The sequence below is a fragment of the Mus caroli genome, unplaced genomic scaffold (assembly GCF_978045245.1).
Source record: "Mus caroli unplaced genomic scaffold, Mus_caroli_1 scaffold_7, whole genome shotgun sequence".
In the NCBI taxonomy this organism is placed as follows: Eukaryota; Metazoa; Chordata; class Mammalia; order Rodentia; family Muridae; genus Mus; species Mus caroli.
In genome coordinates this window covers 144,686,600-144,758,688 of record NW_028227262.1, presented here as the reverse complement: position 1 = coordinate 144,758,688, position 72,089 = coordinate 144,686,600, and the positions used below count along the sequence as shown (strand labels likewise).

The following is a 72,089-nucleotide window of genomic DNA, read 5'->3' as shown; positions in this document are numbered from 1 at the left end:
TTTATAATTAAAGAAATTAAGATTCATTTGTTTCCAAGTGTTTCAGTCAAAATTAAACTCTAAATGACAGTACCCTAAATGTATATGACACTTGCTGTGTAAAGTGGTACATGCATTTAATCTCTGCACTCCAGAGGCAGAGGCAGGTGGAGTTCTGTGAGTTCAAGGCCAGCCTTGTCTACACTGCAAGTTCCAGGCCAAACAGAGCTACATAATGAGACCTTTCCTCATTTTTTTTTCTTTTTTCATGTTTATATGGTATGAATACATTCATGTGTATATGCATATTCATATGTATGTGGGCACACACATTTATATGGAAGCTTAAAGTGGATATCTGAACTCTACCTCATTGGCTGGTTGGCTTATTCTTGGAAGCATGGTCTCTCAGTAAAACTCAGAGCTCATGGGTCAGGCTTGCTACACAAATCCCTTGTCTCTGCTTTCTGAAGCTGGAATTACAAGCAGGTTGGCTTCCAAGCCCATCAGGAATGGGTTCGGGCTTCCAAGCTCCAGCCCTTTAATCAAAGAGCCCAGGCACAAACATACAACTCTTTAAAAATAAAAGTGACAATTACTCACTAACAGAGTTGTATTGCGGTGTTACAGACATAGATATTCTTGTTATTGTTATTTATGTTATTGTTGTTGTTTTACTTTTTGAGACAGGGTTTCATATATTCCAAGCTAACGCCGAACTCCCTACATAGCCAAAGAAAACACTGATTTTCTCATTCTCCTGTTTTTACTTCCCTCAGTGTTAGCATTAGTGGTTTATAGTGCCGAACTCTGTTTCATTTGGTGCTGAGAACTGAACCCAGGACTTTGTGCATGTTAGATAAGCAACTGAGACACAACTCTGGCATTGAACATATACTGACCATTATGTGTGTGTGTGTGTGTGTGTGTGTGTGTGTGTGTGTGTGTGTGTGTGTGTGAGTGTGTGTGTGTGTGTGTACGCGCGCACATGTGTGTATGTTAGGATACTAGGGATTGAACCTAGGACCTAGAACATGCTAGACAAGTGCTTTCCCACTGTGTTGTCTCCCTGTGACTTCTCTCTTAGTGTCAATGAAGTCTGTGATTATGAGAAAGCCATTGGTTCATAGCTGGGAAGAGAGAAGGCTACATTGGTCACATACTCTTGTCCTTAGGCATGGTTTATTATTTTAACCATTCACTTATTTAATGTACAATTGTTTCACTGTGTAGACCAAGTTGTCTTCAAACACACAGAACCCCCTCTCTCTTCCTATGTCTATGCTTGAATGCTGGGATTAAAGGGTAATTATTACTCCTAGGTCCAGGTATCTTAACGTCCTTATTTGAAATATTTCTTTATGAAAGAAATAGTAGCTCTATGTAGGCAACATTTAGGGCTAATTTGTTAACTGGGCTGGAATTCTTGGCTCTCAGTGGGTAGGAAACTTCAATCTGACCTACTGTGAAAGGCTCATTTCCTTCCCAAGTCTTCTTACTTCCCCCAAGACTTTCTAGCTTGTCCTTCATACGCCTAGAATACGGATCAGCACTTGCCTAGAGACCCAAATATTCACAAGAAATGGGTCACTACTAGGGTGATGTAAATATTTTGAAACAGAGTTGTAACACTAATACACAGTGCAGAGAATGACTAAGATCAATGCGTCTGTACATCTACATGGAGCATACTTGTACAATTGAAAATTATATCACAAGATATTTTATAAATCTATAAGATTTATAAAGTGCCGTAAAAATTCAAATAATGATACAAAGAACTTAAACTATGATTTGAGTTCCATAAAAGGCGTAGAATTTGGAACTGGATGCCAACCAAGTCTATAATCTGCTGAAACCAAGGAACAAATACTGGAGGTGCAATTAATTACATTCCTGGCTCAGATAAGCTCTGAGTTCAGTTCCCAGCACGACAAAATTAACTAAAAATTTGAAAAAATAAAAACAAAACTCATAAAAGACTACAGCAGAACATACAACACAACACGGACAATGTCCAGGATGCAGGACATATGTTACTGAATCTGAAAATTCATGTTACAGTTACATAATTGAAAAGTTGTGCAATTTACTCATAGCCATAAAAACCATCACTATTCAAGGGGGTGACATTCTACCAAAGGGAAAGAAAGCATACGAATACACATAAACATTTGAACCTGTGGGGTACAGAATTCCACGGAATAAATTGGTACTACTGATGACAGTACAAAAAATTTAAAGTAGCTCTTGAATGGTTTGAACATACTTTGCCCAGAGAATATACTTTGGCACTTTTTGGAGGTGTGGCCTTGTTGGAGGGAGTGTGTCACTGTGAGGGCAAGCAATGAGACCCTCCCCCTATTTGCCAGGAAGTCATACTTCTCCTGTTTTCCTTCAGAAACAGATGTAGAACACTCAGCTCCTCCAGCACCGTGCCTGCCTGGACACTGGTGTGCTTCCTACCATGATAATGGGCTGAACCTCAGAACCAGTAAGCCAGCCCCAGTTAAATGCTGTCCTTTATAAGAGTTGCCTTGGCCATGGTGTCTTTTCATAGTACTAGAAACCCTAACTACCCAGTGACATGAGGATAAATACGTCAGTAATCAAGAAAATGGTAAGAAGTCTAAGTAGAAATGCAGAAATTATTAAAGGGAAACCAAAAATTCTAAAACTTGGACCGGGGAGATGGCTCAGTGGATAAAGGAGTTGAGTTCTGATTTCCAGAACCCATGTAAAAATCCAAGTATGCAGACATACACCAATGCTGTGTGCAGGAGGCCAGGGATCTCTGGGCTCTTTGGCCAGCCAGTGAGGCCAATTGGCCTACTCTAGATTTAATGTGAGTTGCTGTCTGAAAATGTAGGGTCAAAGACATGAGACTGATTGCTGTTTTCACCTGCATATACACATGTGTGCATGTGCACACTGCAAACACGAAATCTCGGAAGCTGAAGAAAGGCATTGGTGTCGTGATAAGCAGAAGTGAACATGAAAATAGTCAGTGAACTTGATGGTAAAAGAAAAGAAACAGTAGGCTATTGACAGCAGAACCACCCATAATGTCAGAACTTGGGAGACTGAGGCAGGAGGGACATAGGTTTGAGGCTAGAGTAAGCACTATGGCAAGACCATAAATAAATGTAATTAGAGGGGGAGGGGCAGAGAGAGGGAGAGTGTGCCCAAATTTCCAATCAAAAATGCACCTCCTCAAAAAAAGAATTGAAATAAACCAAAGAGAGTGCTCAGAAAACTGAGCAGCCAGCCCTGGTATCACAGGATTTAGGGTGTGTATAATTGGATTCCCAGGATAAGATGAAAGAATGCGGGAGGAGAAATACTTGAAAACACAGCCCCAAATCCCCAACAGTTGGTAAAGAGAAAAAATGCACACAGTCAATAGAGGCTTGTTACATCCCAAGTATAATAAATATGAAAAAGCTATGGGCTGACACTTCATAGTCTATCTGCTGAAAGTCAAAGTAGAAGAGAGCAAACTCTTAAAAGCAGACAGAAAAGCAAGCAGGCTTACAATCAAGAAGGATAAGGAACAATGATTCAAATAAATTGGATTTCACATTTGAAACTGTGGAGGACAGAACTCCATGAATTCAAATTGCCGAGAGAAAAAGCATCAGCAACACATAGCTCCATGTTCAGTCAAAATGTCCAAAGAAGAGGGAGGGAGGGAGGGAGGGAGGGAGGGAGGGAAAGGGGGGAGGAGGGAGGTGAGGAGGGAGGGGGGAGGGAGGGAGAGAGGGAGGGAGGGAGGGAGGGAGGGAGGGAGGGAGGGAAAGGGGGGAGGAGGGAGGTGAGGAGGGAGGGGGGAGGGAGAGAGAAAGAGGGAGGGAGAGAGGGAGGGAGAGGGGAAGGAGGGAGGGAAGGAGAGAGGGAGAGAGAGGGCAAGGCGTGTAAGTACAGTGACAGAAACTTGTTTTCTAATTGATTTGTTGAAATCCTGAGTGAATTTCTTCAGCCCGAAGAGAAATGATTCCAGATGAAAACTGGAGTTCTTATGGAGTGACGATACTTAGAAATGTAGACATCTGGATAGATATAAAAAATTTATGTAACCACTTACTCTTTAAAGTGTGTGTGTGTGTGTGTGTGTGTGTGTGTGTGTGTGTGTCTGTACATACATATTTAGGTAAAATAAAAAAGTAAGAAATTTTCAGCGGTCACAGTAACTTAGGCTAAGGCAGGAGAATTGACAAGAGTTCAAGGCCATTCATTCTGAACTTCATGGTTAGTTCCAAGAATGCATAGCCAAATAGCAAACATCAATCATAGAATGTATAAAATGCCTTGTAGACTTATAGTTTCTGTAGATGTGACACAGCTGATAATTGTTCCCATAAAGGAAAGGTAGGGAGATAATAATCCAATACCCTAGCATTGACAATGTTAGGTTTCATGTGACCTAGCAGATTGTTGACCTTAGAGTTAGAGTAAAACATTAAATGAGCAACCACTTTGTTAGAAGTAGAATTTTTTTAAAAAGTGATTTTCCTCATGTAATTTCTATTCTGAATTCTTACATACACACACACACACGGATAGATAGATAGATAGATAGATAGATAGATAGATAGATAGATAGATAGATAGATAGATAGATAGAAGATAGATGATAGATAGAGAATATTTGTGAAGAAATTTTAATCAACTTCTTTTATTGACGTAGCTCCCACCTGAGTTATCATTAGACTCAACCCATGTTTGATATAAAAGTAAAATAAATAAATAAGTAAATGCAGTGTTGGCAGTAGGATCCATCCCTACTGGTATCTTTGGGGGACAGCACTGTCATGGGTCATGTTTCCTGAATCATTAAAGGATATCCCACTCAGATGTGAAAGCCTGTTTGTTTCAGAGTACTCAGACTTATGGCTTGAGTTTCACTGATTTTCTACGTGACTGTTCTATTTGTCTGTGATTTAAGTAATATGATAATAAAACACAGTGCCCAGAGTTGCTGGGGAGATTAAAGGAAGCCACAGACATTGCTGACCACAGTACCGGAAAAAAAAAAAGAAAGAAAGTAGTTGATTTGAGTCTCACTCACTGAAGGAAGTATTGCATTTGACAGCGCTCTCTGTGAGTTCTTTAAAACTTGGCAATCCCTACTTATCACATGTTAATTCTGTGCTCACTGCAGTTACTGTTTCTAACACTATGTTATGTAACTCCACTGTGTTAAGGAAGCCATTCCTGGAGCCCAGTGTTTTGTGTCGGCATATAAAAAAACAAGATTGATATTAGCTATGAAGTAATAGTAAACATTAAAATTGCATCTGTCATGAGCCTGACACATTTTAATACTTTGAAAATTAACATTAAGCTCCACCACAAGCTGGCCATATAAAGTAGACAGCGAGGAAACTCAGGCAGAAAGAGGCTAAAGAATCGACCCCAAAACCACATCTTAATAAGACACAACCCTAATAAAGGCAGAGAATCAAGATTCTGGTCCAGGGCTTGTTCCTCAGCCACCTTGCTATACTGCCTCTCAGAAATCTAATTTAGGTTCTAATTATCCATAGTGCAACACATTTAAAGGTCACCCTAAATAACAATTTCTGGATCCTGCAGGTATCAGTCCGTTTCTGGCCAAAGGGCCCATTAGAGCTGTCAAAAGCTCCCTGTTCCATGTGCCCTCTTTCACAATGAACAGAAATAGAAAAGCTCACACTGTCCCAGTCTGTACAGCATCCACCAACATATACCAATTGCTACGTTCTTATTCTCTGCTGTGCTGGCAGGGAAAGAATTAGCAGGGGGTGAGAAATTGGTGGGGGAGGCACTCGCGCAATGGGAAATAACATGTGAAAAGTAATTGAATCCCATGTGGGTAGTCTTTTCTCGCTCCCATGTGCTCAGGATTTCTCTCTGTGTTCTGTGTCTCTGTCTCTGTCTCTGTCTCTGTCTCTGTCTCTGTCTCTCTCTGTCTCTGTCTCTCTCTGTCTCTGTCTCTCTCTGTCTCTGTCTCTGTCTCTCTGTCTCTCTGTCTCTGTCTCTGTCTCTGTCTCTGTCTCTGTCTCTGTCTCTCTCTCTCTCTCTCTCTCTCTCTCTCTCTCTCTCTCCATGTTGACAGCTTCTCTGGGCTTGACTGAAAGTCACGTGGCACTGAGTCTCCCCAGGCTGCCACCTGAGGAATGACATAAAAGTCACTTTAGAATACTGGTTACTGATTTAAGGCATTTGTCACCGTGGAGTCACTCAGTATTGAATAAGACTTGAAAAGCTTTACCAGAGTTTAAATTCAACCACAAAATAATGGCTTCTTTTTAGGTTTAGGTATTAACTGGAGCAGATCACTACCTCGAATTTCAGAATGAAATGATCAGCACCTTCCAATTTAGATTTATCTGTAATATATTACAATCACATTCTGTCTGAATGCTTTCTGTTTAGGAATTGGCTCAGCAAATATATATTTGAAATATATATATATATATATATATATATATATATATATATATATATATCAGATACCTTCCTTCCCTGTTGGTCAAGATGACAGTGGTTTTATTGTGTCCCTTACTATTGTTGGGTCTACTCAAATCTAGGCTTTGTCTACATGGTTGGAAATAATTTAATTATTTATCTGTATTCCTTCTGGGGGAAAAGATAACTTCCAAATTTTACACCCTTGTTTTTCAATTCTCATTTAATGTTCCAGGCCCTTAGGTAATCACAGTCCTTACACTTAAACAAGTTTAGTGAAATTGGGTTAGATTCTCCTTAGAAAAAAAGTCAAATCACTATAGAAATGAATGTTTGCTATCCAGGGGTTATGCAAAAGATACAGATCAGTGGGTTAGAGGGTGCAAGATAGTCACCTAAGTATGAAACCATGGAAAAACTAAAGTTCAACTGAGTGCATCTAGAATGATCTGATGAATGAGAACATAAAAATAAGTGATGTGTCTACTTTTCCCAGCCTTGGAAATATTGGGAAATTAAGAAATACCATTAAAGACAGATAGCAACAAGGTGGTCTCTTGAGCTCAAACACACAGAAGTAGAAAAGAGCAGAGCTATATAGATAAACTTCCCAGTAACTCGGCAGCCCCTGTTCTCTCTTTCCTCGAGGGCGAAAGGCCATTATTGCCACAGAGGGAGAGTGAAATGTTCTCCTCATTGAAGGACTGAACCAATCTGCTTCTCTTATGGGCGATCACAGCAAGCACAGGCTAAGTGAATTATGGGGAAGATGCCCTGCAGGGCTGTCTGCAGACTGGTTGAGAAAGAGTTCTTTTTGGGGTTTTACGGGGCAACCACATTAACGTGAGGGAAGCATTCAGTCAACTCAGAAGGAAAGCTTTTATCTCAGAAGTCTTCTTTGTCACCTGGTTATAATTAAACACTGCAGGACAGGAGGAAGGGAGGGGATATTAGAGGACCACAGGCAGCAGGGCACAGTGGCGGTACTCAGTTCACAGCCCCCATGCGATGATCTCATTCACTCTCTGACTTGGATATCTGCTTTCCTCATTGGCTGATGAAAGGAAAGCCAAGAAGTTGCAGTGAGGTGGTTGCAAGGGTGGTGTGTGCTGTGTTGAGGTGATATTCAGTCCACAGGACTTCAAAGCCCATGTTCTTCCTGGTTCCTTTGGGCAAGCTCTTCCTGGCACACAGGTCGTCCCTATTCCTCTTCTTGCGTATTCAACGCATGACCAGACTCTTCCTCATCGGAACCAGGCATTTTCCTAAAGTGTAACATCTGTGCTCCCCAGCTAGACAGACACTTGTCCCAGGCAGGAGCCTCATCGGATGACAGCACAGTGTTCTTTAAAATGTGCTCATTGAAATGGAGGGACAGAACCTTGTTTCTTGGTGATAGACATGAACCTGGGCAGTTTGGACTCCATCTATTCTAGGTCACCCCTCAAAGCGTAACTAACCCAAGGATCAATTGTGGTCATGCCTGTGCTCTGGACTCCTCAGAGGCAGCTGCTCAACAGAATTAAGGCTCCGCCTGGGGAAGGGAAATGTGGAAGTGGACTACAAGCAAGACCTAAGTCCTTTCCTCTACTTTCTTCATCAGCCTTCGTCAGATATCTCACCTGACTAGACGTACAAGGGAAAAAATAAAAACCATCATGGGATGAGCAATGTGAGGCTGCAGATTCAGGATGGGTTGCCTAACAATGCAGAGGGCGGCCGGATATAAGACACAGCAGAGTTTCATTTCACCTACACAATTGGTCTGCCACCTATTGTGAAATCCAAGATACCAACTCACTGGTTTTTAATGGAAAACATTTGGCTGCTGCTAAGGCATACAAGAGCCTTGGATCCAAGGAAGACTGTATGGATAGTGCTTGTGAACATCTCATCTAGGCTGTAAGAGGTGTGATGATGGTGATGATGATGATGATGAGGAGGAGGAGGATGAAGACAAAGATGGTGATGATGATGATGATGACAATGATGACGACAACAACAACATCTCTTTGTTTCTATGGTTTTTCTCAGTCTCAGAATAATTTTAGGCCTCCATATGTGGACATCTCTCCTTCTGTAGAACTGGACACTCTTCTTTATCAGTGGACAGAGGGAAGCTCACTCCCCTCATATATATGATGTTACTCAATTTCATTGCTCTTTTTACCTCCAGAGGCTACTTGTGGTTTTATTGCTGCATGTTCACATGGTGATGAATCTGTACTTACGAACCTTGCTCTTCTTTATTCTGTATCTATAAATTATATCTCATTTGAGCAAAAGTTAAAAGTAAAACTCTCCTCTGCTCATCCTATGAACCTTAAGACTGAGACAAGGAACCGTGGATGTTAAATTAGTCTTCACATACAGTGACCAGGAAGGCATAGAAACAAAGAGACACAAGTAGAGCCTCTGTACCTGAATAACTAACTCACTGTCTTGAGATACACTCATAGTTTAGGAATATCTATTTAGCTCTTCTGATTTCACGTTTATCAGTTAAGCTTCAGGAGATAATTCGACATCTTATGTGTCTATAAAGGGCTGGATATACATGATAAGTTTTTGGGAGGGGTAGTGAGGCAACTGTATTTCCAATTAAAAATCAGTAAATCAGCATTCAATTTTAGACATCCACTTTGTGTGTCTGATTTACACAAATCTGCCACTGTGAAGCCCATCTATTCTTCTGAGCTGATAAAGACTTCAGAGTTCCAAACCTATGTGCGCTCAGAGCCAGATCATTTGCTGGGATGACTTCACCCAAGCAAAGGCTCCTCGCAGGGTTCTGTGAGGTGTCAAGACAACCAGCTGCTGGCCTGGCCCTGGTGACATCCCACTCACAGTCAGGGTCTGACTTGACATTTCCATTGCTTCTAAGGAACAGTGTTAACCACAGCACCCCATTAATTGTTGGCATCCTAGTCAGTCGTATGCACAGGAATTTACCACACAGAGACCATATTGTTCACATCTAATTGGGGTGAAAATCCATTTTTGTGGCTTCTCATCCCACCTTCTGTCAATTGTCATATTTGCTGAGAAAAACATTAAAGGTGAGAATGTCAGTAATCACCATGCCCCCCTTAGCCACTCGGCATCTCAAGCCCCCGCACAGAACATGGCTCAGTTCTAAAGTTTCCAGGCTCTCACACTTTCTGCGAGTTTTTTGCTATTATCTTTTGCCAGCTTTGATGATACAGATTTTTATTTCCCTCCTGTGCATTTCTCTTCCTGTCTTAAACATCCAAAAATGGATTTACAAAGTCATCAAGGTGAAATACTGTAAATATATTTGACTCGTGCTTGCTTGTGTTACATGGAGCACTCACTGCTTGCTTTTCTTAATGTTTCTGTGCATGGGTAGGGGAGATGATATCTGTGCTGTGCAGGACAGACCCAAAAAATGGGAATGTGATTTCCTGACAGTCAGGAAGAAATCAAGCTGTATTTATTGAGTCGTTACCATGCACACTCCGCACACAAGCGTTCTTAAGTTTATAGTCATGAAAATGTTCCATTTTAAGTGGAGAATATTCGGAGTGTCTCTATGAGATAATATCTGTAGGCCTCAGTTTTTTACTATACAATGGGTAATGCCATTGAATGTTGTCTCAAATGTGTCAGTCACAGAAGTCCTTGAACTGCCCTTGAAACCAAATATTGAAGAGATGGCTGTTGCTGTTTATACTCTGTATCTGTGGCTGCAGACTGTATGAAGCATTCCTGTGTTAGCCACTCTGTTCAAACCTACCATAAAAATCTTAGTGCACAGACCTGGTGGCCATTTGGGAGGCTGAGGAGGGAGGATAGAAAGTTTCACTGGCTGAGTTTAAACCCTTTAAATAAAAGCTGGGAGATGGTGGCACATGCCTTTAATCCCACACTCAGGAGGCAGAAGGAGGCGATCTCTGGATTTGAGTCCAGCCTGGTCTACAGAGTGAATTTCAGCATGACCAGGGCTACACACAAAGAAACCCTGTCCCAATAAAACCAAGCCAAACCAAAACAAACTTTTTTCTTGGGTTTCTTTCCTTGCCTGCCTGCTTGCTTCCTCTCCCTCTCCCTCTCCCTCTCCCTCTCCCTCTCCCTCTCCCTCTCCCTCTCCCTCTCCCTCTCCCTCTCCCTCTCCCTCTCCCTCTCCCAGTCCTTTTGTCTTTCTTCACTATAGGGATTTTACTCCCATTCTATTAATCTTGTCTCAGTGTTTAGCTAGTCCATTCCTAAGATCTCTCCGTGATTCCAAAGTGTGCTGCCTCTCTGATCTCAGAGGCCTTGAGCTCAGCAGCCATTGCTTCAGCTTTTTTTCACACCACACTCCAGCTGGCTCTAAGCAAACGAAACACTCTGCAAAGGAAAGCCCTTGGAGAGTAAGCAACTGGAGGTGCCTGTCTTGACCACACCCCAACCCTCTGGTACACCCATTCTACACAGTAAGCCTCAGCAAGCCAGACAAGAGTAAACTCTATGGCTGACACACACTGCACTGACCAACAGAGCAGCAGAGTCCTGGACGGTGTATTCTATTCCAAAAATTTTTTATACCTACTTTGTGCCTTACCCACAGAGCTTTAAGTTACCTAGTTAATATTTGGTATCTATGGAGGCGTTCCCTAGGAGACATAATCCAGAAAAGGAATGTGAAAGTGAGTTACAGAAGCAGAAGAGAGAGCCGAAAGACTTTCCCAAATAACTGCGGAGTGAGGTTGGGAGCAAGGATTGCCTCGCCTGCGCTGTGTAACTCTTCCTTCCAGAACTGGCTTCCTTCTTAGTCATTGTGACTTTAAAAAAACAAGACTAAACTATGAATCATGTTCTCAGGTAATATTCAAAGAGAATATAATATTCCTTCAGATAAGGAACCCTGAGAGTGGCTACAGAGTACTGTAAGAAAACAATAGAATCCGTGTCTGTCATTTTAGGATGTCATCCTGCAGAGCTAATGGGACACAGGAAATAATTCCCAGGAATGTTCCTAAGAAAGTAATTTCCCACAAGAACCATAGAAACATACTGCTGTAATGATGACGGCAATAACTGATATCCTATTCATAAGCCTCCATTTTCCATGTGCTTTATAGTTATTTCCATATCAAACAGAATTTTTTTCTGTTTCTTCCACCAGACAGCTACAATACCTGATGTTCCAGGATTAACTAAAAGGTGTCATGTTGGATTCAGAGCGACTATTTGCATAAGTGTAGCAGGAAGAGGTGTAGGGATTGTGCCAAGGGGCCTATAATTCACATTAGAGAAGAAGCCGGGAACATTGGTGCAGAGGAGCGAAGCACACGTCTGTCTCTGGCGGTCTGTGCATTCCTTACTGTGGTTATGGGGCTGTGCTCAAATGAGAGGCAGGACAGCTCCTGACCAAGATTCCCATGCCTGATGTTTAAGGCGAAGGAGAAAGAGCTCCTTATTCTGGGTCTCAAACCAGAGCCATGGAAGGAGAGCTTTGGGATGGTGTGTTCTCAATACTTGTCATTCACTGTCCTCAGGTTAGCAGAGAAGCTGTTGCTGTCATCACGGTTACTCTGTGCTCTTCAGGTCAACACACAGGCTTGCTGTTTGATTTTCATGGAAGAGCTATATCATCCTAGCTCTGCACCTCTTCCACGGCTTCCTGGGTATTTTTTTATTTTTCTTACTGTTCAGGTTCTTAGAACCTAAGGAGTGATACAGAAACAAAGGTGAGCTCTTGGTAATTTGTTATGCTTGAGGCCAAAACTGTTCAGCATTTATAATCTATATTATACATTCAATAAAATAGGATTAATAATCAATAAAATAAGACTAATCAGAATTCTCTATAAGGATGCAAGGAGCAAGGAGCAAGGAAATGCCTGAAGATGCTTTCGGACCTTGGCCTTAAAGTCTGTCTGATACTGATACCGACCTAAGCTCACACATCGGAGAGACCATCTGTCACTCCCGCACTTCTCCTTGGGACCACACTCCGTCTCCATGGGTCTTCTCAGTCTTAATCTAGAAAGCCTCTTGTATTTGGCCTACACTCTGGAATGAACAGCTCTTCCCATGGATGCTTCTAGCCCAGCGATGCCTTCCCTCTTCTGCAGAGTAGCCTCCCACCCATGCCATTCTCTCACTGCTCTCTGCTCGTGACTCCTTTTGCTTCACACAATTGACACTAGACAAAACAATTCTACATGAGTTCATGTGTAGTTTCGTCTTTACAGAGAAACAAATTTTTTTACAAATTCCCAGTCACTGCCCTTGAACAACATGATTTTCATTCCCTGCCTCTTAATAGTAACTCCAGCAACAATCAAACCTGTTGAATCTCTTAGTAAAAATCCAGTCTATTTCATTTGTAAACTTCAGTAGTGTTCTTCCTCACAGGATATTTCTTTCCCATATTCTCCTTCACACCTCTTCCCATTCCTTTAAATATTAAAGATTTTAGAGAGAAAAAAATAATATGGAACATGGCCCAGATCTTACAGAACTGTTTGTCAGGGGTTCTCTCTGGTCCTTGAGACTTCTTTGACTGAAAACCCACCTAGTCTCTGGCATTACCTTGAAGCAGCCAATTCTTCAATGCTAGTTCTTGAGAGGACTTTGCGAATTCCCAGATAAAGAACTCCTTCTGGCTTACTTCCTACTTCCAGTAGTACCTAGCCCAGTGTGTCTTACTCATCAAGTGGGGCCCACTGGAGATAAGCTCAAATCTGCCTATAGCCTATGGTGTCTGTTAGTGTTGGAAAACGCTCACATCCTTGCCATACAAGGTAAAGGAGGAATGACTGCATCTTCCTCTCCTCTCACTCTTTTTCAGGCCTCTTCTTCCTCTGTAGCCATGGCAGAGGCAAGTACAAGCTTAAGCAGATGATACACTGGGAAACAGGCTGTCTGCCTCCTGCAGGTGCTCTCAGTCTCTGGGGCACTAACAAATGCTGGGGTGACTCTGAGGAGACATTTCTTCAACTCACACCACGGAGGATAGTTGGGTACCGCTTCTTTAGTCCATGCAGTCTCTCTCTCTCTCTCTCTCTCTCTCTGTTCCTGCCGCTCCTCGCCCTGGCTCTGTTCGCTTCAACTGTCTATAATGCCGTCTTCTCCAACCTTTTTTTCCCTTGTGCTTCTCATTCATCTTCTTTAAATTCCTTCTTTCTTCCTCCATCCCTTCTTTCTTTTTCTACAAGGAACAAAAAGTAGCATCCAATATTTAAATATGAATTATTATTTTAAATATCAATTATTGTTTAAATAATATTATTAGATACATAGCATCAATCCGTATATAATTTCTATTTATATAATTATATTTAATAATTATTGAATATTATTAAATATGAATTATTATTTAAAATTATAATGATTACCCTAAGCCAAAATATTGAAATTTTGGATTGCCAGAACAGCAAGTTGACTAACTTACAATAATCTGATCAAATTAGTAATCTTTTTTCAAATGATATTAAAGTAGGCAAAACAGTAGTAGCATAACTATAAAAAAATAATCTGATGTTATTTAAGTCACTACTATGAGAGGAGTCTTGGATGCATCATTTTCTTATCTCCAAAACTTTCAAATTAGTATAATATTTCCTACATTGCCTTCGAATCATTTTGTAAACATGGAGTATTCACATGTCAAATTCATGCCAGTGTTGAATAGTGACTCCTGGGGTCCATGGTAAAAACCTCCCTGAATTCCTTCTTAGTCTTTCCATGGTATAGGCAACTTTGAGTGTCACGAACAGTACAGGAGGCATATTCTCAGTCAGTTCTGGGAAGCCAGGAGATTTATCCAGGGGCACAGCAGCTGAGATGACACTGTTGGCTGTGGTGGGTATCAGAAGAAGAGACCTATACTGATGGTGTGGATGGCAAAACCCAGCCTGTTTCGGTGTCATGGAATCTCTTTTCAAATGATCCTTCTTGACATGTTTTACACCTCTTGCCATGTTGCCCCCAACATCACGTAAGCTCAGATCACATGAAGCAGCCTACCAAGACTTTGGGTACTTTGGCCATGAGTGGTCTTTAAAACATATTTTATGGTTACTACATCCACAAAATTACCAATCTGTATAATTTCTAACCTAAGGTAGCTTTCCAACCTGTTTTACCACTTCCTATCGCAAAGCAAGCCCAGCTCAGTGCAGGGAAACAACTGTGGCTCAGTAAACACTGCTTCACATGCCCTTCAGTGTCGGCTTCTCCCTCCATTGTCCTTGCAAAACTTCACACGGCTGTAATCTGTGGTTAACTGGTTGCACAATAACATCTATGGGTGACGAAACCCTTTATGATGGAGAGTCAACTGGAGGCTATTTTTTTCCTTTCCACCAGCTCTTTTTAGGGACCAGTTTTACTTTTATTTACACATGTATTTAAATGTTCCTGACTCTTCATATTTTAAAAAGATTCTTCATTGAACATGTAACACTTCACTTTCTTTCCTCAAGTTAAATGTGATCTTTATGCATTTCCTTCTATTTGACTATGAAATTATTCATCCTTCTTGTTTTGATGTGGTGGTAGAACTTGGGGCTCTACATAGACCAAGCACGTGCTCTACAACTGGGCTACAAACCCAGCAGTCATTATACTTGGCCAGAATCCTTCTTGGATGCACTCAACAGTCACATACCATTATGTCCTCTTGGTTATCCTATCCTCGGTTAAATTCATATTTAATAGCCAGAATGGTTTTTCCCCCAGGACTCTGTGAGAACTTTTTTTTTTCGAGTTCTTACCTAAAGGTCTTCAAATTTTCCTGTGTTGTCTGGAACTGCAAACCGCAGCTAGACTCAGTGAGGGGAGGGAAGGAATGTCACAGCTCCAGGACAGTCTTAGCTTCAGAGTCATTCAAGCTCCTCAGGGAAGCTTGACTCTGATGTGAGCAACTAACTCCTCCTCCATGATATAGTATTTGAGGATCTAGTTTTACTGTGTAATGTTGGGTATTGTCTCCCGGGAAATACTATGAATCAGTTTCGATTGGATGAAAGATGATAATAAATCTAGTTTTCCAGTCTTTTACTAATTTTTTTTTGTGAACACAACTCACTCAAGGAAAGTATTTAGTGTTACCTAAGAGTACCACATCTCTCTGCCATCTGCCACAGGGGTTCTCACAGGGCTGCCATTGTTAACTTGGACGAGTCTGTGATGACAGCGGGTTCTCAGTAGGTATGCCTGTCTTTAGTTGTGGAAAACCTTTACTTTCATCATATAAATTCGATATTGTTCAATCTCTGACATGAAACATAGAAATGAACAATCCCTTTTTAAAAGAACTGTATTCTCGTTGGTTCAATAAGAAAAGTGTGTTTGTAAGTGGGGTTCACGAGTTTCTTAGGACGTTGATAAAGTGGGCACATAAAACTAGACTTAGAGAACCCTTAGGGATGACTGGAGAGATGGCTCAGCGGTTAAGAGCACTGACTGCTGTTCCATAGGACCCGGGTTCAACTCCCAGCATCCACATGGCAGCTCACAACTGTCTGTAACTCCAAGATCTGACACTCTTGCACAGACATACATGCAGGCAAAATACCAATGTACATTAAATAAAAAAATAAGTCAAAAATATTGAAATGTTAAAAAAAAGTCTCAGGGAGACTTCGATTTGAAATGGGCATGTAAAAAACACAAGTTCACACGGTAATCCTGTAGACTGGGCCTGTTTGATAACTCTTGGGTTGAGAACAGCTGTGTAAGTCTTCTCTGCTTTAAGATATGGTTGAATTCACTTCCTGTTGTTGAAGAACACTATCACGCCTTTCTCAACATAGCAAATGGTTCTTAAGTCTCAGATCCTGTTGGTGAAACAACACTCAACGTGTTAGATAGGCGACAGTCAAGAGATCCTCTAAAAGGGAAGACGAGAGGAATGTAAGTCCTGGTCCCTGGAGCTGGATAAGCAGGTACAGCAGGGTCCTCCAGAGAGGACACTAACCGAGCTGAAGGACAGGCTAGGTCACCATCACTGAGGACCTAGAAACACAGAGGAAGCCAGCTCTAGACATGACTTTTCTTGTGAGTTCTTTTAAGAATCTCATACAGTGCGTTTTATCATAGTTACCTTCCCTTCCACACTATTCCCAGATTCAGTCCCCTCCTTTCTCACACAACTTCAGGGGCCCCCATGCCTTTTTTTTCTTTTGTCCTTTTCCTCATCAAGACCAAGTTGTGCTGTTGAAATATTCTTGGATATGTAGCCTTCACCTGAGTGTGATAGACTTATAAAAAGCTAAGATTTAAGAGAAAACTGCCCCTTCCTCTTTCAGTGGCTAAGGATAGCAAAAAACTCCTCTGCTAGGGGTGGAGTTTCATAGTGAACGCCCCTCTGCACACTATGACTCGTACTAGTTTAGGCTTTCACAGGGCTTACGTGAGCCGTCACAATCAATGTTCGTTCATATGCACTGTTGATTGAGTCTTTTGTTTTGTCAGTATTAAGGTTGAACAAGTTTAATAGCTACAGTCTTCTGTAAGTTTTGATAATGTTCAACTTAAATACTAACTTTTTGGCTAAATGAGCAGTCTGTTGTTTTTATAGGAAAGCCTTTGGCCAGATGTTCTAACTATATCTAGAAATTACTATGTAAGACTTTTCTGGTGGAAGCTATGATGTTACTGGTGTACAGCTTCATATTACTAGACACAACTTAAAATAAATAATTCAATCAAATTGATATAATATTGAAAAAAAGAAAAAAAAACTTACTTGAAGGATATACATTTTAGCCTCACCATTAAGCTACAGGAACACAAATGGTACTGACATGTGACTTTCTATGGTAAGGTTTTCCAACTTAAACAACATCTAAACTTGGCTCTAAAAGTTTGGACTATTCGATTGTCATTTGTCTTAGGAGAAAAGGCACACACATTAATGGACAAGGAGGAAATCACAGCATGGGAAAATACCATGGAGAGATGGCTACCCACCTACTCAACATTCTTTAGAGATATTTATAGCCATTTTTCTGTAGGACAGAGGGAGGTGGGCAGTTCTGAGGAAGTTTAATGATGCATAGAGGAGCGCATGGCCCAGAAAAATCACCTTTGAACAACTAAATGATTCAGTGAAGAACCTGAACACTGCATAATTTTTAGGCAAAAAAAAAAAAATCTAAAATTTGGTCAACAACAGATTTCAAAATATATTTTGTTTCTTGTTGGTAAGTGGACAAATTAATTATTTTATTTATCTTGCAAACATTTGAAAAATGAATGTTTGAGACTCTAAGGAATTGTGTGTTTATTCATGAGTTTCACTGAATTTTGAAGACTGTATAGGAAAGAAATTTCTTGCATTCAATGTTTTCTTTCTGAAACAGAAACGGATTTGGCTTAAAGCCATCATCTGCATGACCAAAGGCTATACTAACACCACAATAGCAAAGTACTAGGGCTGAGAAAATGGCACCTTGAGTAAAAGTTCTGATTGCTCTTGCGGAGGAACTGGGTTTGGTTCTCAGAATCCACTCTGCTGGCTCATATCATTTTAATTCTAGTTCCAGGGGCCCAAGACGCTTTTCTGGCCTCCAAGGGCATGTGAAATCATGTGCATATTCTCCACATAGACACACACATACAAATAAATAAATCTTAGAAAAGAAGAAAGGTACAATTATCAATACAAAGCACAAAGTGTGTTTGTAAATTCCAGGGAATGAAGATGCCCAGGCATAGTGGGGCTCAGGTTAACTACAAGCACTTAGGATGCTGAAACAGGCAGAATCCAAGTTTGAGGCCTGGAACACATAGGGAGACACTGTCTCAAAGATAGGGGGCTATATTGATGTAAAAGTTCTGGGGTTTCTAACATGTATTTTAGAAAGATTGCGTAAATACAAGACCTAATAGAGATAGAAAGTTATAGATGTGCAGAAAAAAAGAGTATTTTCTTTTACTGCAAATGAGTTGGAAAAGAAACAAGCAAATACATTCAAAGTCATGCATAATTTCTGATGAGCTTATTTATAAGCTAATCTAAGAGTGAAGTCGCAGACTACACGATCAACTACTCTGCTACTACTACTATATAACCCTGACACTAGAAAGGGATTTTCTACATATTAAATCTTGAACTGCTGGGAAAGGGTAGTAAACACTATTCTTTTATGGTTTAAGTCATCGTCCAACATGACAATGTCCCATATCCCTTCCAATAGTCTTCTGTCTTGTGCTAACTTTGTCAAGCTTTTGATTATCAAGTTTTAAAGAAAAAGCTTAATTTTCCCCATCTCTGAAAGACCCTTGACTTCTTTCTCTGTGTCTTTCTTTCCTTAGAATATTGTATGGTCACTCTGATAAGAACATAAATTTGTTTCTTAAGCATACTTGGTTAGAAGTGAGCAAACGTACTCTGGTGACTCTTTTTGATTTTGCTTTTCTACAATAATATTCTCAATTAAGAACAAATGTTGGGAAGTTTTTAAGATTTTTTTATAAGGTCGCTAGAAAGTCTGGAAAGCTCTTTTTTTTTTTTTTTTTTTTTTTTTTACCTGAAGAAAGAAGTAAGTCCCTGGATTATTTTTCTAGACATTAAAAAGAAAATCTCAACATGATGGTATGCATTGACCAAGAGTTGTCAATTTTTGGACATGTTTCATACATAAAATATTCTTCCCCTGCATATGTCTGAGCCTGCCATTACAGATGGCATTAAAAGGCCACCTAAAGATCTGACGGACTTCAATATCCATAGTACATTCTCACTCCCAGAGAAAGACAATCAAACTCATGTGCAAAGAGAATATTATTGTGTTCACATGTGACGGTGGAGATACTTACATAGAAACAGATAAGTGCAGATGTTTCATAAATATAGATATTTAGATATCAATGTAGATACAGGCAGCATGGCTCCACAGGTAAATCCACTAACTGCAAAGCTGAGAATCTTTCAATTCAATTCCCTGGACTCATATGGCAGGACTGGAGAACTGACTCTTACAAGTTGTTCTGTGACTTTCCCATGTGTACTGTGGCACAAATGCATACACACACACACAAGAAAGGTAATAAAAAAAACTTCTAAAATTATATAATTCACACAAAAAAGGACTTCAAAAGATTATACCTCGAGTCATATTTGAGAATAATTGACATTTAATCTGAATTGGAGTGCTTATCATTTAGTACCTAACAATATCACCTGAGAATTTTATAGGTAAAATTTCATAGTGAGAAGCAACATCATTTGGTGGTCAGCCGAGGACTTTGGTTTGTTTGGATACTTCCAGGGAAAAGGAATTCTCCAGAATCTAAAAGTAATGGAGGCAGAACCTTGGTGGGTAGATGAGTGGGCTTGCTTTCCTGGTCTTTGGATAGATGGAAAAACAATAGAGGCATTTAAATCACCAAGCCAATATTCTTTAATGAAATTACCCGACAGGATTTAATTGTTTAGCCTCCATAGTGAATCGATACTGACTACGTAAGGAAGCACATCTCATTAGCTAGTACCTCTTGCTGAAGTATGCAAACAAGCAGGCAAAATATATTGAGAGTGTATGTGTGCCTGCCATGCACTTGTCTGTGTGTGATCAAGAACAGGTCCCATGAAGCGGGGAACTGTCCAGTGCTAGAAACCTTGTCTGGTATGCAGAAGACCCTGGATAGTCACACACACACACACACACACACACACACACACACACACAACATAATCTCAAGAGCCAAGAGTTTATTTGGATTGTTAAGCAAAAGTACTTAAAACTAAGAAATAAGATTTTTAAAGTAAATTGTCAAAACATGAGAACTTTGATGTTGTATTTTGTTTTTTGCTTTGTTTGTTTGTTTTTTAAGGTTCAGTCAAGAACTATTTAACAATCTAAGTGCATGTATGTATGTTGGACTTGGCTATTTTTTAAAAAATTATATCAGTTAATCTCTAAATTGACCTGCATAGACAAAGGGAAGATCTAAGAATAATTGCTCTCGAGTTGACTAATTGCAATGAATTTAGAAGGAAAAAGGTTTCATTGGGCATCATTTAACTGTCAAGAACTATACATTACTCACCGAGGCCCACAAACAGCCTTGAGTGGCAGGTGCCATTGTCTTCATTTACAGGTAAGAGAGCTGGAGTCCAGGAGGTAAAGTGATTTGCCAGATGATTGTGTAGCTCATAAATGTGAGAGCCAGGTGTCAGGTACCAAATGTTCTTTCAAAAACCTACGCTCCTTTTTATTACTTTCTTCTACTCCGGTAGTAAAGTTTTTCCCTAAGGACCACGAAGTTATAGCTGCCACTCCTGCAAGCTGAAAGTGGTAGCTAAATGTCACAAGTTAGAAAGGCAGATCTTCATGATGAGAAATGTAATCGTGAGTTCTAGATGCGTTGTAAAAAGCTTCCTGAGTCACTCTGCACAACCCACTAAGTGTAGAGTTGACAATTATTCTTTATCATTGGAATTAGAAGTACGGGAGACAAAGTATCCCTGAGGAAAAGTGGCTAAAAGAAAAAAAAAAAAACAAAAACATTTCAAGTGCTTTACAGACATTACCAGATACATTTCGCATGTCCCTGAGAGCTATACATCCCCACTCAAAAAGCAATCCTAATTTGTTTACAGACATTTGCAGGTATTCTATTATACAGGATGCACCTAACAGCATTAGACTTTCCTGAGGCCTCGCGCACTTTGGACATTTCATCTGCAAGGACTATAACTCAGTTAACCACCATTGCCCGTCCTTAACCTGCTCGATGATAATGCTACTGCCATTTGGCCAAGCGGCTGTGAAGTCAGGATAGTCATTTAAAATTTCCTTTTCCAGATTTCAGTTGCCACACTCTGACCCAATCAATGGTTACACGTTTTCTACCATGGAGACAATGGGGGATAGTCATAGTCACCTTCTCCAAGGGACAGTGTGCCTTTTAAGGAGCAGTGACCTGCAAATTTCCAGCCATTGGAAACCAAATACCCCAGAGAAAGCATTTTTCTGAGTCTATGAGGGAGATTCAGGGCATGTCTTCCTTTCCAGGTCGTAAACAAAAGAAAACAGACTCACTAGTGGGAAAAATTGCAATTGTGCCTCAAAGAATGGCTGCAAGCTGGGAACAGAGTGGATGTCCTTTGTGGACTTCTGTCCTGGGTGGGGAAAGGGTGGTAACTTGAGGCAGAATTTCATACGTGAATCTTTACCATGTCCTGGGGATGTTCGCTTTTAACTTTCTATATGCCTATATGTAATCAATTATTTTTAAAAACACTATTTTAAGGACTTTTCCCTCGGTTCATCACACAACACTTCTTCCTACATCCACGTTCCCTGGAGACCCAGTCTTTCAAGCCAGACACAGAAGTTGTCACGATTTTCATGATTCTTGATCCAAATGCAATCCATAGGACAATTTTGTCAGGTTTCCTTGTAAACTTTGTCTTTAACCTGTCCACTTTTATTCCTTTTTTTTTTTTTGTCTACTTTATTCCCACATTGCCCAAACAAACTTATGCCACCAGACACATGAGCAGTTTGGAGGCAACACAGATAGTTTGTATTCTCCATACTGGTAGTAGAAGCAAGAGGCAAAAGAGGGAGCATTGGGTAGAAAGAAACTGTGGTAATCCAAGGACAAATAGTAAATGTGTGAATATAGGGTGAATTCCCAGAACCCACATTAAAAATCATTCTTTAAATACCAACCACTGTGAAACACATTTTAGTCCAAGCCCTGGAGAGGCAGAGTTACGCTGATCTCTGGGATTATTTGGCTGCCAGCTTAGCTCTACTTACTGAGTTCCAAGCCAGAAAGAGACACTGACTCAAGAAATAAGACGGACAGCTCCTGAACTGTAAGACTAGAGACTGTCCCATGCACATACTCACATGAAAAGGCACATGCAATAATCAGTCGGATCCCAAATTAGGTATAATTTGCATTTGTATGGATGAGTCATTTGCATTGTTACTAGTAGTATGTAATTTACAGCAATGTAAAATAACTCAAGGACAAGAAAAGGCTGCATAGAACCAGATCATATGATGTTCAATCTTCCGTTGAATTTAACGAGAGTATTTTCATCTATTTGTAAGTATTTACACGTTTTCCCTTAAAATACCATGAAGGACTAATTAGTTGTTCTCTAACATATGAAAATCAAGAAAAGGAAGTGATGAAGGAGATGACCACAGTAACTGGGTGATTCACAGGTGCACTGCAAAGTTCTCCCTCCAATAGGACTCAGGCAAGGGAGATGGATGTTCTTATTGGCTGGGCCTTTGTGCAGAACAGCCACACAGACACGAAGTACAGATGTGAGGAAAGTGCTATGACAGATCTGGAGAGGGAAAGATCTATATTCCCTTAGGAACTCTAGGACAAATGAATGGATGAAGCAAAACCAGAGAGAGAGAGAGAGAGAGAGAGAGATTTTATATAAGGTTTTATATAAGAATAAATACATTGGTGAGAAGAAAAAAATAGTTCAAGCCAGGGTTATTGAATTAGTTACTACTTTTCTCTTTGTTATGACCAAATTGTTAAGTATTTCTTTGGCTCAGGTTCGGAGATGCAGTGCAATAGGACAGGGCAGACAGTGGCAGCAGGCCCGTGAGGCTGCTTGACCACCTCACTGAGGATCAGGAAGTAATGGCTGAGTCTAAAATGAAGACAACCTACAGTCCTTCTACAGTGCTAGGCAGACTAGCTAAGCCCCTGTCTAAAAGACTGACAACCTCCTAAAGCAGCCCTGTCACACTTGGGACAGGCCATGTTGCTGGCCACCGTTTAGCATAGCTAGATAAACCACAAGCTAGAGTCTGATCACAGACTGTCTTAAACGTGCTAGACGGTTGGCTATTCATGTTTTTCCTGGAAGAGCCACCCAGGTTTTAAAGCAGGGAAGTGATGATATCGGTCATGTCAAATGGTTCACATAGCAATTAAAGGGAGAGGAGCGAGGGAGAGGAAGCAGTGAAGATGAGAATCCAGACAAGGGCCAGGCGAGGCTGGAGCCTAACGAGGGGAGGGGTCTGAAGAGAAAGCATAAGCTTTGGGGAAGGTAGAGAACACACAACATGGTGAATCTTAATTAAGTCCATCTTCCTAGACAATGTACTTATAGATCAGTTAAAGAGCTAAACTTGCATTCTTCCATCAGGTACATACTTATCTACAAATTCTGTACGGCACAACCAATGTCCTTACATGACTATATGATTTGAGGCATTCGTGCATGTTCACAGAGCAGAAAATCCATACATCCATGTTTTGGATGCTCAGTTTCTAAAGGTCTTCATTTTGATGACCTTATATCAGTAGAGGGATCTCATAGCCAACATTCCACATTAACTTAGGAACCATCCTTAGCATTGAGTAGAAGTAAATTCTTATTTCATTGAGTTTTGACACTTTCATTATTGCTGATTTCTTAAGAGATTTTAGTAATCATTATATAGAAATGCATGTGTATATATACATATATATAAAACATATGTTACATTATGTATACAGATATTCCTTTTTAAACCATTTATTTGTATATGTTTGTGTGTGCTTGTGTGTGTCCTCAGAGGCCAGAGGAGGGTGTTGGACTTTCTGGAGCCAGAGTAAAGGGGGTTGTGACTTCGTGGCTACTGGAAACCAGCTTGTAGTTTTCTAGAAGAGTAGCAAGCACCCTTAACTGCCAAACCATCTCTCCAGCCCCTTGGCTGACATTTAAAGAGAGTTTACTTAAACAGTAGGCACAGTGCCACTTTCCTCATTTCTCTGTTTAAATATGTAAAACCAGGCGTGGCGATGCATACTCCTAACTCTCTCCTCTGGGAGGCTGAGGGAGTAAGGAAGCAAATCAATGCAACCGGCGCTGTATGTTGAGGTCCTGTCTGCTCTCCACCACAAAGGCAGGCAGACTCCCAAGGAGAATGACTGTAGTGTGCTCCCTTCGGGAGTCTGAGAGTTAAGAGAAAAGGGTGTGTGATGTAGTAAAGTGTGTCTGAAGACAGGAAGCAGTTGGCAAATTGTTCGAGGGACATGGGCACAGATACAAGTGACATCTTTGGAAAGGGAAATGAGGACATTTTCTTTGAGCCTGAATGGTAAGGAAGAGAGAGAAAGAGAGAGAGCGCTTTGGTAACTTGGTTTAAAGTTATATACAGTTGAAGCATCAGATGTCTCCCCCCCTACACACACACACACACACACACACACACACACATTCTCTTTTCTCCCTCCTCCTTAATGTTATTAGAAAAGCAGTAACTTACTATGAATTAAACATTCTAGATCCCTTAGGGTTAGACAAATAAGCAGGAGACTATTAATTTCATGATTTTAGCTTTCAGCAAGAAAAGATACATTTAACTAAAGCAAACTCTAGGAGATGGACGGAGGGGTGCGCAATGGACTTGAGAAATATTTAGAAGACACTGAAGACAGTGTAAACATTGGCTTGGATAATCATGTATAAAGTTGATATTTGTAGGTTAGACATAGATAGCAGAAGACCACAGATAATTTGAAATCTGAAATGCCAACAATTGCTAACCAAAAACTGTCCTACTGGGGAGAAGCAGAGGGTAGCTCTATAGGTACGGTATAAACACATGAATGTGGACTGACACAGTCGTGTGTGTGTGTGTGTGTGTGTGTGTGTGTGTGTGTGTGTGTACAGAAGGTAACTGATCCCTTAAAGAGGACGGGGACCTATCTGATGGTGAGGATGGCTCTGCCAGGAACCACTGGAAGCAGCCTGACAACTGGCACCTGGCTAGTGCTCTGAAGAAGAGGCAAAACACAGGACTAGAGAAGGAAAACAACTTGATAGACAAACACCAAATAACATAGAACATTCAACAGCATTTGAACCTACAAAAAAACATAAAGTAAAGAAGGTAAAGAGAAAGAGAGGGACAAAGAGACAGGGAGGGAGAAAGGGAGAGAGGGAGAGGAGGAGGGGGAGAGGGGAGGGAGAGGGGAGAGGGAGAGAGGAAGAGAGGGGGAGAGGGGAGAGGAAAGAGGGGGAGAGAGGGAGAGGTAAAGGAGGAGAGGGGGAGAGGGAAAGGGGGAGAGGGGGAGAGGGGGAGGGGGGGAGGGGAGAGGGAGGGAGAGAGTCCTTTGGATTTAACAAGCAATCCCCATAGCACAGCAAAGAACCATTTAATTCTTCAGGACAGAATGGGAGCCAAGCCAGTGAAAATTTCAAGTAGCTTCTCCTTCTAAAAGAAACAAAGAAGCAAATAACTTGGAACACAGAATCCAGTGGTGGTTTTAATAAAAAAGGGACATTTATCAGTGGAAAGGCAAACAGCTAAGAGAGGGACCATTTATAGATGCCACAGGAAAGGGCCATCTTATGTAGAGATATCTACCAGGAAAAGCAGAAATAGGTAGAGGGGTTAACTTTAACACAGAGGAAAGGACATAGGGGTTCCCAGGTTTTCCCAGTATCTCAGAAAGCCTTCTGGGAAGCACAGCTAAGTACAAGGTCAGGGTTCTTTATTTTTGGCTAGCATTAGGCCAACCCTGGGGGTTAGCGCTGGTTATTGAAGGTGGATTAGAAATTCTAATTTGCTGTTGATGACATCATAGTATGTGTCTAGGATATGATTGGCAGGCCACATATTGTTAGCCCAGTTATCTGGTTGTTGCCGTATCTGATTCAATTCTGCCAGCATGTGATCGGCCTCAGATCAGAAGAAAGCCAAAATTAAGCGACCACTTGCAGGGAACAGTGCCTAAGTGTTTGTACACTTATTTAACTTTATTGCTTATTAGCATTATATCTATGACAGTGATGTATGTGATTTCATTTAAGCGACAAGAATCTTTCATCATATGATGATTGTGGCTGGAAACATAATTTTAAAAAATCCTTCAGTGGAGAGGATGGGAGTGACTCGACAGGATCTATAGGCCCCTTTTCTCTAACATTCTAGAATGTTGAGAAGGGTCTGGAAGCACAAGGTTGGGGTTGGCTAAAAGTTGTAAAGAAGACTTGCCAACACCTCCAACTCAACAATGACTTACTTGTTCTAACCACAACTTGCAAATAGCCATTCTTGTGTACAAGGCAACTCAAGACCAAGGGTATGAATAACAATGCTTTTCAAAGGACACAGTGCTGGGTCTATTGATAATCACAAAACACTAACCAAGTTTAAGGGTTGCCATAGGCAACCAATCTGTTACCCTGGCCAACGTTAGTGTCAACAAAGATATTGTGTAAACATAAAGGAGAAAGGGGCTCTGAAACTGACACCCACACCAACTTAGACACACTGTACGAGATGCATCTACACCCACTGCAACTGGACAAACAGGACATTGGGCAGTTGAGTATTAAAGGGTGAACGTGGCTTACTCTTGAGTTGGGTGTTCGGATTTACAGCCACCCCAACACCTGGCCAGCATCTTAGGTGCAGAGGAACTTGCCAGACAGGTCGTGGGTGGCCTGCCATTAAGGCCCCACGACCGTGGGAGAGCAGAGAGTAGAAAGTCCAGAAAGGGTGTGATAGGGAAGCAGGTAGTGTACTTTTTTTCCGGAACAGTAATTCTATTGCCCTAACCTGGGCTCAGGTAGCTGCCAGTCCACTTGGACATAGCCCTGGAGCTGGCATCTGGGTCGGGCTGCAGGCCCTGGCCCTCTCCCCCACCACCCCCCATACAGTCATCATGCCTGTGCAGCCGTCGCCGCCCGCTGCCGCCAGTGACCCGGTGACCCCGGAGGCCCGTCTGGGCCCGGTGACCCCGGAGCCCCGGGCATCCGGACCCCCGTCACAGGCGCAGCCGCTATTAAGGCAGGAGGCTACCAGGGAGGAGGAAGGGGAGGAGACAGGCGGCCAGGGCGCCTGGGGCACCGGCACGGCTGAGCAACGGCGGCGGGGTTGGGGGGAGGCCGACGAGGGCACGGGGAAGGCCGGCGGCACGGAGGCCGCAGGCTCGGACCCCTCGGCCCGCGGTTCGGGCGACGGGCAAGGGAGCTGGCGGCCGCTTCTCGGCTGGCTACGGCGCCCGCCGCCCCAGTGCTGCCCCTGCGCGGCGCCCCTTCCCCGCTCCGCCGCGCACTGTTGTCATGGAGGAACCAAGATGGCGGCTCTGGCCTACAACCTGGGCAAGCGGGAGATCAACCACTACTTCAGCGTGAGGAGCGCCAAGGTGCTGGCGCTGGTGGCCGTGCTGCTGCTCGCAGCGTGCCACCTCGCGTCCCGCCGCTACCGAGGTGAGCCGGCCCTCCCCCCGGCCCGGCCCGGCCCGGCCCGGGGGAAGGCGGCGCCGCGGCCCCGAGCGCGGGAGGCCGCCCCCCGCCGCAGCACGCCCACGCGCCGGCGGCCTCCCGCGGCCCCGCGGCGCCCCACGTGCCCGGGCCGACCCCTGCGGGCCCCTGCCCCCAGCCTCCCGCCCTCGGGGCCACCGCCTGCTGGAGCGGGGCTCTGGAGGCGCGCTCGGCCCCGCGCTCCGGTGCAGGAGGTCGGATCAGGGGCCCCCGGGGGCAGCCCTGGCGGCACCGCCTCCAGGACGCTGGGGTCGCACACGGTGCGCCCATGGGGTCTGCCTCCTGCCCTGCCACTTCAGGGCCCAACGGTTAGACAGCTGCTTGGGCCGCCCTGCTTACTTTTGCCAAAAGGGCCAGTGTGGCTAAAGATGCCCATGGCCCACCTCCCTCCCGTGGAGGAGGTGCCACCAGCCTTTCAAACACTTTTCAAGAGTTTGGGTTGCACAGTTTTTGTTTTATTACAAATAAAGACACTGAGGCAGGGTTTTGGTTTTTGTTTGTTTCTTAAAGGAGTTAAGGAGTTGACCGGACTAGACGTGGGCGGGCAAACCAAATAGTTGAGCCTTTTGAAAGCTGGCCTTCAATATGGGTTTACATACTGGTGGAAAGCTGGAAAGGAACCAATGACCTCTTCTCAGAAGGAATTATCCTTCAGTTGTCAAGGGATATTTGCTTGTCTTTTTGATTGATTTTTCCCCCCTTTCCTTACGATAAATGCCACCAGGACAGTCACTGACAGTAGGAGGGAAATTATAATGATAGGATCTTTTGGTTTTGACCTTTGGTATCCTCAAAGTCATTATATGGACAGCTCTTGGTGACTGTGAGATAATTAGACAAATGTGACAGCCACGTGCACATTAGCACTGGGCCCATTTATACTGTACAGCCCAGTCACGAGAGTACTAGAATCTGAGCTGTCTTCCCATTTCACATGATCTCTCAAAGTGGAGGCCATTTTGGTCAAACTTGATGCTTTGTTTCTACCTACTCTTGAGTTTTCCAGATCTTATACTTTAGTATCATAACTGTATCGTTTAAATATATTATCTTACAAATTGCTTAATTGAATTAAAAAGATCCTTGTGGCTAATTCTCCAGTCCTCTACAGATTCATAGCAGATGACCTGTCAGAGCCTTGGCTTCTTACTGCTGACATCAAGAAAGCCTACATTTTCACATATACAACACAATTAGCAGTTCTGATGAGCCGACTTTTGATAACTCAGAGAACGTGTTTCTTTTAGATGTGATTAATCTTTTTTATGCTAGTTTGATATGAGATGACTGTCATCTAATTCACCTTTGTGTTTGTGATGTCAGTGGAGCTAAAGTTTATGATTACAATGCTGTCGCAAATGTAAACCTACTGTGCCCTGCCTGCTTGTCTCTTTATTGTACGTGTTGTCTTGTGCTAAGCTTGGGGAATACTAATTTTTAAATTTAGGTTATATTTTGCATCTTGCCAAGGTCTGTCATCATCAGGAGGAAAATAGAATGTCAGATGGGGCCTTATGAGTCAGGTTGTAAAGCCTCCTCCAGAAGGGACTTGTCAGTTTCCAAAGGTGCTTCAGTGCCTTGAGTGTGAAGCAGTACACCTGTCATATGTGCTTGTCCAGACTGAATATCAGGAACTTAGACCAGAGTCTGTGCAGGGGAAATTAAACATCTTACCAGGAACATTTTTGCCCTGGCAGTGTCAAACCATGTCAGGTGCCTCTCGCAGATATGCATAGGCTTGAATCACAGAGAATCATTTGGAATAAGAATGGACTTTCTGTCTTAGATGAACAGTGGAAAGTACATGAAATGCTAAGATCTTGGGTGTGTGAGTATGAACATGCATCAAATGTACACTCTCACACATACACCTCTTGCTTTGAAAGTTACTCCACTTCAAAGAATTATTAGAAAGTAAAGCTTCCCAAAACCGTGCATTAAATTGAGCACTTACTGTATGCAGGCAGTGTTTAAGGGCTTTTCGTAATTCATTCTGTTTTTAGAGCCTCTAGGAGGTACAGTGTTTCATCCCCCCACCCCCTTAACATTTCTGTAATCAAGAAGAGTCTTTAAAACTTTGATTGCATGTCAAAGTTTAATTGGTAACATTTTTTTCCTGTATGAAAAAATAATGATGTGTCTTAGATTCAGTGAATTAGAGAATTATTTACATTTTAAAGATGAAGCCAGAAAGGTTAAGCAAATTGCCTAGGAACATACAGCTAGTCAGTGGCTGAGCTGTGATTTAGTACCAGTCAGCTTGCCTGGTGCCATTGTGTTACAGACTGCCTTTCTTAGAGCTGGATGGAAGCTCTGAGAGATGAACTTAATTACTAGTGCTCGACACTTTAGAACTACTGATTTACTAGAAGCACAGCATCGTCCCATTTGCTTTCAGACAAAGAGATGATTTTCTAGAGGTCACGCGTATAGAACTTAAAACCATGGCATTCTTTTGGTACCTGGCTTCCCTCTCAATCTTCCTAAGCATTGAGCTTATAGTGTACAAACACTTTTGCTTTTTCTGCTTTTCTCTGCCTACAACATTCTCTCTTCTCTTGAAAGAAAATATTCCAGGACTCACTCTCTCGCTTGCTCTCTCTGTCTCTCTGTCTCTCTCTCTTTGAATGCTTCACTCAAATGTTGCCTTCACAGAAGTGGGAGTGGACAATTCAGTGTCTGCAGAGCAACTTGTCCTTGCTTACCATGTTGTGCTTGGAAGAATAGGTCTTGTTGTCTTACACACACACACACACACACACACACACACACACACACACACTGTGGGCTTCCAAGTAGATCTTTATGGTTTTTAAATAGCCAGAGCCTAACACACAGTAGGAATTCCATAGATAGGGTGAGGGGATGTGCAAATTTTATTTGGTTAGGTTGTGATTCTAAGTGAATTTTGTTTTCTAATCTCAATTTTAGGAAGAAGGGGTGTTTTTGAATTATTAATATTTCATATAATATGTTAGAATGAGCCTTACAATGCCTTCTTAAAAATACCCATGTGAGCATGATTATAGAGTAAGACCATGACTTCTGGCTAGAGTCTGGCTAGAGCCAGTATCTGAACCCTAAGCACACGTTTACAGTGGTAAAGCTAACTTCCTTCAAACTTGCTACGGTTCTTGAAATTTGTTTCTTTTCCATCACTAAGCCAAGGCCAGTGTTCCTGCCTCTGCTCCCAAATGTCAGGATCACTGTGCTCAGCTTTCTTGTTTGTTTTTCTAACATTTTTTGTTAACTCTTCTTTTTTAATGTGCAGTGGTGTTTTGCTTACATGTATGTTACATGTATGTCTATTCGAAGGTGTTAGAGTTCTTGGATATGCTCATTTTTCTAAAGGATCATTTAAGTGATGTTTTCAGCACTTGCTGAATCTTAGAGTGTTCAGTGTACTATATGTTCACTGTATGAAGTATTTTCATGGTTGGTGGTAGACAATACAATTTTAGTAGGGGGACTCAGTCTTGTGACATTTTGTTCAGAGGAAAACGCAGCTTGTAATTGATGAAGGACACTGAAGGTTGTCGTTAGTTGTTGCTGGCATGTTTTCAGTTTCCTGATTTGCTCATTTATTTACTTTTTTTCTTTCCTTTGTATTGTTGTAAAAAAGTCATGCATAAAAATCAAACATCAACAGCCACTAACTAGAAAGGTTATTCTAGTAACAATAGAATGAGGAAGAAGTGGCCATCCATGGAGATAACCTGAGTGTGGAGCCAGCCTTTTTAGAATTGCCTTCTTAAAAGTTACACTCCTGGTTGGATTTACCTGAGCACTTCCCAAGTTGGTTATATTAAATTAACTATCCGATTTATATTTGACAATTAAAAATAGCAAGCAGAGATTTGTTTTATCTTGATGTGGTTGGAAAGGATTTACATATAGTATACATAATTTAAAATGTGGTTTATTGTCTTAACAACTAGATACACATTTAGTGATTTAATCTGAAAGTATTTCCTTGCTAAGAAAAGAGAACATGTTTGGAATAGTAATTTTAGAAAATTTTGTAAATCATGTTATTTTTATTTTGTCAAATATGAAAAGACCAATCTTACTTATTAAGGGAAGTTATCACCAACCAGCTTGCATAAGAAAGAAGTTTGTTCTCGGAGAGAACATTTGCCGCTAAATGACTGTATTGATAGAGCTTGCTTACTGATCTCTGCAAGTCCCCTTTGCTGTATGACTTTCAAGGAATAACTTCAGGACATTAGACCTGTTGTTTCTTCAGGAGGGGGCCTAAGGAGCCAGGTGTGGGCAGCAGTACCAAGAATGAAAGAACTTTGCATATCAGGCCTCTCAGAACAGTAAGGAGACATGGCTATGTTAAGCTATAGGCATGGCGCTTCTACCTCCACATGGAGACAATGAGGGTGGTTTTGTTTGGGCTTTTAGTAAATAATAATAAAAGGTCAGGAATACAGCACTAGTTTAATACTTTGCTTTTACAACTCAGATTTCTTTAAAAACTAGTTGCTACTTCTAAGTTGATTTTACATGTTTATCTAAAAGGTAAAAATGCAATAAGTGTCAATTTTTCTTTCTCATTTTAAACTTACTCTAATTTACAATAGAAATTTTGCTATCATAAAAGAGTACTTGCAGGAGTGTTGTTTTTAGGAAAATAACTACATTGAGTTTTTCTGCAGTTCCTCCTTTAGTCATCTTTGGTTATTTTTGTGATCTAATTTTGTTTTTTTAGAGCTAGAATTACGTTTTAAAAATTGGAAAGAATTAAGAACTATTTATATTTAGAGATAGCTTATTAAAATCTTTGAAATAAAAATTCTTGCTTGGGGTACATTTATAACTACAAATTTTAATCTTGGTGTCCTGCATTTGTTAGACAGTTTCTCACCAGCAAGGTGGTGTAGTGTTGTGAATTTTCCCTTGCATTTTGTTTGGGACACTGAGACAATAGCACTTCTGTGTTGGCCCATCCTGCCTTCCACATTTATTCTTCTCATATGTATCTGCCAGGGCAGATAGATGAGTAGCTAGACTAAGGGAAGAAGGTGTGATGCTGAGGCTGTAGTCCAGTGGTGGGCTGAGCCTGCATCGGTGTGGTGCTGAGGCTGTGGTCCAGGGGTGGGCTGAGCCTGCATTGGTGTGATTGATGGTGAGGCTGTGGTCCAGTGGTGGGCTCCCCCTGCACTGTTCAGGAAGCCCTGGCATGGACCCAGCACCCCAGCAGATGGAAACAGCAGCCAGCTTGGAATTCCTCAACTCTTGCCCCAACATCTCAGGACTGGTTGCTTGTCAGTTCTCCTGTGCGCCTCTAACGAGACCCCTTAGTGCAGCCTGTAGTGACTATGAACCAAAGTTAGCTTGCTGTTAACTGGTAAGAAGGAACTAGAGGTTAACTTAAACGTCTATTTTACTACAAACATCTCCTCTTTCATCGTTTTGTTCCTGTGTATTTGGCTAAAGTAAAATAGAATGGCCAAAGGATAAGATGGCTCTGTCAATTTATACAGAGCTAGAGGGAGTTCCTAACCAGGCAGCTCTAAAACTAGGTTTAAAAACCAGGTTTCTAGATATGCTTGAGAAGACATGCATAGTAGCACACTTGTAGCTGTCGGAGGTCGATCCCAAGGTCCTTCTTGTAGCTCTTACACTTCTGGTTTTCTCACTCGGAAGCAGGGTTGACAAAATGCCATAAAAGCTTACTTCAGATTGAGACAGTGTCTGAGCAAAGAAAGCGGAAAACGATGGCCATAGCATTTAAGGATTAGATGTCCCTTACAGTCATCAGAGAGTCTTCCTCTGACATCAGATGGGAGCGGATACAGAGACCCACAGACAGACATTATGTGGAGAGGGAGTCTAAATTGCAGGTCTCAATCTGGGCCCTCCCCTCCCAGATCCAGAAGTCCAGGGAAGGTGGGGAGGAAAAACAGTAGGAGCCAGAGGGAATGGTGGTGACCAGGAGAACATGGCCCACTTAATCAACTAAAGCGGGCTCACAGGCTCACAGAGATGGAGGCAGCAAGGACAGGCATGGGGCCTCAATGGGTCTGCACCAGGCCCTTTGTATATACGTTACGGCTGTTAACTTAGAGTTCTTGTGAGACTTGTGAAGGTGAGAATGAGTGTATCTGACTTCTTTGCCGGCTCTTGAGACTCCTGTCCTCCTCATCTCCTTTCTGAAGAAGGAACAGAGAGCGAGGGGATGGGCCTGGGGTGAGGGGTGATGGGGGTGGGCTAGGAGGACTGGAGAGAGGGGAACTGTGCTTCTCTTATTGTATGAGAGAAGAAGCTATTTTTAATTAAAACAAGTCCCCTACAGGGTAAAGTGGGAAGGGTAAGCGGCCGGCCCGATTTCTTCTAGCATGGCAGTGTGTTGATGGGAACTGTGGTTCTCGTGGACGATTTGCATGCATCTGGAAGGCATAAGGAAGACTAGAAAACTTTACTGCCTGATTTCACAGGCACTAAGTAGGTCAGGATAAGCAAACTATAAAAATAAATAAGTACTAATATTTACACTACCATGCTTCACTGTTATAGGCAATGATTCGTGTGAATACCTTCTCTCGAGCGGCAGATTTCTTGGAGAAAAAGTTTGGCAACCTCACAGTTGTATGATGCATAAATACAAAATAAGGTAAAATATCTTCCTTTTGCTTCTTTTCTCTCCCAGCATAAATCTTGATATGTGGTGAGAGGCAGAGGCAAAGCAGGCACAGTATTTTTCTGTACAGGGGATCGGTGGGGTGGAACCTTCCTGATAGATAGAAAGCGGGGCTGTGCTGGCTTGGAGCTGATTCCAGGTGGAGTTTGCTACCCTGAAGCTTTAGAGGAAGGACTTTGACAAAACAACTTCATCTCAGGTAGCAGGTGACCAGGACAGGATGTGGAAAAGGACTTGCTCTGTAACCTGGATCCCTGGCCCCTGGTGCACTCTGAGTAATGGCATAAAGGCCAGTACAATTAGGGCACATCTTCAACATTTAATGCATGGGGTGTTTTTACTGAGTTAGGTGGTAATAAGGTAGTAAGTCAAACAGATCTGGTCACCTAATTCAAAGGCTGTGTGACTGGCTGTCTAACAGTTTATACTGTTTTATCCTTTGTAAAAATTATTATTATTAAGCTATGTTCTTTCTGTTTTAATTATGTTGGCTTTATTTATTTTAATTATTATTATTTTTTTAATTTCAGTGAAGCAAAGACTTGCCTTGTAGATAAACACATTGCGTTTATTGGAGATTCCAGGATCCGTCAATTATTTTATTCTTTTGTAAAAATCATTAACCCCCAGTTTAAAGAAGAAGGAAATAAGGTAAAGTAGTCTGCATCCCCCACTCGCCCCAGCCCCAGCCATCTCTTACTTACTATGCTGCAGCAGCACTGATCAAGTGGGGACCTAAGGAGGTGTGACAAGACAGACAGTGGGAGCTAAGGTTCATGAGCTGAGGGACAGTGGGAAGATGAATCTTTACATTTGGTTTTGGGAAAACTGAGGTGAAGCAGGAAATGTTTCTGTCATAGGGAACAAAGGAAAAGACCAAAATGTATAGGGTTAGCTATTGTCAAACAAGACCGATTTCAAATCAGTTGTTCAGGAAAGCCTTACTAAAAAGAAAGACAGGGAGAAAAGTACCCTAGAGCTTCCTAGTCCATGACGTGTTTGTTTTTAGTTCTATTTTTACTGTCAGTATATTACAGTCTTCAGTGTTCATAGTTACACATCCCTGCTTTCCCCACTGCTTGTAGTAGTGCACCTGTTACTGTGTGACTTAAGTATCGTCTTAAATGGCCACATATTATCAAGTGGTTACATCTAATTCCATATGCTTGCCCCATTTTTTGTTTTGTTTGGTTTGGGTTTTTTGGTTTTCTTGGGTTTTTTGTTGTGGGTTTTTTTTTTCTTTTTTCTTTTTTCTTTTTTTTTTTTAGTTTTTATAGTTTTCTTGAGATAAAAAAAATGACATTTCCACTTACTTTGTAGAATAAAAAGCCCTAATTTCTAAAATCCTTAATGTAGAATTTCTACAATGCAAATATCAACTGAAAGAATATAAGCAGTTAAGTGTCTATTTCTTGCTCACTTGCTTTAGTGTGTACTGTAGTTGGAAGATAAGTACGGGCTCTTTATCTTCTGCAGCCTTCCTTACCTGGCACTGAGCTCAGAACGGAGACAGCAGTGTTTCTCTGATGGGGACTTTCTCATTTTAAAAATAAATCATTCAGTGAAAACTAACAAGGCTTAATACGTTTGTATGTGTTAATTTGGGGAGAGTGACCTATCTCATTATAGCCTTCTATTTTATACATCTCTCTAATCCTGTCTTCAAGCTGCCTGTAGTTACAGATAGGGAATGGCAAAGGGTGGAAAGTGGAGACTCAGAGTGCAGAGCTGCAGGAGTGACTCCTGAGTGTGAAGTGGAAATCTGCCTGTCCCATGAGCTCAGCTGTGATGAGGAGCTCGGAAATGGAGTGCCCTACAGTAAGCAGCTATGCACACAGTGCTGATGATAGTGGGTCCTGCATCCTTAGGAACTGAGCGTCATAAGGATAATAGAAAACAGTGATGTTGGCTATATATGGTATTTGGTGTTTGTAAACGTACATTCCATTAATATACACAGACAACCTTGATTGCAAGAAAACTGTTTAATATTTATAGGCTTAGAATTCCTTCTGGAAATTAATAGTTTGACAATTGTTAGTTGAAAAAGCCACAATAGTTATGTCTACAGTATATGTTACGCTAATATCAATCTATCGATAGATAATATTTTAGGTCCTAGTGGAATACTTAAGTTTGCAGAAATTTCCAGTCATCCTGCAAATTACCAAACATGATACATTTTAACAAATACATTTAAAAAAATAAACACAAGAAAAGATAGTGTGACTCAACTTTAAAATTACATATACTAACAAATGGTCTCATTCTTCCCCACTGCTGATCAGACATTTGATAGATTACATTTTATATATTCTCTCTTCCCACACACTATGAAGGCAGATATTGTCGATTCTGTTTCAGTTGTTGTTGAATCGAACTTAGAGGTGTAAATTCCAAACAGAGAAGAAAAAAAATTAAAGAACACCCTGTAAGTCTGGTGTCAAGTATGTATTTTATATGTGTGTTTTCATGTGTACCTATATACAACATATACATCTATATATTTATCTCTATATATAAAACATACTTTACAAAGATTGTACATTTATAAAAAAAATAATATCTTCAGAATATAGAAGTCAAGAAAGATGGTAGAACTATTTAAAATAAAAATAAACACAAGTAACCTAAAAATTTAAGGTTCAGATTTCCAAATTTCCTTTGAAAAGAACACTTTCCTACTTAAGAAAGTGTCCCTAAAATAGGATGCATGAAGCTTTAGTAACAAAAAGAGTAGTGAGCATGTTCCTGCTGAAGGGAAGGAAGCCATATTAATATAAGACAGAATCGATACTTCAGGAAAAGCATCATCACCACAGAAAGTTGCGTTCTAATGACAAATTGTCAGATCACTGAGAAGATGGCAAAGTTGTGATGTTACCCTTAACACTAACATTAGTGAGGATTAACAGAACAAAATGTTGACAAATTAGTGGAGAACTTTCCCATTGCTCTCGATGAAGGATGGGCAAGCAAACAAAACTAACAGCCACAGCTAACCTGTGGGCATTCCTGACTACAGCCGTGTAGCTTGGTAGACGGTAATTCTGAGTTTGGTTTTTTAACCACATATTACTACATGAGCAAGCATGTCTCAGTTATGTCAGAAAACTTGTGTCATTCTTTCTGTTAGGTCATTTATGTTTGAGCTTAACTTGATAAAAGTTCTAGAAGCCTACAGAAAATTTCTTAATGGTGAAATGTTAGACTCAACTTCATTAAAATCAGGAGAGAATCAATGGTGTTCATTATTGCTGCATCTCTTCATCATTTTATTTGACTAGTTAAAACTGTGAAGATGTAAGGTTTGGAGACAAGGAGACTCAGGAGTCCACATGATGCAGTTATGTTCTTGGAAAAGGAGGGTAGCTGATCATAAGGTGGACATATAAACCTATAAACATTATATGCACAACTAAAATAAAGGTGTTAAAATTCAGTTAGAGTCTCTGCCAAAGCAATGCGGAACCAAAATTTTAAAAGTTTTACTGAACTAACAAAGGGGTGGGGGGTGGGGGCAACCAGTAAAGATGGTGTGCCTGTATGCACAAGAACTATGCAAAACTCTGCTGAAAGTTTAAAATGATGGAACTCAGTAAGGGATGGTGAAATGACTCATCATTGTAAAGAAGTTAGGTAAACCCAGATTGGCCCATAGGTTCAATATAACTCCGGTAACGTCCTAACAGAATGTGTTGTGCAACTGCTGGGTTTATCTTAAAAGGAAAAGCAATATACCATCAGTAACTCCAGTAAATCTTCAAAGTACGGAGCTGTTATACAATATAAAGATTTATCCTGTTGTAATAAAGGTAACACAGTGATGGAGTAGGCTAAACAAAGAAGCCAAATCACTCAAACAAGTTCTAAAAGGACACACACCCATGTGCAGACACATGCTCACACACATGCATACACACACATACACATCTGCAAGCACATGCAGGCACACACGCACACAAGCTCATCCACGTGTACAGGTAGTACTGAAGAGTCATGGATGAAGGCAGATCTGTTTAGTTAACGTCATTGAAGCACTTGATTATATGCATGAGAAGAGGGGAAATTAGAGCCCTACCTTGAATCATCAAAGACAGTAATTTGTTGGTGAATTTCCAATGGTCAAAACTGAAACTTTTTGAAAAAAAGATAAGAGAATATCTTTATTAACTTAATGCAGGGAAAAGGTCTTACATAAGAAAAACTGCTCACTGGAAAGATAGCAAGATGATGAATTTATCCTACAGAAACATTTATATACTAAAGCTTGTCCATTGGCTCCTTTCTATGCTAGCATGAAAACATTCCTTTTGAGGACAAGGCTGCATCAGTTAAAGTGGTAAGTTAATTTTAGTAATAAAGTCAAATGTTGAAGTTATATTCAAAAGTAAATTTATTTGTAGATCAGTTAATACTCTGTACATTTTATCCATAATAAATAGATTTCAGTGTATTCTTTTTGAGTATATGTAGATAGCTAAGTAGTAGAATTAATATCTATGAAAATTTTTATGAAATAAAATAAAAAATATTGGGCTCTCAGATTTTTATCCAGAAAGCATTAATCTTTTATAATAATTTGAAACCAGTGTGAGTTCGGGATTAATGTTCATTCAAGAACATATGTAGGGAGGCAAGGAGGACCTGGGCGGAGCAGAGGCAGGGGAACTAATCAGGATATATTATGTAAGAAAACGGGGGAATTACAGATCTTTGTCTCCATCATACTCTGTAAGAGTTCAGAGTCCGCGTCAGAGAGACTATTGGAGGCTCAGCTTTTACATGATCAGTGAAATTGTCAGAGACAGTATGTACCCAAAATTATTGAGGCTACCTTTTGAAAATATAGTTTGCCACACTGAGCTTTGAAAATAAAGCCTATCTGTTTCAAAGCATAAGTATTAGGAAACTCTGGAAGCCAGTCTAGTGGCTCATGCTTATGATGCCAAACTTACAGAGAGTAAATTAATTCAAAGATGGCCTGGGCAGAGGAGGAAGACCTTGCCTCTGAAAACAAAATCTTGAAGGAAGGCAATGTGTTAGCTTTATTATGGTTTGCTATGTAATTTAATATAGTGATAAATTATTAATGTCAGATACTTAAGAATACATGTACATTTTCTGAATTTCATGGTGAGAAATCCCTGGGAATTCAAGAAAAATATTCCTAGCCTAAAGAAGTTACAGGACATGGTAGTTTCGCACAAGTGTAAGTGGGGGTAGGATGACTGCCAAGAGAACAGGGCAGAGGGATAGACAGAGGAAGGAATGGACAGTGCTTTTCCTTGTGACCCAGTGGTGCTTCTTTCATCAAGGCCTTAAGGGTAAGGAGGATGCACCAAGCTCAGGGGTGAATCCACAAATACTCTGGGCAAAGTACTGCAAATGTGCAAAACTCTGGCAAAGGAGCACACAGGTGCCCTCCAGGAGCTGACAGCGATACGAAAGCTGGAGAGCAGGGTGAACACAGCAGAGGGAAGGCCAAGGGGCAGGCAAGGCGCATGCTGTCTCCTCCACAAGTTCAGGGCACGCCATTCTAAGGACAGTTTCAGGGTCTGAGTAGGGATTGCTCTGCTCAAACGTGGGACCTAGAGAAGAAGAGTATAGAGAAGAACTACCACAAGATTCTTGGGCAAATTGAGATGACAAATGAACATGTCTTAGGTCTTTTACTTTTAAGCCGTCTCTAGGAAAATGGTAATATTTATTTTGAGTAATGGAAATTAAAGTTCTTCTTTTTTTTTTTTTTTTTAACTTTTTCTTTATGTCTAACATTTCTCCCAGGATTTTCTTTGGCATCCAGAAGTTAATGGTTCCATGAAACAGTGTATCAAGGTGTGGACTGAGGTCTGTATCTGAAAACAAGCTTTTGTGTGTGTGACCAAATTTAACAAGCAAATGAGAAACCGTTTTGTCCTAAAGTATGTGAGATGGATTCTAGGCTTTGGCTGAGATGAGTAAGTGTTATTAAACATCACTGTCTGTCATCACCATGGAGATGACACTTAGACTCTCCATTTATGACGTCAGCTCCCACTGTGCTCTCACTGGGAATTCAAACCTGGGGTGAAACACACAAGAAAGAAGGGTCAAGGTGAGGCCAGATGCTGGTCATGGAAGTCAGTGGTAAGGAGCTTGCCTAGCATGCATTAGGCCCTGAGCTCAGGTGGTGATGGGGCCAGCTGGGGACGGGAGTGGGGTAGGAATCGAAGAGAGAAGAAGAGAGAGACATCAATTGCGATTCATTGATTGATTAGTTGGTTGTTTGATTGGTTGATCAATTTGATGCAATACTGAGGTATATAGTAAGCCCCTATCATTTTTTTCATCAAACAAATAAAATTTATTTAAAAATATACTCAGAATTCACATTTTTTGTCATCAAAATAATTTATAATAGTTAAATGCCTCTTAAATGTACATGATATCTTCTGAAGCTAAAAATAATATGCATTCAACCAGTTTTAAAAATCTATTTGGGGGCTGGTGAGATGGCTCAGTGGGTAAGAGCACCCGACTGCTCTTCTGAAGGTCCGGAGTTCAAATCCCAGCAACCATATGGTGGCTCACAACCATCTGTAGCAAGATCTGACTTCCTCTTCTGGAGTGTCTGAAGACAACTACAGTGTACTTACATATAATAAATAAATAAATCTTTTAAAAAAATCTATTTGGAACATTAAACATGATAGAAGTAGAAAAAAAAATCTCTTATGAAGTTCTCTATGAAAGGAAATTGTATAAAGTTCCTGATTAAACAGAAACCATTCCATCTCCAAGGTAGAATATGCAGTGTAACTCTGGCTTCATAGAATGAATTGGGTATTGTTGCTTCTGTTTCTATTTTGTGCAATAGTTTGAAAAGTATTGGTATTAGAACTTCTTTGAAGACCTGATAGAATTCTGCACTAAAACCATCTGGTCCTGAGCTTTTTTTGGCTGAAAGATTTTAATGACTGCTGCTATTTCTTTAGAGTTTATGGACTGTTTAGATAGTTTATCTGATCCTGATTTAACTTTGGTACCTGATTTGTCTAGAAAATTGTCCATTTCATCCAGATTTTCCAGAATATAGGCTTTTGTAATAGGATCTGATACGTTTTTGAATTTTCTCAGTTTCTGTGATGTCTCCCTTTTCATTTCTGGTTTTGTTAATTTGGATACTATCTCTGTGCCCTCTGATTAGTCCACTAAGGGTTTATCTATCTTGTTAATTTTCTCAAAGAATCGTCTCCTGGTTTGGTTGATTGTTTATACAGTTCTTTTTGTTTCTACTCAGTTGATTTCAGCCCTGAGTTTATTTCCTGCCTTCTACTCCTTTTAGGTGTATTTGGTTCTTTTTGTTCTAGAGCTTTCAGGTGTGCTGTCAAGCTGATAGTGTGTGCTCTCTCCAGTTTCTTCTTGGAGGCACTCAGAGCTGAGTTTTCCTCTTAGCACTGCTTTCATTGTGTCCCATAAGATTGGGTATGTTGTACCTTCATTTTCATTAAATTCTAAAAAGTCTTTAATTTCTTTATTTCTTCCTTGACCAAGTTATCATTGAGTAGGGCATTGTTCAGCTTGTTGCTATTGAAGACCAGCCTTAGTCCATGATAGGGTGCGTGTGACCGATTATGTGGTAAATTTTGGAGAAGGTACCATGAGGTGCTTAGAAGAAGCTATCTTCTTTTGTATTAGGATGAAATGTTCTATAGATATCTATTAAATCCATTTGTCCCATCACTTCTGTTAGTTTCACTGTGTCTCTCTTTAGTTTCTGTTGAGAATGGGGTGTTGAAGTCTCCCACTGTTATTATGTGAGGTACAATGTGTGCTTTGGGCTTTAGTAAAGTTTCTTTTATGAATGTGGGTGCCCTTGCATAGATGTTCAGTATTGAGAGTTCTTCTTGGTAGATTTTACTTTTGATGAGTATGATGTGTTCTTCCTTATCCTTTTTGATAACTTTGGTCGAAAGTCGCTTTTATTCGATATTAGAATGGCTACTCCAGCTTGTTTCTTGGGACCATTTGTAAGCCCCTGTCTTAAATAAGCACAAATAATCTTCCAGCAGAAATGTGTTCTCTTGATACCTTTCTGAGGCTTTCTTATATAACCAGGGACTAAGAGGAACTTTCTTTGGTTTTATCATTGTGTTTATGACCTAGCAGGCAGGACTAGTAAATTCCATCCTATAATCTGTTAAATTAGAGAAATTAGAACAGCAAGTGTGTTCTTGAGGTCAGAAAATTCCTAGGTTTTGGATGATGCCTGTATTTTTCCCCCTAGAGGCATTTACATTTGTCATGAATAAAACAATATTTATCAGTATTGACACTATTTTGCATAATGAAAATTTTACACCAATTTACCCTTCTTGATTTATAATAAATGTCTAAAACTGAAACACATCATGGAACAGATAAGTATTTTAGGGTTGCATTGAAACCTAGCCTCCATTTATAATACATTTGTTTGAGACAGTGTTCAAATGTGTGGACCACAGTGGAGAACAGATGGGACTAGCAGAAGTCTGAGTGTGTCTGGAGGTCACACTTTGGTTTGGCTTCTTTTTATTTGGGGGAGACTTGATAATGCATAGGATAACTAACTACACACCAGAATGTAGAGTGGACGACATTCGCTTTATTTACCTATGCTTCTAGATATTTGAGAGTGGATGTCCTAAAGGACATTAGATTGCATGTGTTTTGAGGGTAGTAGACATCTAGTGAAAGTAGTAAGGAGAAGAATGCCAGGGTATAGCAGAGAAGACATAGAACAGCCAGCTCACCTGCAACGAAACCAGCTGCTGCGTATGCTGGGTTTGGTAAGTGTGAAAATCAAGCCAAAGGTACTTTGGTAAATTTGGTGAGTTTTAGTATAGATTGGGTGTCATTTAGAAGGAATTTGCATAGAAAAACTTGAATAAGTCGGAATTTAGAGATTGGAGAGGAAGGCTTCTGGGGAAATGAATTATCTTGACACGGCAGTGGAAGGAAGAGTGGAGGAACTGAGCCGTGACAGCACATGGAGAAGGCATCTTCAGTGGAGCTGGGCCGTGAGGTGCTGTTAACTAGGTAAGATGAATGAACTGCTGGGATTGGCAACTCAGCGTTCATTAGTGGGCACTACGACGGTTTAAATGGATGGCTTACATCCAAATTGAAAGCCTGGTAAAGTGAGGCCTAAAGCTGAGAGAGAACCTGGCACACAGCACAGAATATTCTTCCAAGTAAGCTCTTGCTCCTGGGTCAAGGAGATTGCAGAAAGTGAGGCAGGCTTGGACGTCGGGCTTGGAAATTAAAGATCAGCTAGTACCTGGAGGGTGAAAGAAGGAGAAAGGGAGAACAGGACCGGCTTGCTTCTCGGAGCTTTGGAGGAGACGACATCAGAGCTGCAAATGTGAAAGGGGAAGTCGAGACGAGAGTTTGGGGCTAGGACTGACTGAGACATGGCGTCCATTTCTTGTTAGAGGTAGATAGGCGACCGAATGTGGAAATGAAGTGGGAAGCGTGCATGTGGGAGGACAGAGCACATGCGCTGTCTCAGATCTTGTTTCTGAAGTTGAAGGGTCCGACTTTGCTGGAGAAGGGCAAGTGGACCTGCTGACGGAATGTAAGACTTGGATTACTGCTCTGAAGATTGCGAGAGGAAGCTCCTAGGGATGAGGGAAGAGAATTATTTTAGGAAGTGTGGTGCTATAAACTGAAGTTTTGTCCAGCTGAAAGGAAATGGACAGTGATCAACACGGGTTACCTTTATGATGAGAAATAACAGCTGTCAATTCAGATTTAGGACAGTGGGGTTTTTAATTAAACGCAGTGCTTATTTTTGTTTCATTTCACACTATTCCAGCATCAGATCTTCTGTGTGGCAGAAGATGCATTGGACTCAAAGCTTAGGTTATTGGCATTTTGACTCTTCCTGCCAGGCTGAGGACTACCCTACTGTTTTCCCGGATGGTCCTTACTGAACAAGTTAACATCACCCATGCCTATCTCACAAGGCAGTAGGAATCTATTTTAAAATGAGACATTTTAAGAGAAGATACTGAAAACTCAGTACTATATAAATGTTATAAATCCTGTTTCATTAATATGTGAGTTACCTGTGTTAGAAATAGAGTATCTTGCAGCTGATGAACATTTCTAGAGACTATTCCCTTTTTTTCCCACATGTGGTCTTTAATAATTATCAGTATATTTTGTTAGCTATATGTTAGATTTAGCCTGCCTTAGGGCACTAATCCTATATTTTGTTTAACTCTTACACTATGTGCCCTGTAGGCTTCCATGAATACTTCTTAATTGACTGACACAATACACTGGCACTTTCCTCTAAGCAATTTACCCAGAATTCAGAATAATAGTAGGTCATGTTCAGTTTCAGGTGTGTGTGTGTGTGTGTGTGTGTGTGTGTGTGTGTGTGTGTGTGTGTATAATACGAGAAAATCAACTGCACAAGTGTCTTGCTTGCACTGTAACTGTGTAACCATGTAAGCTTTGAGCTATCTTATTGTAAAAAGAATCCAGGAACGGATTCTATAAACTCAGAGTACATTTGTCAAGAGCAAGACAGTAGGAATAATGTGTTCAGTCCTCAATCTGGATGTAGTGTGGCTATAAGGCTTTTCTTCCTTTAGGACTCGGTTTTGAAGCCCCATGTGATTATAGCAGGAGCAGCCACAGTAAGTTCCTGTCTGCATTCTAACAGACTGATCTTTGTTTCACTCTTAAAGACATGCCAAGAAAAAAGTTAATTTATACTAAATAGAAGTATTGATTGTTTTATATTTTCATTTCCATCTCGATTATAATTAACCTGAGTGATGAATTTTAATAAAAGGGCCTGAATGAACTAAGTAAATTGCATGTTAAATCTCAGTATTATTTTATATCTAGAATTATATTCTTGAGTGTTATACATTCAAAAACTATTTTATCATGCCTTTTTATAATTGTGAGTATGTGTTTCATTAAATAATTTGACTAAAGTTATTCTAGTATTAACTAAAATTAGAATTGTGTTAAAACTACCCTGGTACAATAGGTGCATTATATACATTTCTTTTCTGTGCTAAGGGCTGAATTTATTCTTAACCTTCACTGTTTCTTAGTGGTCCATCAAGATTCATAATGGGAGCGAGGAAGCACTATCTCAATATAAAATGAATATCACCTCCATAGCACCGCTCTTAGAAAAATTGGCCACGACTAGTGATGTTTATTGGGTCTTACAAGGTAAGGAATGAGGAATGAAAAAATGTCATCTTGTATAAATTTTAAGATAATAGGTTTTATTATACCACATTTCAAGACACAAAATTACTGCATTATGAGAATAAATTTTGAAACAGTGTTTGCAAGATTAGAATAAGCTAGAAGAACTTGCTTTCTTTTTTAAATTTAAGGAACAAACTAATAAATACAGGAAACATAAAATAGATAGAAAATATCCACCAAGCAGCAGAATGGCTTCAAACTACAGTGAAGAGATAAACCCTGGAGGAGGCAAGCACATTCTCTCGCCTCCGGCTGCTTCACTCTCTACAGAGTATATTCATTGTGCTCAGGGAAAGCAGTGAAGACAGATATTAACCACACTTTGTATAATATTGAAATCTTTAGAAATAAATATACTTGCAAATGACACCAATGTTTAAATCAACACCCATCTAGTTTATCCTGGGTATGAAAGTCGCATTAAATCAGCTCATTTCAGGAATTTATTGAATGCCCGCTATTGAAATCACCACACAATATGATGTGCCTTGGATATTTTAGCAATTCAATATGTTTGTCAAAAACTCTTAAAATTATTTCCAAGTTGGAAGGAATAAAACAGAGAGGGATAAATCTGTTGCACCATTCCTATCCTATTCAATTTGCAGACTTGTGGTTAACCTTTCTTTTAGAAAAAAAATACATATATATAATAGTTATATATATATATATATATATAAAATGGATATCTACTCATATAACAGATGATGAGAACAGGGAGACTTGGGTCCTGAGTGTTATGTCCAAATTATCTGAATACCCCTCCAGAACAGCACAGGGTCTCAGGAAAGCAGACTGCTTGTCGCTCCTTCTTAGACATTCTTCCACAGTCCTGTTGTAATTTGTTATAATCAGCATCAAGAATTTTAAATTCATGGGGCATGCTGCAACATGAAAATATTTCCCCTAACCAGTATACATGAGAAGGTGGTGAAAGTTCTTTAAATTTGAGGGAGACATTGGCTCATAAGTCAAATGTAAAATAGGAAACCATTGCCAACTTCATCCAGCTGTTTGTAGAGTATTTTATTCAATATCCGGCATCACCTCTAGTTTAAGAACAGACTATGAAATGTGGACTGACTAACATGTATGAGCATGCTTTTACCAGTAAGAAGCGTGGACCTTTATTCTAAGTGTATTTTCAATGTGCAGACCCAGTTTATGAGGATCTCTTAAGTGAAAATAGGAAAATGATTACCAATGAGAAGATAGATGCCTACAATGAGGCTGCAGTCAGCATCCTGAACAGCAGCACCAGGACCTCTAAGTCCAATGTGAAGATGTTCAGTGTTTCCAAACTCATTGCCCAAGAGACCATCATGGAGTCTTTGGATGGCTTACACCTTCCTGAATCGAGCAGAGAAACTGTAAGTGTTCTTAAGTGTCAGTGGGGACAGGCTGGATTCAGGTGCTAATTCAGGTGCCACCAGTCACAGACCCGGATGACAATCCTTTTGTCTCATTGCAATTCTAATTACTCATTCCCTCTAAATGTAGAAATAATATTGCTTTCTGTCACCTAACTGATGCTAGACTAAGAAATTTCTTATACTCCAAAACTCCATGTAACAGCAGCTGTGGTAGGAAAAATGAAACGTCATCTAAAGTGCCTGTCACCATTAAGAAGCCTCTAAGTTATTATTATGCCCAAAGGACCACTTTATGTTCTCCATCCTTTATTCAAGACACAACTACAGTGAAGAACACACACTGCAAGATTTAAAAAACAACAACAACAGGGCATTTTTATGTCCTTATGGTTCTTGCTCTGCAGTATCCAAGGCACAGATTAAGGTGACAGATGGACAAACTGTATGTTAAGTGTGAAAGAAAACTTCATAAGTAAACATGCTACATGCTAGAAGAAAATAATTAGAGGGCTTTTTAAAAACATGTCTTCACTTGAGAAAGAATTATATCAGTTTCCTTCTTCCCTGCAGCCCTTTCCAGGTTCCCATCCTCCAGCCCTTCCCACACACACCCCCCCCCACACACACATACTTTAAAGTTGATAGTCTCTTTTTCTTGCTGTTGTTATTGTTATCATTACTATTACTATTATATTATTATTATTATTATATAGAAATATATGGATGTATATGCACAAATATATAAATGTAAGCTGCTAAGTCTGTTTTTCTTGTTTGTTTCTGGGTACATGTGTATGGTTTCAGGGCTGGACAGCCAATGAGAGAGCTGATCCCTGGGAAAGACCTGCATCTCCTTCTCCCAGCAGTCACTAATTGTCTGTAGTTCTTTGTCTAGTTGTGGGGACTGCATGAGGTTCCCCTTCCACGTTAACATGCCCGTTGATATGGCCATTGTTCTAGGCTTGTTTATGCAGCCATTTCTAGACCAGTACTGCACAGCAGACTTCTTGCTATTATGTCTCTTAGAACCTTTCTACTCCTTCATCCACATTGTTCCCTTAGCCATAGATGTAGGGGCTGTGATGTCAATGTGTCCATTGCAGCTATACTTCCCCATGACCCATTCATCTCTGAATCATGTCCACTTGTAGATTTCTGTGATGGTTTCTGTTTGCTATAAAGAGACGCTTCGTTTAGGAAGGGTTACAGCTACATTTATCTGTGGGTTGCAGGGTAAGATTTAGAAGTCAGTAAGGAATTATGCTGGTCTTGCACAGGGGTGGTAGTAGATTCTTTTTTTAAGGTCCATGATCTCACTAGCTTGGAGAAACTGGCTAGGTTTCAGTCATGACTTCCCGTTTATTAAAGAAAGGGTTTTGCATTCAATTAGACAGTTGTTGACTACCATCAACATGTGAATGCCTCTTACACACCTTTACAGGCATCTTGTCTTGGCATGCTGGTCATTGTCCTAGATCATAGGTGTTATGGGTGTGTAGAACTAAGGACTATGTCCTAAGTGCATGGTGTCTTCAGCAATGGTCTTAACCCCCATTGAGCTTTTTAACTTTCTAAAAGAGCAGTGAATGGAGGGGAGGGGAGGGGAGGGGAGGGGAGGGGAGGGGAGGGGAGGGGAGGGGAGGGGAGGGGAGAATTAATCACATAAGTATCTTGCCATACTGTAACCATTCAAAATTTTTGACATTGAATGTTTGTTTATTGCATTGTAGCAAGATCCAGCAAGGAATTCTATAAACCTAAATGTGTTTGTAAGGAGGAACTTAAATTTTAAGGAAAAATGAAACTCATGTTACTTGTATTAACATGACCAGAAAATGGATGGATGTAGTATGGCTATAAAGTCTTTTCTTCCTTTAGGATTAGGTTGCAAAAAGGGTTCATGTAAAACATTTCTCTCCTACAGGAAAATGTCTTTGTATATATACCCCTGTTCTCTATATACATCTTGGGTTTTGAAGATTCCAGGACATAGTTAAGGACCCTGTCAGAACATCTGTAGATGAGAATTTGTAAGAATGTTGGCCCAAGAACTTCCTCAATCTGGGGACTACGATGACAGGATTTTCTCAGTAGTTGATTGAGTCCTTTGAAAACCAGTGGTCAAGTAATGCCACCAGCATTCAACAGATACCCAAATTGTAGTTTTCATAAGTCTAGAGTTTCCAAATCTTCCACTAGACAGAGTCTTGACAGCTTGCCTAAAATAAGTTCATTATGGTTAAACTATGCTGAGCACTCCAGATTTAATGTAACAACAGATATCTCAGTATTATACTCAGAAATTATCTATAAGCTATGAATTAAATAAAAGGTACATTATCAATATTGTTAGCTAAGAATTATTAATTTTTTCAGGGGTATCTGTATTGTAATATTTTGCTATGTAAAGACTGGGACTCCATCTTAACTATTACGGTTTTGGAAGTCTACTAATTAAAATTCTTCGGTCTTTGACATCTCTCAGGATTTCTTTTTTTAGTTGATCATTAGCAGCCATGAGCTTTTTACTATTTTTCGTTGTTGTCTCATTCTTTTCTAAAAGAACAGAAGAGCATCAGTGCATTCTAAGTAGGAAGGAGGTATCACTTTCCAGTTTGCCTTAGGTCACATTCTAAAATAAGCTTTTTGTGAGCAGCATCCAAGAAATTTGAGACACCCAAACTAGCTTTTACCACGTGCAGGGCTACCATCATTCACATGTGTGTCTGGGAAGTGGGTGCAGAATGTACAAGAGCGTTTGGTTCAGAGTCAAAATCTCAGCAGTAGTCACAGGAGAAAATGTGATGTGCACTGCAGCACTGACAAGACAATAACCAAGAACCTGTGTGTTTGCAGAGTGCAATGATTCTCATGAACGTGAACTGTAATAAAGTTGTGAAGCCTGTGGATGGTTCCTGTTGTCAGCCTCGGCCACCTCTCACTCTCATTCAGAAGCTAGCTGCTTGCTTTTTCACTCTATCCATTATTGGGTATTTCATTTTCTATGTAATTCATCGTAATGCTCACCGGAAGAATAAACCATGTACTGATTTGGAAAGTGGCGAGGAAAAGAAGAATATTATCAATACTCCTGTGTCTTCATCAGAAATACTTTTACAGTCTTTTTGCAAACTTGGCCTGATTATGGCTTATTTCTATATGTGTGACCGTGCAAACCTATTTATGAAGGAAAACAAATTTTATACACATTCATCATTCTTTATTCCAATTATCTACATCTTGGTTTTGGGAGTATTTTACAATGAAAACACAAAAGAGGTAAGATCATTTTTATTAGCTCATGGTATTCTATGAACTCCAAAATGTCCGTTCGAAAACTGTTGTCATGATCTATGTCAGAACTTACAAACTACAGGGGGATGAAGGGTTCTGAAGTTGTCCTCTACTTAGTAGACTCTTTAATCACCTCTTTTTAAAAAACAGTTAAATCATTCAACAGGTAAATAGATGGAATTATAGAATGACTTATGTTATTTCGCCTGCCTGAGGCTAGAGAAAACTGATTCTTTCAAGTACTAGATGCTATTCATTATCAGTTAAAATGTAAAAATATGATTATATTAAGACATGCTTCTATATGAGGAAAGTAGTTTATATTTATATGTTTATCAGACATTTGCACACAAATTAGAACTTATATAATGCTGTGGCTTCTACTTTTGATCCTCTGGGTTTCCTAATTTAGAAGTGGGCCCATCATTCATAATGATTTGAAGAACTTCTCTATAAGGGGATCTTATTTGAATTACCAAGCTCTTCTGCAAAAAAAGTACTCTTCTATGGATATGATTAATCAGTTCTTCATATCCTTTAAGAGTGTGCTAAGGAAATAAATTTTAATAATAGGACATTATCTGTCAAGGAAAATGTAAGAGGACTGTAAGATCTTTTTTTAACTCTGAAATTCTACCACTTTGTAAACAATTGTAGGATGCTCTTTTACACCTATAAATACATCTGTTGTGGTTTTAGTGTTGTTTGAAACAAAACAGAAGGATCACCTGAATTCCTCAAGCTCTCATTATAGTTGTCTTTCAAGTTTCTTTTACATTTAAAAAATTTCATTATATCTTTTAGCAAGAAATAAGGACAGTTTGCCCCAACCATGATTAAGACATTAGCTTTTGCATTAGCTTTAAATACTGTAAGAAAAATGATATATTCTTCGTATGTTTTGTCCAAATAACTACTTCATGGTAGATCTTAAAGCAGATCTTGGTTCCTTCATGCAGACTAAAGTGTTGAATAGAGAGCAAACTGATGAATGGAAAGGCTGGATGCAGCTTGTGATTTTGATCTATCACATCTCGGGAGCAAGCACAGTAAGTAGCACGTGGAATCTAAGTTCAAAGCATATAGGAAGCCATGTTGCTTAAGGTCCCCTTCTCACTTCCTACCCAACTGTTTGGCCTTCTCATCTTTCCCCAAGTCTTTCAAAAATCTACCATGTTAAAAGCAAAATCAATTTTCTTTGAAAGGAATGAGGTAATAATTGACTTTGTATTTCTTTGTCCTTAGTACTATAGCGATAGCCAATATCTTACATCATCTTGTTGAACAGCTAATGTAAAGTATCAGGGAGCTTTGTAAGTAGCAAAGGATTTAGAATAGGGTAGTTACTATCCAAAGAAATCACATGTATATTTTATTCTTCACTGTGTTTTAAGAACTTTGATTAAGTAGTTTTATATTTAATTTTTTTAAGATTTATTTTTAATCATGTCTAGTTGTGTGTCTGCTTTTGGGTATGTGCACATGAGTGTCAGCATCTGTGGAAGCCAGAGGTATTGGTTCCTCAGGAGCCAGAGTTAGAGACAGTTAGCAGCTGCCTGATATGGGTCCTGGGCACCAAACCCCCGTCCTCTGCAGGACAGCAAATGTTCGTGATCACTGAGTCGTCTCTCCAGCCCTTACTAGTTTTATATTTAAAAAACTTTAAAACTTGGAACTCTTTGACCTCATTTCTGCTTCTTCCCAGGAAACATAGTCTGGGTTTCCTTGGACATGGGAGAGTTAAGAAGATTCTAGTTGTCCTGTGTTTTAACATTCCAGCTGCCCTTCATGGAAAAAAGCGCCTCTGTGGGGGCTCTGGCAGCTGCTTTCCTAGTGGACAGTCATGCACACAGTTAGAAGCTCATTCATCTTTTGTGCAGTACCAAGCGGTCTGACTGTTGCATTGCTTACCCTAAGCTCATCTATACATATGTAGTATTTGACTGAATAAATTCAGATAAGAAGAAAGTACTTGGAGAATAACAGTTAGTAATATAAATATTAATATTACTGATTTTTTTTCTAAGAAAATTAAAACCATAGTCTTCCTTATTTTGTATTTTTGAAAGTTGTTGAACTTCTGAGTTTTATGGATGTTTTGCTTGAAGGCAGAGAGCAAAAGAATGAAAAAAGGAAATGTGCTCCTTTCTGAAATCCCACACCTCTGCCGTGTATCCTTGCAACAGCACTGAGACTCCTGTGGTCCCTGAGGCTGTAAGTTGAAGCTGCAGCAAGTGAGGCTGAGACAGTGAAGAAAACCCAGTCAGGGGAGATGGCTTAGGATTCATGGCATAAAACTCTAAATTCTCCAGGCAAGAAGAAGAGGTGAATGTTGGAGCCTGGAAATACCTTCAATGTGTGCATAAAGACTTAGTTAATGGGGGAGGGTGTTTTGTTTTAAGGATGTGCCATTTGGAGAGGTAATTAATTGCTGACATATTAAGTGGTGATATTTCTATCTAAGAAATTAGGTAGGAAAAAATTAATGGCAGAGTAAGTTCCTCAATTCAGTGATTCCAGAAAGGAATTACATGGTAAAAAGATGAAGGCAATTTGGCATTCCAGTATACTCATTTACCAACCCAGCATTTAATACATCTTCCTAGACTGCCTCCCAATACATTCTCATTTACAATAAAAAAACAACAACTCTCTTCTGAAAGGACATACTTTTCATTAGCAGATCATTTGTAATGATTAATTATGTGTCCCACTTCTGTTATACACATTTTGTCGTTAAAAATTACGTGTGTCCTCACTGAAAAAGCATTGTTCATGTAGGTTATATGTTATTTGGGGCTTTCATTCATGGGTAGTTGAGAAATTAACATTATTTAAAACTTGAATTGTCCAGTTGTAAATCAAATATGTCCGTGTATAGTTGTTCCATAGTTTTTATGCTATGAGGGAAAGTCTCGTAAAATCTCAGAGAATTATTAAATAGCCCAGGCTGATGGTACTTATTGGCATAAACATTCTTTTAAAATAAGGCTTATACCAAATGTGCTTAAAATGATGAGGGATGCAAGCTTGCATCTGCAGTAGACAATGATTTCGTGCTTCATTATGCTTTTAACTTTCTTTTTTAAGACTGTGAGGGTTTAGAAAATCAGCCTAGCTCTTTAATGGAGTTGAAAATTCAAATATAATTTCAACTCTAAAATTTTGTTGTAGTACAGATACAGGAAAGATAAGAGGGAACTATGTATTGAAAGACACTAAAGGGTTAGTAACATTCAAATGCAATGTGTGCTTCACTGTTTGCAGTGTCAGGGATCAGACTCACAGACTTACCCACTCTAGGCCAGTATTCACCACTAATCTACGTCTCCAGCCCTTCTTTCTCTGAAACAGTGTGCCTTGGTGGGGTCTCGAGCTCTCTCCATAGCACAGGCTGGCCCCAAATTCATTTTCCTCCTCCTCCTGCTTTTAGAATTACAGACATGAACCATCATGTTCAGCAGACAAAAATGTTCAGAGAAACTTAAATATGGATTATATACTAGAAACAATTCATATTATGCGTCTTGTCTAGTATAATGACAATGTGGCTTACAAGATCCATGGTAAATATTTAGGAGGTCACTTGTACTTCAAGTCTATTTGTATTCATTGTATTGTTTTTGAAACTTTTCTATTGGTTTGAAATATGGCACAGTCAAAAGTTAGGAGAAATATGTAAGATTTATAACTCTGTTAGGAACTTGGAAATTTTCTGTGATATAAATAAACATTCCCAACTCTGTAGTCCCAGCCTCAGTCTTGAAGGGGCTTGAACTTTTGCTTTATAGAGAGTGGTTAAAGTAACTGAGAATGGTTAACATAGGTTTGACATCTTTTTTCCAATACTTGCAGAGCTGTTAGGCGAAGAGAGATGCGCCTCAAATATGTGGTTCTGCAGCCAGACTTCACTGTTAGCCAAGTAGCCACTGACACTGTAGCTAGACAGAGCTGAAATGTGCTGTTTAGAATAGAGCGAATTAAGTATGATTAATTATAATCTTAGCCCCAAACTTTGTCTCTGTAACTCCTTTCATGGGTATTTTGTTCCCTATTCTAAGGAGGAATGAAGTATCCATCCATTGGTCTTCCCTCTTCTTGATTCTCTTGTATTTGCAAATTGTGTCTTGGGTATTCTAAGTTTCTGGGCTAATATCCACTTATCACTGAGTGCATATCTAATGACTTCTTTTGTGATTGGGTTACCTCACTAAGGATGATATCCTCCAGATGCATCCATTTGCCTAGGAATTTCATAAATTCATTGTTTTTAATATCTGAGTAGTACTCCATTGTGTAAATGTACCACATTTTCTGTATCCATTCCTCTGTTGAGGGACATCTGTGTTCTTTCCAGCTTCTGGCTATTATAAATAAGGCTGTATAGTGGAGCATGTGACCTTATTACCAGTTGGAACATCTTCTGGGTATATATGCCCAGGAGAGGTATTGCTGGATCTTCCGGTAGTACTATGTCCAATTTTCTGAGGAACCACCAGACTGATGTCCAGAGTAGTTGTACAAGCTTGCAATCCTACCAGCAATGGAGGAGTGTTCCTCTTTCTCTACATTCTGGCCAGCATCTGCTGTCACCTGAATTTTTTATCTTAGCCATTCTGACTGGTGTGAGGTGGAATCTCAGGGTTGTTTTGATTTGCATTTCCTTGATGATTAAGGATGTTGAACATTTTTTTCAGGTGCTTCTCAGCCATTCGCTATTCCTCAGTTGAGAATTCTTTGTTTAGCTCTGTACCCCATTTTAATGGGGTTATTTGAATTTCTGGAGTCCAGCTTCTTGAGCTCTTTGTATATATTGGATATCAGTTCCCTCTCAGATTTAGGATTGGTAAAAATCCTTTCCCAATCTGTTGGTGGCCTTTTTGTCTTATTGAAAGTGTCTTTTGCCTTACAGAAGCTTTGCAATTTTATGAGGTCCCATTTGTCAATTCTTGATCTTACAGCACAAGCCATTGCTGTTCTGTTTAGGAATTTTTCCCCTGTGCCCATATCTTCGAGGGTTTTCCCCACTTTCTCCTCTATTAATTTCAGTGCCTCTGGTTTTATGTGGAGGTCTTTGATCCACTTAGACTTGAGCTTTGTACAAGGAGATAAGAATGGATCAATTCGCATTCTTCTACATGATAACCGCCAGTTGTGTCAGCACCATTTGTTGAAAATGCTGTCTTTTTTCCACTGGATGGTTTTAGCTCCCTTGTCAAATATCAAGTGACCATAGGTGTGTGGATTCATTTCTGGGTCTTTAATTCTATTCCATTGATCTACCTATCTGTTGCTGTACTAGTACTATGCAGTTTTTATCACAATTGCTCTGTAGTACAGCTTGAGGTCAGGCATGTTGATTCCACCAGAGATTCTTTTATTGTTGAGAATAGTTTTTGCTATCCTAGGTTTTTTTGTTATTCCAGATGAATTTGCAAATTGCCCTTTCTAACTCAGTGAAGAATTGAGTTGGAATTTTGATGGGGATTGCATTGAATCTGTAGATTACTTTCGGCAGGATAGCCATTTTTACTATATTAATCCTGCCAATCTATGAGCATGGGAGATCTTTCCTTCTTCTGAGATCTTCTTCAATTTCTTTCTTCAGAGACTTGAAGTTCTTATCATATAGGTTTTAAGTAGACTCTGACAATAGGATTTGGAGATTTCACATGCCAGTGGTGAATCCTAAAGCCCTGGGTGTGCTAGGCAAGCACTGTACCTCTGAGCTAGCCCTAGCCCTTGGTATTTTAATAGTCTCTTATTATGGAAGCTACTGGCCTTAAACTCTATGTATAGCCCAGGCTGGCCTAGATTTTGTACTCCTCCAGTCTCAGCTTCACAGATGCTAAGATTACAGGCACCACCACCTCCTGACTTGCAAATAGGATTCCAGGACCACAAATACATTTAGAAGAGATCCTGGGGATACATTGACAAGTAAACAGAAGATAGATGACAAGGAGGGACAGTCTATCTGATTGGTTAGAGTAGAGGCTATGCAGACGTGTGTATATGTTGTAGGTTTTTGAACATATGTGTATATGTTCAAAGGTTCCTGCTGGGGTTTGTTTGCTTTTCCTCCTCAAGTAAAATATCCTTTGTAAAGGAAGGAGATGCGTTCCAAAATGTATACAATCTAGGCCTTAAAGTCTAATTAAGGAATACACTTATATTATTTTATCCTACAATATCACTTCGAAAATTCACATTATCTTACTCTATGACTTTAAGCAGTGTTAAGGCTATGTGGTTGCAGAGGTGACCAGGTAGCTGTAAAATAGGGGCCAGTGAAGTTAAGTGGTTGCAAACCTTTTAAAAGTATTTATTAGTTACATTGTGGAGACAGTAGCCACACTCTAAAAGATGGGATGACAGAGAATGTAGAAAGGAGGCCACATTGCCTATGACTGCCTGTGTAGATGAAAGTGTGCAGTGTTTAGGTTGTGAAGGGGAAGTCTCTGGGCACATTGCAGTGAGCATGGCTGAGCTTGGGTGTGATGGAGAGAGCGATGAAGGTGACATGGAGGCTTGAACAAGATGCTTTCCTGAGCAAGGGTGTGGAGAGAGACTGCTGTTATGCTTGCACATGTCGAATGGGATGTTTTGCTGAGCAAATCCATAATATAAGTAGTCCTTTGGCCATGGCCAAAGGTAAGAGATTTGTTGTGTTTTGTTCTCCATGTGTTAGGAAAATACAAGATCCAGGGTACCTTCAAGAGTAGTTAGTTAAGCCATCACTCTCTGTCCCTGCTTATTTCTGTCAACAGTTTCTGCCTGTGTACATGCACATTCGCGTTCTGGTGGCTGCATATCTGTTTCAGACAGGGTACGGGCATTTCTCTTACTTTTGGATCAAAGGAGATTTCGGGATTCATAGAGTATGTCAGGTAAGAATGCAGTCTGTTACTCTCTTTTTCTTTCAACTCCACATGTTTTCCTGTCTGTCTGTTAAGAAAGTGTAAATATGACCATTTTGAGATCATGGAGTATTAGGATTTATGGTACTATCACCTTAAAGTTTTTGTGTTCAGTGTTTAGTAATTTGAAATACATTATTAGTGGTGGAGGAAAAACAGAACCTAGATGCATGTACAATATCACCAATGCTCAGAGAATTAGTGTTGGTCGTCTTTGGTTTTGTAGAGAGATGCACACTACCTGAAATGATCATGTTTTCTCTGCCTGAGAAGAGGATTAGGATTGATTGACTTTCTGCCTCTTGCTAAGCAGTTTCTAAACATTACTTTCCCTCTATTGCAACCCTGAAGGTAGCCTCACGATCATAGATGGGAACAGAGGCTCAGAGTGTCTAAAAGCTCTACCCTGAGCCACAAAGTCATCAGACAGAACTAATAGAAAGAAGTCTGCTCACACACACTCTCTGCTCTGTTGTTAAATTTAAACTGATATCTGAAATGACTGGAATGAAATCACAAAGACCTTTGAAAACTTGCACGATACTAATGGGCAAATCAACATCCAACAGCAGATGGAACAGACACCGTTTCCTGAGGCAACCGAATCTCTGCCTGTAAAATAGAACCCTGGGAGGGTGCTGTATGCTTTCTCTGCCTCTTTAAAAAGATGGCACCTGTGCAACACCTCGGGTGGTTCTTTACTGTAATTTCATTAGGAAATACATAGATATTTTCTATTAACCTCTTCAGTGATTGTGGGGCAAACAAAACTTTGGGGATTGATAAAATTCATTTGTAAAGTCCTTATTTGACTCGTAAGTGTATTATTGTATTCAGGAAAATTTGTCTTTGCTTTTCATGTATATTGTGAATGAAAACCATTTTCTTCTCCATTTTCATAGGTCTTATTTCGTCTCAATTTCCTGGTTGTGGTGTTATGTATCGTAATGGATCGACCATATCAATTCTATTACTTTGTCCCCTTGGTCACCGTGTGGTTCATGGTCATATATGTCACTTTAGCACTGTGGCCACAAATAACCCAAAAGAAGGCAAATGGTAAATAGACTATCTTACTGATGTTAATAAATACATTCTATCTCTGCTAGATTTCCTGTTAGTTGTTAAAAGCTATTTTTCACTGAAAGATCTAGGCCATTTAAATGTGTATGTGGTTTTAGGATTTTTGCTTTAAATCTGTTTCTAAAATAACACAGCCAGATAGCTTACTCCAGAACATAGCAGGTAGCTCAATACAGAACACTAGTTTGCATATATATTGTGTGTTTTCCTTCCACTATGAAGGCAGTTTTTAAGCTGCCTTGCATACAACAGAATAGTGGAAGTGTAAGGAGGAGGAGAAGCCACGTGGGCTGAGGCTCTTCCCCCGTTGTGCTCAATACTGGCAACTCGGTTTCGTGTGGTTTCTTGCATATGTGGAGAGTCCGAGTAGACATTTACTTGCAAAGCCTTCCTGTGTCGATGAGTTTATAATTTGTCCTCTGCACAACTCTTTAGACATTATTATGAACCTATTTTACATATAAGGAGCCCAACTCCCTACCTATAAAGTTGACATTTCCAAATTTCTCATCATGATCTCACTGATCATGTTCAAGTAAGGCCGCAACTGTTTATCTTACTGTAGTTTCCCCATGGTCATATCATTCAAATGAAATCTTCTGAGTTAAAAAAAGATAGAAAATTGGTTCTAATATTAAAGCTGTATCTGACTTTCAACTTAGATCTTGCTTATAAGAATTTTTTCTTTTTGGCTTCCATTAAAATGTTTCCTGGAAAGTATTAATGTGGCCCTTTTAAAACATATTAGTATCTTTGGACAGTCTATAGATTTAGAGTACAGTTTTTCCATAGACTCATACGACATTAATGAAAATGCATAAACTTGGAACATGGACTTTGAAGTATGCATATGTTAATGTGCTTTATGGTTAAACCCTAGTCCACTAGGTCGTAAGCTTACATCTCCTGGAGCTTTATGTTTAAGTAGTAGCAGTGTGACCTATGCTAATATTTAACCTGAGTTGGAACATTGCATTGAACATATAGCTGTCTACTTGGTTGAAACATTCGATAGTGCATGGGTGTAATTGCATCCAAGAGGCCCCGTGAAGTGTGCACGTCCAGTAGGTGAGCAGGGCTGTGAGCTGGCAGTCACACACTGTAGCTCTTTCTGCCCAGCGATGCTCCACTGATTTCCTTTTCCCTACGTTTGATTGATGCCCTAAACACTTGAATAGATAGCAGATTCAGGGGTTATTTTGAGAAACATTCAAGATACAAAAACATTAAACAGAGGTGTCCTCAGTGTGTTTACTAATATAAATTTATATTGCTTTGTATGTTGCACATTTTCTCTTTTAGGAAATGTTTTCTGGTATCTCGGCTTACTGCTGAAACTAGGCTTGCTGCTGCTGTGCATATGGTTCTTGGCGCATTCTCAGGTTTGTATGCTCTTCTTGGTTTATATCTTATCATATTTTAAAGTTTGTCTACTAGGGTATGGAGAAGAGCTAGAGCCTTTTTGTTAGCTTCCTGTTTTTAATGACTATAATAAAAGTGTCACTCTATGGACTGACTGCTCAGTGTAGTTCTTTTGAGACCCTACCTACTTTGTTACCACTGTTTTTGTTGTAAGAGTAATTTTAAGCTCTTCCTCTGGCAATTGTTCAAGATCCATTTTACTTGACTTTGATCAATCAAACGTTTATTGAATGCCTCTTATGAGACATGCTCTAAGTGAGGATCAAAATTCTCTTGACAGAATTGTCAGCTTAGTTTGTGCATTATTCATTGCATCAAGCTGTTTCTTGATTTTTCTTTAAATGCACAAAGTAAAATTGAGACAGGAAAATGAACTTATTTTGCATAGAGTTTGAAAATGTCACATGCACTTAATTTACAGGACTTGGGTCATTTTTGTATTTATACCCTTTATTTTGATGGTTGAATTTTTCTGTACATTTAGCAGAATGGAAGTCTGTTATCTGCCTGTTAAATCTATCAGGCAGACTTTTTTTGGGTATTATGATACTTGTAACAAAATATTTTAATTTGATCATCTGTAGTTTTGACATAAGCTGCAGTTGACTTGCAGTGCTACATTTTGCATAAAGTTGCCTCAAGTGTAAATGTCCATTAGGTACATTTTGTTATGTGTGGTTGGGGTGTGAGCTAATTCTTCAGAACCTTTGGGGAGGCATTTTTAGGCTCTTATGCCTACTTTCATGTTCAGAAGTATTTAAAACACTTTTGTTTCTGTATGGCATACAGTTTTCTTTTCCATGTGAGATACAAAAAATAATAAAATAGGCAAATGTATAAAGAAATAGGTAACAACAAATACCCAACATTCTCTGAGCACATTAGAATGGAAAAGGGAAGCTGGCCCATCATTAAATAGTGAGAGAGAGGAACCTTCCCTAGCTCTAGGTCAGTGAGGACCCTAGCACCAGAAAAAGACAGTACACAGTTCAGAGAATCCCATTCTGTACTGCCCACTATACAGCACACTGAACCCACAGTCACTACTCAATACAACTTCCTTATCAGTAGCATATTAGATAAATTTCAATTAGAAATAAAATTTTATGAAGAGAGGCCCCTTGGTATTGCAAACTTTATATGCCCCAGTACAGGAGAATGCCAGGGCCAAGAAGTGGGAGTGGGGATAGGGGAGCAGGGTGGGGGGAGGGGGGGGAGGAAGGGTATGGGGAACTTTCGGGATAGCATTTGAAATGTAAATAAAGAAAATATCTACTAAAAAAAAGAAATAAAATTTTAAATTACAAATGCATTTATTTATAAATACTCTTCATATATAGCTGCCACAATCATATGCTTATGTTCAGTAGATCCATACCTGTTATGATATATATATATATATATATGCTTATATGTATATGTATGTATACATGCATATATACATGCTTATATCTATATGTATGTGTGTACACATATAATCAGGGGTCTTTATTTTGTAATTCTTTGTAAGAATGAACCTACAATTTCTGTGGAATAGAGTTTGATACAGTTCTTTTATGTATAGTTGAAGTTGTGGATAAATGAAAATAGTTATATTTTCTAATAGTGATGAAATTCCTCTGACACAAGGACCCAGTAGTGGCTGAGGTAGTATCTTCATATTTTTCTCTGGTCAGCAGTAATTATTTTTTAGTAATCTTTTTTAATGCTGTTGCAGTAGGTCGAGCAATGGGACATTTCTTAGTAGAATTCACTGCCACTCTTCAGTCCATACTGAGGACTCTCTCTGTTTGAAAGGCTTCATTGGTGTGCAGGAATGTGCCCCAGACTTCTACCCTTCATTCAAACATTCTCTTGCTGTCAGATTAATAAGAGGGTGCCATTCACTAACTGGACAGAATAAAACTTGAAACTGTGGCTAGTAATAGCATTTGAGGATGGCTGATTAGAGTGACTAATTCAGGGGGCTCTTTCAACCGTAATAATTATAGATAATTAAAGACATTTAGAGGAAAATAAATTATATTTTTCACCTTAATAATTTTTTGGATATTGATACTGTATTGGCTGAGGTGTTTTGTAATTTTGTGTCTCTAGTAAATATAAGAATGTTTTAATATTATGTTAAACTCAATAGAATGATTTCAAATTACTAGGGGTTTGTTGTTCTTGTTTCAAAATCTTGTATTTTTCGTAGTTTCCATGTGAAAGACAAAGTTGAAAAGTATTAAATAAACTTTTTTGGCCATAGCTAAAATAAATTTACTCCTTTTCAAATGAAGCCAAGTTTTCAATGAGTTGATCAGAGATTAAGAGTGTGAATGGTCTTTGTTTAATCTTAGCTTGACAAATGCGTAGGTTATAACGGAGTTGCAAAGCAAGCACTGACCTAACTGGCTGCATTCCTTTTTAGGGTGCATTTGAGAAGATCTTTTCTCTATGGCCACTTTCCAAATGTTTTGAACTAGAAGGGAGCGTGTATGAATGGTGGTTCAGGTGGAGGCTAGACCGCTACGTATGTATTTACTTTGTGATATCTTCATGCCTCAAATTATACTGCTAGAAAATTATTTGCACTCCTGACTATTTCTGCTTAGGTTTTGTACAGAGAAACTTGAGAGTAAGTTAAAGCAGAGTCCCCATGAACCCTTTCTCATTACAGCAGAAAATGAGTATGTCTGTCTATCACCAGGAAAATATTTTAAGTGGTGTCTATAAAGGGGCTTCTGACAGACAGTTGTAATTTCTTGATGATTCACATATATGTGCTCTACCATTGAGAACAATATTCACTGAGTGTCATGATGTTTCCTGGATTTCATAAGATGTTGATGTTGGGAAGTGTGTATTAAAGAACAGCATACCTCTGAGCAACCAAGAGTTTTCAGTCTGCTCTCAAACGTAAGATTACTAGTATCATGGGCTTAGTAAGCTCTGCAATATAGTCTTGGGGATAGGCTTGCAAAGCAGCAGCAGCCACAGCATAGTGAGGGACTCCACACACTTAACCTGAAGTCATTCAGAGACCTTTGACTAAGCAAAGGGAACCGGCCTAGCAGAGCACTCAGCCGGCGCTAATTACTTTCCCATGTGCTCTTTCTTTTCTATCCTTCACTATCTTTCAATATGCTCTGATAGCTATTCTGTGGCATCCCAGCTTCCCAGCTCCTGTTTACTTCCCAAGGTACTTTATTGCATTTCCAAGCCACATACAAATAAAATGGCTCTGCTAAAGCCTTTGTCGGCTTTAGCAGATAAGCTGCAAGGATGTGCTTATCTTCGTCTGTTTGGGAAACTAAAACAGACCAGGGTAGCCTGATTAGCTCCTGAACAACAAAGCATATTTCTTACAGTTCCAGAGACCGGGCTCCTGGGCAGCCATGTTCTCACTGGAAATGGTCTCTGGGGTCTCTTTTACAAGGGCACTAACCCTGCTCATAAAGATTACACCCTCACGGCCTGACCATTTCCCACATGCCCACATAAAACTCCAGATTCCACACAGGAATTCATTTTCAACATAGGAGAGGTTGTTTGTGTGTGTGTGTGTTGTATTTTTTTTTTGTGTGTGGCGGGGGAGGAGGGTTGGAGGGGGACACAAAAGTCTAGTCCATTGCAGTGATGAATCACATTGTGGTTATTTATGGGTTTTTTTGTGTTTTTGGTTGGTTGTTTTTTTTTTTAGAGAGAAAGCTCTGTGTTTTCTGCCACACCATATTGTTTTATATACATAGTTTCCTTTTAAACATAAAATTTGGTGTTGCTGTTTGGTTTGGTTGAAGGGATGGGTATAAAATGTGTTTCAGTGTTTTGGAGAAAGTTTAGAAGTATGTTTAAATTGCTGAGGTTGGAGATGTAACTGGCAGAGGGGGTGGTGCTGCTCAGTGGAAGGCTCTGGGTTCAATGTCCAGTGCTTGAGATGATCACTGTCTTCCTTCCTGGGGGCCTTGGAGAGCAGCCTCTGTCTCTGCTGGACACTTCCTTTCCTGGCTTGCATGCTCCAGCTATCACTCGCTTGATTAGACAGTCAAAGTTTGCTCTTCATAGCAACTCTAAAGTCTTAAGCTTCTAGCCCAGCAGCTTTTATAAATGCAGTTTTAAATATCCAAGGATTGTTGCTAGCATTTGAGATGTAACTCTTCAAAGCCAATTTTCTCCCTGTTGTTCTCAGGTTGTCTTCCATGGGGTTCTGTTTGCTTTCATTTATCTGGCTTTGCAGAGGCGGCAAATACTGTCTGAAGGAAAGGGGGAACCGCTCTTTTCCAACAAAATCTCCACCTTCCTATTGTTTGTTTCAGTAGTGTCTTTCTTGGTAAGTTTCAACATGGAAGCGCCTAATTTTCTCAATTTTTAACTGATAGAATTAACCTATAAATAAAGAAAATGTAATTTAATTGAACATTTTTACTGTATTTTTTCTAATTAGATGTAAGTTCTACATAGAATGCATATATAAGTTATAAATACTAGCTGAGAGTATAGTAAAATAGGAATTTTAAAAGTTACAATCAATTGGGGAAAAATTATACCATGTACTATCTGTCTATCTGTCTATCTATCTATCCATCTATCTATCATCTATTGGGTGAGTTAGGGGGTTGAGACAGGGCTTCTCTGTGTAGCCCTGGCTGTACTGTCATCCCTCTATAGACTAGGCTGGCCTTGGACTTGCAGAGATCTCCCTGCCTCTGCTTCCCAGCACCACCACTGCCACCACCCAGCTCCATGTGCTCGTGAATGTGAAAAGCCAGCACTTGGTGGTAATGACCAGATTATCAGAAGTGCCCAAAACTCCATTTCTCACCCCCCCACCCCCATGCCCATCCCCCACCCCCACCCCCACCCCCACCCCCCGGGCTTAGGCAGTTGATGCTACTGAAACAAGTGATGAGACCTCCCAAGAGCTTTTTTTAAACTGTATTTATTTACACTTCAATTGTTGTTCCCCTTCACAGTCTCCCCTCTGCAATCCCCCTCCCATCCCTTCTCCCCTTTGCCTCTAAGAGGGTAGGTACTTCCCCACCCACTCTCGCCTCACCCCTCTAACATCCCCCTTTGCTAGGGAGAGCTTTTAATGGTCCTTTTTATAGCATAGTGAGGTACCAAGTTATAAAGAAGGAAACCCCTAAGCCATTGCAGTGTGTCTGTTTAAGGGTCCGCAGTGTTGAGCTCTGACTGTCCATTCTTGTTTTAGACCTATTCGATCTGGGCTAGCAGCTGTAAGAACAAAGCAGACTGTAACGAACTCCACCCATCTGTGTCTGTGGTACAGGTAACTCTCTCTCTTCATTTTTCTCTATACTTCTTCATACTGTGTTGCTCAGGCTGGCCTCAGCGTGTGAGCCTCTTGCCTTAGTCTTCCAGACAATAAAATCATTGCATTCACCACCATACTCAGCTCGAAAGAATTAACTTGATTTAGACACTTTTTTTCACTTAAAATTTTTTTGTAAGAATATAGTATTCAGAAGTAAAGAGATGAGAGTTCAATGCGTAGAAGACGTAGGGAAGCTACCTAATCTCCATACCTGTCTATCTCTACAGTAGCAGAGATGTTAAGATCACCTCCAAGAGTTCTTATAGCTCATGTTTGAAAATGATACGTTTACGCATTTGGACCTTGGAAAGTGTTAACCCCAGGACTCGGGTGATGGACGGCTTAGGAGGTGAAAGCCTGGCTCTGGGGCAGAAGGGACCAGAGAGTCCCTGGGGCTTACTGGCCAGCCTGCCTAGCCAAATCGGTGAGCTCCAACCTCAGTGAAACCTACCTCAGAAAACTAAAGCAAAGAGCCATAGAGCAAGCAACCCCTTGTCAACCTCTGCGCTACACACAGACACACCTTCGCAGACACTCTATCATACACAAAACATTTCAACATCCTCTTCCCACATTTGCTTTTTCAATATTTGTTTGAATTTATTTAATTTTATCTATTATCTATTATGCTAAGTTCCATGTTAATAATAAAAGGCTCACTATTTAACAAGATGTGATATCTCTTCTCATGAAATTTATGGTTTACTGGATATGTGGACCAGTATACGATTCATTTATCTCAGTGTTTTGTAATCATTTAATAATCTTCTGATTCTGCATGTTAGATACTCAGGTGATGGCCAGATTCAGCACAGCTTCTATCCTTATGGAGCTGACAATCTCTATAACAAATTATTTAGTAATCACATAATTATGAATAACAGTATATCATTATGAGAATATAATAAAGGGTAGTCCATGACCTAGCTGAAAGACAGAGGAGATGGCATCAGGGATCAGGGATCATTTTATTTTCCTGAGAATAGAGGGAATGAAGAAACAGTTGGGTAGGCCCTATCGTGAAAGGGGACATGGCACATTCAAGGAGCTATATGCAGGAACTGGGACTGGAACTCAGAGAGCCTAGATATAAAAACATGTGGGGTAGTTCCTGGAAAGGGGGCAGAGTGTGCTGAGGACTCAGATTGGACCTACAAAGCGGGAGGTTTGCAGTCATCATAGGGTACAATCATCAATGTGTGAACAGCAGGTACAGATTGCTTTGAAACCATGGGTGTTTTTCCTAACCTTTACTGATAAAAGAACAGGATTTTTGAAGGAAGTTGTGTCTTAAAATCTAAAGGATGAGTGGTTCAAAGGGCCATGAGAGTTTTTGGAGTGTCTCCTAGGCCCTGAGTGGTCTTCAGTGCAGGGACTGTTTATGCTTTATTCTCAGCTTCTGCGGACGGCAGCACAAACCGGTGAGGCATTCTGTAGACACGATTGGTAATGAAGTGTTCTGTGATGTCTCTGAATGCCATTTCTATTCCTTCTGCTGACAATGGCACTACCTACCAACAGCTCTTTATACAACGTATAAAATGTCATTGCTGTGACTCACAGGATGAGAGGGAACATTAGCACTCACAGTGTAGCAGACAGAACAGTTTAGGAAGAGCAGACAGAGAGAATGGCTGCAAGCAGAACAGTACCCACTCTCCCCCTCTTAGCCACCTCCACAGGCTCAGACATCTGATGTTACCTTTGCTGGAAAGACACAGCCTCTTCCTTGTAGGGCAAAAGCATGGACAAGGACTAGGACCTAAAGTGCGAGTTAGTTTTACTGCATGGTTGCTTCGTTTTAAGACTATTTGTTCCACCGTGTGAATGGCAACAGCATCTCAGACCATCAAGTGTTATAGCCACATCCTTCCAACCTGACTGCATGCTTATTCTTAGATGTGAACAGAGGATGTGTGTGTGTGTGTGTGTGTGTGTGTGCCCTGAGAAGCTGAAAGAGTGAAAGACAGATATGTAGATGTACATATATATATACAGATATATAGTATATGTGTGTGAGTGAGTGAGTGAGTGTTGCAAGGAATCAAACCCAAGGTCTGACCGGTCTCTGCAAGCATATTACTATTGAGTGTACCCCCAACCAATGTCAGGTTGAATTTGAACTTTGTGGTTTTGCCTGTCAGACTTGATAAGAATTTCTAACAGTGACTAGCTAAAGAACTGCTATTAACCATAAAGAATGTATAGAAAATGATTCTTATAGTACCCAGGAAGTTAAAACACTAGCCCATTTTTAACCATTGTTATGTTCATTTGAAGCTAACAGTGACCTCCCAGACTTCACACGTGTTCTCCGTGGTTATTTTCTTTTGACTTTTCACTTTTCCTTACATAGTAAATACAAAATAAAACATAAGACTTCAATATGATAAAGAGATGAAATACACTATGGGACATGGTAGATCCCAGAGAGAAGAGAGGGAGTGGGCTGTTATATACTCTTCCCAGATTTCATGTTGCTCAGCCTAACGGATTGCATGCATATATATCCATCTTTCTCGTAGTTTACCTTAAACCTGTGGTAAATTAAAAATTATAATAGTACAATAAATAGACATAGGTCTCCTCTTCTTGATCTTTGCTTCTGTGTAGTGCTTATGCTGTTAGTTACGTAAAACATTTCTTTATAGATCTTCAGTGTGTGCCTCAATAAATACCCGCACAAATTTTCATCCTGTATCCCAATTTGTGTTGGTGAGAATTAAGATCATGTTAAGTCTTCTCTTTCCTCAGTTCCAACCCTTGCACAGACAGGTCAGGGTGATAGCTCTCTGACACCATTGCTACAAGTATCCTTCAGTTGAATTGCATCTGAGAGTTCTTCCAGTCAGATTAGCTGCATACCTCCTTTCACCTCCTTACCTACTATGCTTCCCAGAGAATGCCTACATCTTGTGAGCAAGGCAAGGGGTGAATGTCACTCAATGTAAGTTCTTTTCTTACACTTAAATGGTATCCCAGCCCTTTGATAGGAGAAAGTTTTGAAAAGATAGTGATGAAAATACAATCTCTTTTTTTAAAAAACATGTGAGCTGGGCGGTGGTGGCGCACGCCTTTAATCCCAGCACTTGGGAGGCAGAGGCAGGCGGATTTCTGAGTTCGAGGCCAACCTGGTCTACAAAATGAGTTCCAGGACAGCCAGGGCTATAGAGAGAAACCCTGTCTCGAAAAACAAACAGATAGATAGATAGATAGATAGATAGATAGATAGATAGATAGATAGATAGATAGATAGATAGATAAATAATAAAAAGCATAATAAACTGGATATTTGCTTAATAAACTGGATGTTGGGTTTGAGACTGTGAATTAGAAGTTTTAAAAATGCAAGGAAGGTTGTTCTACCTTGTGCAAAAGAATACAGGAGCTGAGTGACAAGTTAGAAGTCCCCGAACTGGGGATTTTATTAGAATAAAAATCCGGAGAGAAAACTACTGCACATGAATGCTGTGTAAGAGGGATGCCATCTCTCTGGCATTGCAGCAGCAACCTGATGATATTCATGGCCCTGCTGTTTCCCACACAAACATCCCTGTCAGTGGAGGAAGGATTGTGCTCATTGGATTTCTGTCACTGTGACAAAATACTCAAGAAAAGCAACTTCAAGGAGAAAAGGCTGCCTTTAATTCAGGACTTACTAGGTTTCAGTTAAGTTTGTAGGTCTGTGCATCTGGGCTGTGATGGTGCAGAGTGCCTTGATATGAGTGTGGCCTGTCAAAGCTGCTCACCCCATGAAACCAAGAAGCAGAACTAAAGAGGTAGTTCCAGGGATAAGGTATGCGTGTCCCCTTTGATCTGCTATCTCCATCTAAGCCCCATCAAGCAATAGACCATCCAGATGGCCATAAACTGATCAGTGGGTAAATCCACTTTAGGAACCCTTTATATCCAAAACTAAACAAGGCATTTGAACTATGTGAGGAGTAAGAGTGGCCACCTGGCAGATACTTCATGAATGAAGCAAACGTCCATCAACTTTACACAGCGTCTGGGGTTGGGGTGAATGTATGTTCTCGTTATGCATAAAGTAAAACACTTGTCTTAGTAACCTCAAATCCACACTACCCTTCAGTATAGAGATCATATGTGAGAAACCTAGCTCCGATCCACTCTAATCAAAATACCCGACCAATATTTATCAATTGAAAAAACATATATATCAAATTCAAGAATATAAAAGATAAAGCTACCCCTTAAGACTTCACTCGAATTCTTTTAAATAAATGTGTTGTTCATATTTACTTTTTTTGGGTTTCCCTCATAGATTGTAGCCTTCATCCTGATAAGGAACATCCCTGGATATGCCCGTTCTATATACAGTTCTTTTTTTGCTTGGTTTGGAAAAATTTCACTAGAGGTTGGTAATCTAATATTTTGCTTTATCACAAACAGCTGAGTGTATACATGCATATATGTGTATGTGTGAATGTGCAAATCTGACGTACTTTTTTAGATTAAAGTTACATCTAAGTAGAATAAGGACACATTGAACCATCATAAAGCATTTGGGAATGTTTTAAAGACATTTTAAACAATAGCTAGATGTCAGTAACTGTCAGTGTGTTCTTCACACTCTTTCAAGCTTTTGAGTACAACTAAGATGCTTGAGTAAGAAAAGTATTAAACCAGATATTAATGAATTCACACCAGGAAGATTTTGACTTTTTATTCATCTCCGTAATTAAATATTGCTGGAATTGAGATCTCTAATATTTACTCTAGTAGCTTTAATATGACTGGACACTGTGGAAGATAGTCAAAGTCATCACAGTGTGAGCTATAAAAGATAAAATTATCTACTAAATCAATTTAAGCCACGGGGTCTGAAGCACATTCTGACCTTTATTATTGGAGATAGAATAATTCTACCGATCTCTGGCATAGTTATAACAGATACTTCTTAGAATATGAAAATTATTGAGTTACTTTTTAAAATAGGGCAGGTAAGTTTCTCCAAGTTTTCTCGTCAGGATTCTATCGTATTCTGACTGTCTCAGTTAGCAGAGGGATTGTATGAGTCAGCAAAGTGCACAACAGGGACAGTGTGGGAATCAGATGGGCTCCAAAAGCCCCCCAGGGTAAAGCATGCTCACAAATTTAAACTGGGAAACATTCAAACTTACTCACTAGTGCTCTGGGTGCACCTAACTGTAAGTGTTTTCTGTCCAAGCTGTTCATCTGTCAGTACCACATCTGGCTGGCAGCAGACACAAGGGGCATCCTGGTCCTTATCCCTGGAAACCCGACACTCAACATCATCGTCAGCACGTTCATCTTCGTTTGCGTGGCACATGAGATTTCTCAGATCACCACTGACCTCGCGCAGGTCGTTATTCCTAAAGATAACCCGTCTCTCTTCCGAAGGCTGGCATGTACGCTTGCATTTTTTGGTGGAGTCCTCATCTTATCCACCATTCAAGATAAATCAAGACTGTAGGCTCCTACAATCCTAACAACAAACTCTTCAGGCTTACTTTGCATCTGCCTAGACAAGAAAATCATCTGTCTGAAGATATTAATGACTGTGTAAATATAAACATTTGGCAACAGGACAGTTTTGTGACGTCTGTTGAACTTGTGTGATTGTATATATCAGCACTGTGTTTATCCAATGTGAAATGCACACAGTGAACCAGGATGCATCGTATAAGAGTGCATGTGGAAAACACTTTTCTACCAGATCTGTGTCTCCATTTATTGGTGATTATAGTTAGCATATGATGGCAGGGAGTGGTGGACTTTCCAGTAAACCTATGTAAGTACGTTAATTAGGTGAGTGGCACCACTGTGTGTCTTGATATCCTCTGACTGTGTGGTAATCATTGCATCGGCATCTGTGCACACAGAACCTCCTACTTCACAGACAACTTAGTACCGAAGTGACTTGCAGTGTTCTTTCCTGTCCCATGTGCAATGCTGTGGAATGAGAAACCGTATGTCTTTAAGCCATGCGTATTCATATCCGGTGTGTGTTTCCTGATGTGATTTTCCCTAGCTGTAGTTTGCGGGTATGTAAGCCTAAATCTTTGTACACTTTGCCCTTCACAGAGTTGCTCTAAAGCTCTGTGACAAGGTTTTGTTATTGTGCATGTTGTTGTTGCTTATTTTTAACAAAGCCAAATTTTCCTTCCAATCCAAACAGTCTATTTCTTCTTCCTAAACTATACCAGAATTTAAAAAGAAAACAAAACAAAACAACAACAACAAAAACAAAAACCCTACCCCGTGGATCCATTAGTGTTTGCTGGTCGCTAATTAAGTAGAGTATATTATTTCCAATGTTTGGAAGGTTCTTTATAGACACTTGGTATTGCTTATTATGCCCTCATTTTTAAAAAAAAAATATTTACCGATCTGAACCTGTGTAGCATAATGAAGTTCCAAATCTTTGATTGAAATGTGTGACCGTAGTAGAATTTTAAGTAAACTGCTGATTTTGAACAATAAATGATCTGTTTGTTTTTTACAAGTAACTGTTAGAGGTATACATTTATTTATCTGTTGTACAGATCTGATTATGATTTTTAATGTATAAAATATTGCACTTATTTGCTCTCATTCTGTGTGTGGTAAGATGTATTTTCTGTTTATAGTGTGTGACAATAAGAAGTAATTTAAACAGTAAATAAACACTCAGTGGATGCTTATTTTTGTATTGGCAAAGAATCAAGCCATGTGTGGTTTTTGTTTTGTTTTTTATCAAGTTTTTTCTTCACTCTCTTTCTCAAACTCTTAGTTACCGAGTTCTCATTGGGAAGGGGTGAATGCGCTCCTGTGATGACGGTGTCTCCTAACAGGGAATTTCAGCAGTGTGGCTTCTGTGTACCTTGATTTAAAAGTTTCATACTTCTCGTGCCTTATATGCAACTGATACATTCCCATTAACTGGGAAATAGTTATTCCACAGAAATGTGCTTTTCTTTTTTCTCTCTTCTTCTGCCTTTCCTTAATCTTTTGACATTTCCCAGATAGACAATTGTAATGATTCATTGCCCTGCCTCCTGGACAGCAGCCTTGTAAGCAGGGAATCGCATAAATCAAAAGCTTCCTAGCACTGTGCTCACATTATTCTTGCTCCTGTAGCTTGCCAATGACCAGAGTGCAT

At 40.0% G+C, this 72,089-nt stretch overlaps 1 protein-coding gene across 5 annotated transcripts; it reads left to right on the top strand.

Annotated features, from left to right (window-relative positions):
• Window positions 1–26,640: 26,640 nt before the first annotated feature.
• Casd1 (CAS1 domain sialic acid O acetyltransferase 1) lies at window positions 26,641–71,650 on the top strand. 5 transcript variants are annotated; one of them, XM_085840842.1, is made up of 18 exons: window positions 26,641–26,698; window positions 34,166–34,262; window positions 34,820–34,940; window positions 38,587–38,631; window positions 40,077–40,139; window positions 44,915–44,959; window positions 45,389–45,512; window positions 46,710–46,924; window positions 49,784–50,206; window positions 51,181–51,270; window positions 56,992–57,111; window positions 58,044–58,200; window positions 59,527–59,606; window positions 62,060–62,161; window positions 63,818–63,958; window positions 64,841–64,918; window positions 69,249–69,341; window positions 70,155–71,650. In XM_085840842.1, exons 2-18 carry the CDS (start codon window positions 34,240–34,242, stop codon window positions 70,419–70,421), a joined length of 2,187 nt encoding a protein of 728 aa, XP_085696968.1. In that variant the 5' UTR covers window positions 26,641–26,698; window positions 34,166–34,239; the 3' UTR covers window positions 70,422–71,650. The 5 variants fall into 5 exon arrangements, with proteins under 5 accessions (XP_085696968.1, XP_085696967.1, XP_085696966.1 ...); XM_021165228.3 differs by lacking the exon at window positions 26,641–26,698 and adding an exon at window positions 27,048–27,586; XM_085840841.1 differs by lacking the exons at window positions 26,641–26,698; window positions 49,784–50,206 and adding an exon at window positions 26,977–27,586.
• Window positions 71,651–72,089: the final 439 nt, after the last annotated feature.

Coding starts and splice junctions, on each gene's coding strand:
- Casd1 (XM_085840840.1), top strand. CDS start 27,040: ATGCCTGTGCAGCCGTCGCCGCCCGCTGCCGCCAGTGACCCGGTGACC. Junction 34,263..34,819: donor ATGCATAAATACAAAATAAG/GTAAAATATCTT, acceptor TTTTAATTTCAG/TGAAGCAAAGACTTGCCTTG. Junction 59,607..63,817: donor GGTTCTTGGCGCATTCTCAG/GTTTGTATGCTC, acceptor TGTTGTTCTCAG/GTTGTCTTCCATGGGGTTCT.